Source organism: Blastomyces dermatitidis, assembly GCF_000003525.1.
Source record: "Blastomyces dermatitidis ER-3 genomic scaffold supercont1.2, whole genome shotgun sequence".
NCBI classification, from domain to species: domain Eukaryota; kingdom Fungi; phylum Ascomycota; class Eurotiomycetes; order Onygenales; family Ajellomycetaceae; genus Blastomyces; species Blastomyces dermatitidis.
This window is the reverse complement of record NW_025544775.1, coordinates 1,281,258-1,353,346: the sequence shown is the minus strand read 5'-3', so window position 1 is coordinate 1,353,346 and position 72,089 is coordinate 1,281,258. Positions and strand designations below refer to the sequence as shown.

The following is a 72,089-nucleotide window of genomic DNA, read 5'->3' as shown; positions in this document are numbered from 1 at the left end:
AAGAATCTTGTTTAAACAAGTGAAATGAAAGCTGGCAGAAACAAAAGAAGAGTATACATTATTCAAGATTTGAGACAAAATCAAAGTGAAAATCTTGTTCAATTAAATGTAAAAAGAAAATATTCTCATCTATAATTCAGCTGAAACTAGGACATGGTTATTTCAAATCTTATATACAAAGATTTGATGATAGATTTGATTCAACAGAGTGCTTATTCTGCAATGTGAATGAAAATCCTGAGTATATTGTAATACATTGTGCATTATACAATAGTCTCAGAGTCAGATTAAAGAAGAAGTATGATTTAAATCAATTAAATATGAGGTTCTTATTCTCAACTGAGACAGGAACTAAATACTTAATAGACTTTCTATCAGAAACTAGAGCAGCTACAAGGAAATGGCTGAATTCAGAAGTATCTGAATATGAAGAGGTGGAAATTGACTAGATATAGTCTGTTAAAACAGCTATATATCATCTTTTAATAATTTTGTTTTGTTATAGTCTCTCTTTACTGTACTTGTTTCCTTCTGTTCTTTTCTCTATCTATTTAATGTGTCTATCTTTAAGACTATGTTCTCTTTTCTTTTGTCATAATATTTCCAAATGGTTTTAAACTATCAAAAGGTGTTAAAATACTGCAATTTGTAAACAGTTTTTGTATTCTGAGCTGGAATTTTCTGATTTTGCATATTTGAAATTGATAAATGTATAATAGTTGACTCTATAGATATAGGAAAAACCCTGAGAACTAAAGATTCTCAGGTAGATGTCATAGTCTCTGACTGCATACATCTATAATTGAAGAATAATAATAATAATATGAAAAGAAATTGCTAGTGATTAAGTATATACTGACATTGTGAGATAGATATAGTGATAACAGATATATAACAATGATGATCATAGATTATGAAAGTCTTGTCTATCTATAATCAATAATAAAACCTTTCAAACACTTAGCACATTGAATCTCAGAGTTTTAAGCATACAATTTTCATATCAAATACTGAAAGAAATCAGACATTATAATGTCTGATACAATCAGTTGCAGATCTGATTTCATGAGTGAGAGTTCTGTGAATCAGGTATAAGAGACATTTATGTTAAACATGCTGAGTGAATGTAAGAAATCAGAATAAGTGAATGTCATAATCTCTCACTTGAAGAATGATAAGATGTTAGATGATAAGTATCTCATGAAAGTAGTAGAAGAGATGCTTCTGAACTTCAAGCTGAGAAAATTGAAAAATGATGTTATGCTTTACTGTGATCTAGAATATGCAGAAGCACTCTATCTAGAATCTTCATTTTAATGTGACTTGATAACTCACATGCACAAGGAATTCAGTCACTTAGAAAGCTCTGAACTTATAAATGTACTCAAATCAAGAGTATACTGATCAAGCATGACTGAGAACATTCAGACATACACTCATGAGTGTCTGAATTATCAGGTTATGAGAGAATCTAAGAAAGAGTTAGAACATGAGAAAGTATAATATCAGATAAAGTGTATAATACAACTGTTCAAATAATGAAGAGTGAATCTCATAGACATATTATCATGAACATCAAATGAAAATTGATGAATAATCACTGCTATTGATTATACTACTGACTGATCAGTTGTGAAAGCAGTTTCAGAGACAACAGAGAAGATGATAATAAAGTTTCTACATAATAAGATCTATATCAACTATGAAATGCTGTATGAGATTCTAACTGATAATGATATAAATCTCATAGAAGAAGCAGTGAGGCATTTTATAAGCCAGTTACAGATAAGACATTGTAGAACAATGCCATATCACCTGTGAATGAACAGAAAGATGAAACACTTGAATGAAATCTTGAGCAACATGCTGATGAAATATCTAGTAAGCAAGTCTATGAGACTATGAAATGAATATCTCAGACAGGTGCTACTGGTCACACAGATTCAACAGCATGCAGTCTCTAAGTGTTCATCATTCTACCTGTTGTATGAATTGCATCCGTGCATCCCGGAGAATGCTTTGGAAAAGGTGAGAGAGAAAGCAGTTGTGAACACAGCAGGAACAGCAGTTGTGAACACAGCAGTTGCAGACACGGAACCAAGATTGAAAGAGATCAGTCACACACATGTAAAAGCTAACAAGTTACTCCTGAACTGAGCAATTCAATCAAAAAGAATATGAGACTCACTTGTTAAGAAATTGAGTCTCAAGATAAGAACATGAGTTCTCATACATAATAAGAGTTCTGAGAAGTTTCAATCTAGATGATTTGAGTCATATAAGATACTCAAATCACATTCTCTGAGAATGTATGCATTGAAAGAATCAGAGAGATGAGTCTTATACAACTTAATCAATGATTCATAACTTATAAAAGCAAAGATATAAGACTTAATTAGATTATAATCATTCACAGCACTATTATCAGCATTGAAAAAGAAAAGACTTATAATTGAAAAGTCTCACAAAGTAAGAGAAATCATAGATGCTTACAAATCAGATGATCTCACTTATTTCAATCTTTTCACAATTATAAGAAAAGAATGAGAAGAAATGAAGAAATCAGATGAATATCATACTTTAATAAGTGATGAGACTGTAGCTGATTATATGATAACATACTGCAGACAGCAGGTGTAATACAGCAAAGAGCAGTCTCAAAGTAACAGACTTGCACATGAATCAGATTACAGAAGAAAAAGAAATTCAGAGTTGAATTTAACTGTTTACATCAGTTCAATTACAGAGATTATAGAGAATGAACTATCTGAAACATCTGCAGACATGTGAGACTAAGTTATCTAAATCTCTGAAGATGCTCAGAGATTGAGTAAGATTAGTTTCAATAAGTTATTTACTATAGTGATCTGAGCAGATGAAGAGAGACAGTATAATGCATTAGACAGAATTACAAAAGATGAAAGCTGCTGAATCTAGTCACTGAACACTATATTATATAGAGATTGTGTAAGAGTAGTGACTAGCAGATAAAGAAAAAGCATAAGAAAAGAGATAATGAATTGATCATCAACTGTAAGAGTCAGCTGCAAAAGATAAATATTATTATACACACTTTATTCATTTTCATATATTATATATTTAATCTATTTTCAACATCACATCATCTGAAAAATGTCAAAAACAAAGGAAATCTCAAAACTCAAGGTTCTCAAGAGATTCAAGAACTGCAAGCTGCTCTTGCAACAACACTGTGTATATCTCTGATTCCTCTATCACTCTGTGTATGACATTAATGTCATTTATCACAAGATTGACTGGAATGCTAATATAGAAATGTGTATGTGTATGTATAGAGAAATTGAAGAAGAGTGTGAAACCTGCAGAATCAGAAGTTAAGAATGAAGAGACAGAGATGAAAGAAATGAAAGAGAGAGATACAGAACTGAATAAATGATAGAAGTCACTCAGGGCTGAATACTTATAACTCAGTGTGCACACAGCCTTCTCTGCAGAGAAGGAAGAGAAAGTGATAGAAGAAGCTTAAGAGTGAGAGAAGATAGTCTCAGCAGTGTTATCATCTTCAATTAGAATAGCCTCTGACAGTGAAGCAACTAAGAATTATTGTTAATATATAAAAATCACAAACTCATAGATGAAAACAGTTACTGAATGAACACTCACTGGCCTTAGAGTTGTATATACAATTACAACACACACAAGGCTTCTCAGAAAGAGAGAGAGAGATATGAGAAAATGCAGAAAGCAGAACACAGCAGATGAACAGCTTATTTTCACAACAATATTTCAGACAAGACATACAAGTCTCATGTCTGTGAGTGTAAAAGAGAATAACATCTGCATTTTCATTTCTGAAAACACAGATATTCTTCACCTGTATTACAAAGTCAGATGATAAATATCAGAGAATAGACTGATACAGATTAATCATGTCAAAGATATTCATTAGAGCAGATATACCTGCAATATTGAATTTAACAGTTATGAAAAGTTTCTTAATATCTATGAATATTATGACTTCATGCACAGTAAAATCTATAATAATTTTCTCTAAGAATAGGAAAATCAGTATTAGAAAGAAAAGATAAAAAGAAAAAGACTTACAATCTTAATACTGTTGAGAAGAAGAGTGATTCTCTGATATGAATGAACAATTTCTTCATCATGAATATTTAAAATAAACATAATAATCAGTGTTCATAACCAAGCTTCAGATAGTCATGTTATACACTGTCTTTGTATAATAAATCATTCTAGAGGTTGATAAGAAGGGCAGAAGTGTACACACTGAGAAACATGATTCACTGAGTCTACATAACATCTCCTTGAAATGAAGAGAGCTAGCAATGAAGACAGAGACAGTAAAACCAGAAGTAGTGAGAGTAGAAGTTGCAGGAACAGAAGTAGTGAGAGCAGGAGAATCAGATACAGAGATAAGAGTAGAAGATTGAGAGAAAGCAGCAGAGAAAGAAGCAGCAGAAGAGGCAGAAAGAGACACAGAAGACTCAGTTATACATGATATAAGCAATTTCTTCATTATTGTATTCTTCAAGTTCTTGATCAATGATTCAACACTGAGTTCACTATCATCAGCAGACACAGATCTGTCAACACATGATAATTTTATATGAATAAAAAACAACATATCAGCATCTGCATCTATGTAAAATCATGCCAGAAAACATGATCAGAAACTCACTGAGAAGGAAACAGTCAAGAGTATATAAGAAGATGAAGAAGATATGCCATTCATAATAGTATGTTCTGATGATTGTTAGAAGATAAACAAGTCCTGATCATGTTTCACAATATGTTACATTTACTGCTAACAAACTACTTAGTATGAGCACTACAAGAATGCTTGTTATAAGAACAGAGAGTCATTGCCAGAAACATGTATAATATGATAGATGAACAGATGAAAAGAGTTGAATGAAAGAAGAAGTAGAAATCTTGAATGAGATGATAGTATTCAATGATGACAATGATGAAGATGATGATTGAAGAATGAGAAAAGTTAGTAAATAAGTAATGTAATATAGTGAAAGTTTCTTTGTGAGAGTGTACATGAAATACTAGCTGAATTAGAGATAGATTACATAATTGTGAGACACTAGTGGCAAGTTAATCCGCATGAAGCTAGAGTGTATGACATGATTATGTGAGTGTGACTGAATCTGATGAGAGAGAATGTGATTCAGAAGAATGTATAACTGTTAAATAATAATGCAGCCACTTCTGAACTACTAGCATACAAATATAAAGAGGGCTCTAGCGGCCACTAATTAATTTAGCGTACAAGATTCAATATATAAGAAGCCGGCGTACGCCTGTAATCGTACACTGGCTTAAGCAACCTTTGAATCACAGTAGAAACAGCAGTTACAGATGCAGCAGTAGCAGTTGTAAATGCAACAGTTGCAGACACAGAATCAAGATTGAAAGAGATCAGTCATGTATGTGCAAAAGCTATCAAGTTACTTCTGAACTGAGCAATTCAATTGAAAAGAATATACAAGACTCACTTGTTAAGAAATCAAGTCTCAAGATGAGAACATGAGTTCTCATACATAATAAGAGTTCTGAGAAGTTTCAACCTAGATAATTTGAGCTATATAAGATACTCAAATCACATTCTCTGAGAATATACACATTGAAAGAATCAGAGAGATGAGTCTTACACAACTTAATAAATAATTCATAACTTATAAAAGTAAAGATGCAAGATCTGAGCAGATTATAATTATTCACAGCACTATTATCAGTGTTGAAAAAGAAGAGACTTACAATTAAAAAGTCTTATGAGATAAGAGAAATCATAGATACTTATAAATCAGATGATCTTACTTATTCTGATCTTTTCATAATTATAAGAAAAGAGTGAAAAGTAATGAAGAAATTAGATAAATATAACACTTCAATAAGTAATGAGACTGTAGCTGATTATATAATAATATATCACAGATAGTAGATGCAACACAGTAAAGAGCAGTCTCAAAGCAGTAGACTTATACATGAGTCAGATTATAGAAGAAAAAGAAATTCAGAGTTGAATTCAACTGTTTACATTAGTTCAATTACAGAGATCACAGAGAATGAACTATCTGAAACATTTGCAGACATATGAGACTAAGTCATCTTAATCTCTGAGAACACTCAGAGATTGAGTGAGATTAGTTTTAATGAGCTGTTCACTGTAGTAGTCTGAGCAAGTAAAGAGAGACAGTATAATATGTAAGACAGAATTACAAAAGATGAAAGCTGCTGAATCTAGTCACTGAACACTGTATTATATAGAGATTGTATAAGAGTAGTAACTAGCAGATAAAGAAAAAGCATAAGAAAAGAAATAATGAATTGATCATCAACTGTAAGAGTCAGCTGTAAAAGATAAATGTTATTATACATATTTCATTCATTTTTATATATCATATATTTAATCTATTTTCAACATCAAATCACCTGAAAAATGCTAAAAATAAAGGAAATCTTAAAACTCAAGATCTGTAAGAGATTCAAGGGCTGCAAGCTGCTCTTATAATAATATCACATATATCTCTGATTTCTCTATCACTCTGTGTACAACATTAATGTCATTTATCACAAGATTGACTGGAATGCTAATATAGAAATGCATACATGTATATGTAGAAAAATTGAAGAAGAGTACAGAATTCACAGAATCAGAAGTCAGAGCAGAGAGAATAGAGACAGAAGAAACAGAAGAGAGAGATGCAGAATCAGATAAATAACAGAAGTCACTCAGAACTGAACACTTATAACTCAGTGTGTATATAACCTTCTCTGCAGAAGAGAGAGAGAAAGTAATAGAAGAAGCTTGAGAGTGAGAGAGAGTAGTCTCAGCAGCATTATCATCTTCAATTAAAATAGTCTCTGACACTGAAGTAACTAAGAACTATTATTAGCATATGAAATTATAAAAGCAGAGATAACAATTACTAAATAAACACCTGCTGATCTTAGAATTGTACACATAATTACAACACACACAAGGCTTCTCAGAAAGAGAGAGAAAGACACAGAGAAATGTAGAAAGCAGAATACAGTGTGTGAACAGCTCATTTCTATAATAATATCTCAGATAAAATGTACAAGTCTCACACTCACAGATGTAAAAGAGTATGATATTTATATTTCTGTTTCTGAAAACACAGATATCTTTCATCTGTATCACAAAGTTGAATAATAGATACTAGAGAATAGACTGATACAGATCTATTATTCTGAAGAAATTTATTAGAATGAATATTTTTATAATATTGAACTTTACAGTTATGAAAAGCTTCTTGATATCTGTGAATATCATAACTTTATACACAGTAAAACTCATAATAATTTTTTCTAAGAACAGAAAAATCAGTATTAGAAAGAAAAGATGAAAAAGAAAAAGACTTATAATCTTAACACTGTTAAAAGAGAGAGTGATTCTCTGATATAAATGAATAATTACTTCATTATAAATATTTAAAATAAATATAATAATCAGTGTCTGTGACTGATCTTCAGATAGTTATATTATACATAGTCTTTATATAATAAATTATTCTAAGAGTTGATAAGAAGAACAGAAGTGTATATACTGAGAGATATGATTTATTAAGTCTATAGAACATCTTCTTGAAATGAGAAGAGCTGGTAATGAAAGCAGAGACAGTAAAACCAGAAGTAGCAGAAGTAAAGGTTGCGGGAACAGGAGTAGAGAGAGTGAGAGAATCAGACACAGAGATAAGTGTAGAAGATTGAGAGAAAGTAGCAGGAGAAGAAGTAGCAGAAGAAGTAGAAAGAGACACAGAACACTCAGTTATAGATAATATAGATAATTTCTTCATTATCATGTTCTCTAAGTTCTTGATCAATGATTCAACATTGAGTTCACTATTATTAACAGATGCAGATCTGTCAACACATGAAGATTCTATATAAATAAAAATAAATATATCAGCATCTGTGTTCACACAAAATCATGCCAGAAAACATGATTAGAAACTCACTGAAGAAAACAGTCAGAGATGTATAAGAAGATGAAGAAGATGTGTCATTCATGATAATATATTCTGACAATTATTAGAAGATAAACAAGTTCTGATCACATTTCACAATGTATTACACTTACTGCTAATGAACTGTCTGATATGAGCACTATAATAATGCTTATTGTGGAAATGAGAGGTCATTGTCAGAAACATGTATAATATGATAGATGAACAGATAGAAAGAGTTGAATAGAAGAAGAAATAGAAATCTTGAATAAGATAGTAACATTCAATGATGATGATAATGAAGAAGATAATTGAAGAATGAGAAAAGTTAGTGAATGAGTGATGTAATATAGTGAAAGTTTCTTTGTGAGAGTGTATACAGAATACTAGCTGAATCAGAGATAGATCACACAATTGTGAAATGCTAGTGATGAGCTAATTTGCATAAAGCTAGAATGTATGACATAGTTACATGAGCATGACTGAATCTGGTAAGGAAGAATGTAGTTCAGAAGAATGTATGACTGTCAGATAATAACACAGCTGCTTCTGAACTAGTGTACAAGTGTAAAGAGAGTCATAGCAGCTACTAATTAATTTAGCGTATGATATTACAATATATAAGAAGCCGGCGTACGCCTGTAATTATATGCTGGCTTAAGCAACCTTTGAATGACAATATCAAAGTCAGGAATAAATATTGAAAGAGATGTGTTTCTCTATTAAACACTCTATAATCAATCTAATACTTTCTGTTATATAGCAGTATCTTGAAACAGAATATCAAGATATTTGATAATATTATCAGATGTTTGTAACACTGATTCACATGCTTTTATTCATGAATAAAACTTCTGTTTCATACAATTCTTTAATTATTCATTAATATATTAATATTCATTAATTAATAAACTGATAACATCATTATCTACAATCAGTTTCATAAGCATTTTCATTCTTTATAATGAGTAGAGAGTAAGATTGAAAGTATTGAAATATATAGAAGTATCTAAGCATTTCTTCAGTGCTTTTATATTCAATTCTATAGATGTTGAAATCATATAAGTTAATTATTAAATCTCTTTATATATTAATATTATTAAGTTGTATATATATCTGCTTTCTATTACTGTTGTAATTTTAACATTGTTCAGAGTCATTATAATATTATATCTGTACTTATATTTAAGAGTTTTATATTATTATTAGACATGATTATATCATTTTATCAGATATATAATATCTATGAAATCTGAAGAAGTGTAATTATATGAATATCTTATATATCTGAGTATCAGAACTCTTAGATCTTTTACTAATATTCTCTTTATAAGATCTTATTATAAGATCAGAGTAACTAATAAATAAGCTTCTATCTAAGAACTCAGTATTTACTTTAACTGATTATTTCTCTTTCTTATACATTATTATATATTCAGATATCTCTCAATGAATAATCATTTCTAATGAGAAGATAATGTATGAATAATCATGTCTAATAAGAAGATGATGAATGTTTTTCTAGTATAAGAGATTTATACTAAATAGATCAGTATAATATTATAGATCTTATATAATAAAGAGAAAAACATTAGAGAAGACAAGAAAGAGAAAGTGTAAGAATTAGTAATCAGAGTGAATATTTATACACATATATAATAATATACACAGTGAGGCTTCAGAATGAAAGAATCTATACATATTTATAACAGCTGAGAATCAGTGATTGAGAATGGCTGAGAATTGAAGCATACATGTTCATAGCGGCTGAGGATCAGCAATTGAGAATGACTGAGAATCGTGTACATGTTTGAGAATGAAGTAGTTGAAATCTGTGAAGTATAATGAAATAGTCTATATAATTGATCAGGCGCAGCCCGCCACATTTATTAATCTTTGAATGTGAATTCTAGTCATTTACTAGTTATTCTGTCAAGTTCTTATCTTATTCACTGTTGTAGAAGACTCACAGAATCAACTCCTTTTTAAAGCATGTAGTTGAAATCGCGCGGGAGCGGTCAAGAGCTCATGACCTGATAAAGATGAAAGATTGATTGATTGTACACTAATCTAGCCACGCAGCATTCTAATGAATAGGTGTGTCAGTCACGTGACCTCATATACAGCATCCGGCCAACACTTGATATTTATTAATTACAAATTAAAAAATTAAAATAATGAATATTTATTACAATATTAACATTTAAAGTGAATTGTAATTAATTTACAAAGATAAGTATTAGATGAGTAGACTGATTATATAATTATATTTAAGATTAGAATCTGAATTTTTAATAGTCTTATTATTAATTTAACTAATCTTATTATTTAGTTTTAATATTAAATAGTAGTCTTATACTATCTTAGTAAGACTTACTATTTACTCTTATTATATTTTTTAAATAAGATTATAATTTTTACTTCTTAATTTAAATTATTTTTATTACTTTAAATAACTTTAAATCTTATTTAAGTATTATTAAAAAGCATTATTTTTTAAAAAATTAAAAATAGTCTAAAAAAATCTTAAAATATCTAAAAATAGTAACTTTATATCAAGAATAAGACTAAATGAGATAAAATAAGATCACTTTCTTATTTTTTTTAAGTCATGATTTCATTTTGAGATCTGATATATAGTCACTTTGCATGTTTTTTTAATAACTAGTCTCAGCAGGATTCACACCAAGAAATGTATGGGACCAGACCAAATGGAATCAAAAATGAAATTCATGGTCCCGGCGGCCAGTCTATAGGTGGTTGATTACCTTAGTTAATCCCAAACCGACCACCTCGGATATTCCGGGCTTCACTTCTCGTTATTGTTCTCAGGCTCTGCTTTTCGCCGGCCAGCCTGGGTACCCGTAGCGTCTTGCCCCGGAGCCACTAAGCCAACCATAGCAACCAACCCGCCTGGCTCAAACCGGGCTCCAACATCGTCTTTCGTATTGCATTATCATCCACCAAGTTTCCCTCATACTACTCCGCTTAAGCGTCATCGCTTGCTTGACCCTTGCAGCCGCCAAAAGCTGATGCGCACCAACTAGTTAAACATTCGCCTCTTAATACCGGGTTGGGTTTGTTTCCTGGGACGTGGCCTTCTGTTGGAATCGGGATGCCCCCGCTCTCCTCAACGCAGCGAGAGCTTGAGATTCAGGCACGGGTAAATGCCCCCCATCTGTAACAATAGCTCCATTCAACCAGAGCATGCATTTACTCTTCCTAAAGGACAAGGAAATAAAGGAACCACCCAGGCTGACCACGTGGAATTAGAAAGCGGAAAGGGATGTGACAACTGCTTCTACACAAAGTTCTGCTCTAGACGCAGCTATCAGCGCAGTTGAGAGTTATCTGAATGCGCTTAAGCTGGCTAGCTCTCCTAGCGAGAAGCAAAGGCTGGATGCAAAATGCAAAGAGCTTCTTAGAAAGGCAGAGGATATAAAAAAATCGAAATATTGGAGTCAGCATCTACAGACACGTACCAACAACGGCGGTAGGAATAGCAGCGCAGGGTCCAGGCTTCGAGAGCCAGTTTCGACACGGAATCTTTCCAATAGAGAGCAGATCATTCTCCTGGAAGATTCCAAGTTGAATGGCTTTGTATTTCCACCTTGGTCGGCTGTGCCTGCTGCGAGTGAATTTGAGCTCGAAGAAGATGATGTGCCATTTACGTATGTATACGTTGACATCGTAAACCCCCCTTTTTCCGGACAAGGACGAAGGGCTGATCCTCCTCACTATAGGGACTCGTGCGATCTTCCACTCTCGGAGTTACAGCTCGAGATTTTCAATGGCTGGAAACGGCCTGCAGAGATTCTGGGTACTGGAGAGGCTAATAAAGATGATCGGGGGAGTCCTACCCCAGTTATGGGAGCTATACATCCTATAGATTTGGTGCAGGATGTTACGACAGATTGTTCCGTTGTTGCGAGCCTTTGCGCCGCTATCTCCCAGGTAGAAAGAGGATATTCCAAGGTATGACTTTATTCTTTTACACTAATGAAGCTCCGATAATCATGACGGAAACACCGCTAAGAATTGGGTATTTATAACAAAAGACCTCTGTGATTAAGTTTTACCCGTCAGAAGAAGAGACCTTCACCCCAAAGCTGTCACAATCTGGGAAATACATTTTTCGAATGCATTTTAATGGATGCTACCGGAAAGTTGTAATTGACGATCGACTCCCCTCCTCCAAAACGCCGAGGTTCCTTCATGTCATCGATAGGAAAAACCCTGCTCTCCTATGGCCAGCGCTGGTCGAAAAGGCGTACTTGAAGGTTAGAGGAGGCTATGATTTCCCTGGAAGTAATTCTGGGACGGATCTTTGGATCCTCACCGGCTGGATTCCGGAACAAATATTTTTACATGATGAGGATGTCATCCCTGATCAGCTGTGGAAAAGGTTGTTTAATGCATTTAACTACGGTGATGTATTAATCACTGTTGGTACGGGATCATTAACTGAACGGGAAGAAGAGGAACTTGGACTTGTGAGCGTGCATGACTATGCAATACTTGATATGCAGGAAGTTAACGGCCGTCGCCAATTCCTCGTTAAGAATCCCTGGGCAGCTGGCTCTATTTGGAAAGGGATTGGACAATCCCACCCTCCTGTTCCTGCTGAAGGCGACGGAGAAAATAACGCCGACCGGCAGCAATCTCATCGGACACTCTCCCCAGGAACATTCTGGACAGATTGTGACAAATTGCTTCAGAATTTCGAAAACTTATACTTAAATTGGAACCCGACGCTCTTTTCCTACCGACAGGATATCCATTTTACTTGGGATCTTTCTTCTGCCAGTTCCGTTCCCGGCTACCTAGCTAGAAATCCACAGTTTGCGGTAGGCTCCAAAGCGGGAGGCTCTGTTTGGCTCCTGCTAAGTCGACATTTCCATTCTGGCGACTACATCGGAACTGGGAATAAACTTATAGACGTTTCCTGTGAAAATAATGAACCTGGCTTTATTAGCCTCTACGTTTTCAAAAAGGATGGCCAGAGAACCTGTGTGAGCGATGGGTCCTTCCGCCGGGGCCCGTATGTCGATTCGCCGAACACATTGATGAGGTTTGAGATGCCTCCAAACACTGTTTACACCGTTGTGGCTGCAGAACAGTCCTTGCCGAGGGTGAGCCAGAATTTCTCTTTATCGGGATTCTCTACGGCTCCCCTATCTATTTCACACGCTACGGAGGAATACGGGCATGTTAGAAAGTTACCTGGTGCATGGACAACATCAACAGCTGGAGGCAACACAGACTCGGCAAGGTATCCGACAAATCCGCAGTTTAGGATCGATATCTTAGAGCCCTGCAATATTTCTGTCATACTTGAGACTGAAGACCCCGAACTAGCTGCGCACGTCAAGGTCATGTGGTCAGAAGGCAAGCGTGTTTCCAATGTCCGGTCTCGAGACGTTGTTTTTGATAGCGGAGATTACCGCCGGGGCTGCGCCTTTGCTGAACATTTCGGCCTAACCAACGGCTCATTTACCGCTGTGTGCTCTACGTTTGCGCCCAACCAGCCTGGAAAGTTTACCCTGTTGATCAAAACGACCAAGCCATGCATCGTAAAGCCACTCCCTGCCGAGGGAGCTGGGCAGTTGAGCATAGTGTCCGACATTGGCATATTCCCACCGGGCACGAATAGGATTCTTGCACCCATTACCACTTCCCGACTGGCCAGAATCACTGCCATTGTGAGGCATAAGGGCTCGTGGATGGGAACCCGAAGTGTCGCCCCGTCTCCGATTCTAATGACCCTTGAGCTAGGACAGGGCCCGTATAAGGGTATACTCTCATCATCTGGCGATGGAAGCTTTAGCAATGCTGTCAGTGGGATACGCATCGAGGACTTCGATTTGCAGCCGGATTTCGAACAGCGGGGGGGTCTGTGGCTTGTTGTGGAGCGGGTTGGGGGTCTTGGGAGCCAGGTGCATGATACGATTGAGCTGGAGATTTTGTCCGAGGAGAGGGTTGCAATTGGCCCGTGGGGAACTGGTGGTGGCTAAATATCCAACATATTCATACAGCGTGGGCAATTGAGTGATGACTTAATGACATTAGAGCCTGTATTCACTTGGAGAGAAGCACGTGAGCTAGCATAGTGTTGGTGGTTACTACTATGCTGTAAATTGAGAATTTTTCAGAATAGTGAATCTACTGTTCTGACACAGTAACATGACCAACCACCCAACACCTGCTTACACCCAACGCCCGGCATTTCGCCATCACTATGATGAAATATTTTCAATGATATCTCAACAATGCAATTAGATTTTAAGGTGATATATTATATGATGAAAATATATATAGAAAATTACACATAAAAATATACAGCTAATTCTGTAGATATTTATTTAACTTAATAACTTATTTAGAATATGAAATTTTGAATAAAGATAGATTCAGTGAGTAAGTAGTTATTAAATTAGTAAAGATTATAATATTATCAGATTTCTTTAATAGTGAATCTATAAATACTCTGATAGAACTAGACTGACTGTGTAATTATATCTAAGACTAGAACCAGAATTTTTAATAGTTTTATTACTAATTTAACTGATCTCATTACATAGTTTTAATATTAAATAGTAGTCTTATACTATCTCAGTTAGACTGGCCGCTGAGATTATGAATTTCACATTTAATCTCATTTAATCTGATCTCATACATTTCTTGATGTGAGTTTCATCAGAATCAAGTCTTAAAAACATCTGAAAATGAATCATTTCTGAGAGAAATGACATGAAAAATGATCAGATTTATTTCAAGAACAGTGAAATAAAAGTAATTTCTCAGAATAAACTATGAAAGATTATCATTCTTTTAAAATTAGAATGAGACTGTCAGTGATTACTTATATAATCAGAATTTGATAATAATTATTGATAACACTTATGAAATAATTAAATATATTCTTATATAAGTTTATTCTTCACTTTCTTATAAAAACTACACTTCTCTGATATACTGTAATCAGACATATTAAACTGTCTGATAATTTCATATTTTACAATCATGAGTTTCTTAATTATTTCTTCTTATAATTATTCTCAATAATAGTGATAAATATCTCAACTTGAGTTAAACTTTCACTTCATTCTCATCTTTATTAATGAAATTATCAGAATATCACATATCATCAGTATAACAGTTAAATATATACTCTTAACAATTTTTCATAACTCTAGAATTGATTTAATATATAAATTTATTGAATTATCTTGAAGATAGCAATTAAATTCAGTTTTATAAGTATATAGTTTTGTCTGATTTTCAGTTGTAATTAATGTATGTAAGTTCTGTTTCAAAGTTAGTATTATAGTTCTATATAATATGAAGTGTTATCAAAGATTATTACTTATTAGAGGATTATATTTCACTATCTTCACATCTTAAATATCTGTTTATTCAAATCTCTGATAGTTGATATTATAGTAGTCTTAGATTAATTTAATATATAAGTCTCATTTCTTCTCTATTCAATCTTGACAAGTATAGATATTAACTTAATGAAAGAGATCTAGTAGAGCTACTATAGTATAGTACTCTGTAAAAGATTGTTTCATTTTACTGTAGTAATATGCTAGTTTATCTCTTACAGTAATAATAGTCTGTACTATAGTATTATCTCAGACTGAATTTCTTTTTAAGTGATTCAACTGCTTCTCAAGATAAGTAAATAAACTGTTATATATTTATCAGACTGACTACAGTATTGATATATGAGTAATTAAGACTGTTTTTATTATTTTATAAAACTGAAACAGTAAATCAATCATATATTTCAACTGAGTTTACTTTATATCAGAGAGTTTTAATATTTGAATCTTTTTCTAATCAGAGTATTATATTCAATGATCAATTATCTGATATAATTAAAGAGTCTAAACAGTTATCTTATATATTGAACTTCATCATATTCTAATATTCTGTGTCATATTCAGTGATATGACTGATTTATTTATTTATTCAATATTATGAAATTATTATTATTATTTAAAAGAGATACAAATTGTATTAATAATGTTTTAAATCTATGATATTTAAATTATTAGTCAATCTATTCAAAATTAATAGTAGTGTTATTAAAAAGCATTATTAAAAAGTAATATTAAAAAGTGTTGTTAAAAAACATTATCTTTTACAAAGTGAATATAAAAGTTACTTAAGTAATCACTTTCATCTCATTCTTATCTCAAGAATTAATCATCTTATTATTCTTTATCTTGATATTAAGATTCTTTACTAGTATCTACATCATAAGTTGAATCACATGAGTAATACAGAGAATATAACCTTGTTTATCATTTCAGAAATATAAAGCTAATTTTTGCTTCAAGCTCTTTATCATAGTGTAGTTATTCACAGTATTATCAGTTATAATTATAAGAAGACTGAGACTAATATCTCAATAGTTATTTTTAATTACAGTTATTAATATCTCTGTTATATAATTCTCAGTATGACTACTGATCAATGATTCAAATTTAATTAATATCTCTTAATAAGTTCAGTTCTTATCAATATAATAACATGTAACTCTTATAAATATAAGATTGTTTGTACTAGTTCATACATTCACTATAAGAGACACTCTTCAATGATTCTTTAACTCTGATTCTAGATATTATATATTAACTTTGTAGTGTGTCTCAAGATTGAACTGAAGACAGAATTGATGTGAAATATAAAGATTTAAATTAAGTATTTAAAAAAGTGTTCAGAATTCAGAGTTTTCAATTAATTGAAGAGAAAGATTCAGAGATATATATATATAAAGTAATTATTCACAGAAGTTATCAGATGAGAGTTATGAAATCAGAGTACTGATACAAGATTGTTTTCACATAATTTTCTTCAAATTAGAAAGTTAGTATTATTAAAAATTGTTATCTAATAGAGTAACTTATCAGCTCAGTAGTAATTTTCTAATTATTTTTCTTTTATTATCTGCATTCTGATGACTTCAGATATCAGAAAATTCCTCTAGAGCTATAATCAGTTTATAATAAATATTTTTGAATAAAGTTATAGTGATTATAGCAGAGAGATAACTCTTCAGTAATCTGCAATATAATCTATTAATAATTATTTCATAGTTCATCTCAGTGTTTGTGTTGAGTTTTTCATAAATTTCATGATCTGAAATCAGATATGAAGAATGAAGTAATTATTCATTATAATTGAAAGAGAGCATTCTGTGTTAAATTGTAAATAATATAGACTTTGTATTTCACAGTGATTTCTTGAAGAGTTTGTGAATCTTTAATAGAAGTAAAAGAAGTGAAAGAAGTAAATTCAGAAGATATAATTATAATTTAAGAAAGATAATAATTTATTTTCAATAACTAATCACTGATGTGTATAAAAAGAATTAATATAAGAGAAAATAATCTTATTTCTTAGCTTAGTTATAATTTTAGTACTAACTTAAATTGAATATCATTAATATATAAAAGTAAATAAACAATCTTAATTAATCTCTGTCATATTTCTTGAAATATATTAATATTGTGAAAGAGAGTGTTACTAAATTGTATTATCAGATAATATTATTAAAAATATATTAATATTATAAATATCAATGTTGAAAAAATATTAATAGTTATACATTATAGTGATTTATGAATTATGATAGTTAAATATATATATATATATATATATTGTTCCTGACTTGATTACAACTTGTACAATAATTTTTAAAAACTCAAAATTAATTTCAATTATTAATAATTATGAACTTATAACTAACTAATATAAAAAGAAAAAAACTTTTTCTACTTATTATTATGATTCAAAGGTTGCTTAAGCCAGCGTACGATTACAGGCATACACCGGCTTCTTATATATTGAATCTCATATGCTAAATTAATTAGTGGCCGCTAGAACCCTCTTTACATTTGTATGCTAGTAGTTCAGAAGTAGCTGTGTTATTATCTGACAGTTGTATATTCTTCTAAATCACATTCTCTCTCACCAGATTCAGTCACACTTATGTGATCATGTTATATGTTCTAGCTTCATGCAGATTAGCTCATCACTAGTATCTCATGATTGTATAATCTATCTTTAATTTAACTAGTGTTCTGTATACACTCTTACAAAGAAACTTTCACTATATTATATCACTCATTCACTAACTTTTTTCATTCTTCAATTATTATCTTCATCATTGTCATCATTGAATGTTATCATCTCATTCAAGATCTCTACTTCTTCTTCTGTTCAACTCTTTTCATCTATTTATCTATTATGTTATATGTGTTCCTGGCAATGACTCTCTGTTTTCACAACAAGTGTTCTCATAGTGCTCATACTGAGCAGTTTGTTAGCAGTAAGTATAACACATTGTGAAATATATATGATCAGAACTTGTTTATCTTCTAACAATCATTAGAATGATGTATTATCATGAATAATAACACATCTTCTTCATCTTCTTATATACTCTTAACTGTTTCTTCTTCTCAGTGAGTTTCTGATTGTGTTTTCTGACATGATTTTGTATAAATGCAGATACTGATATATTTGTTTTTATTTGTATAGAATCATCACATGTTAACAGATCTGTATTCACTGATGATAGTGAACTCAGTATTGAATCATTGATCAAGAACTTAGAGAATATGATAATGAAGAAATTACTCATATTATATATAATCAGATCTTCAGTGTTCTTCTCTATCTCTTCTGCTACTTCTTTCTCTGCTACTTTCTCTCAATCTTCTACACTTATCTCTGTGTCTGATTCTTTCACTTCTGCTACCTCTGTTCCCGCGACCTCTACTTCTGCTACTTCTGGTTTTACTGTCTCTGTCTTTCTTACTAGCTCTCTCTGTTTCAAGAAGATGTTGTATAGACTCAGTGAATCATGTTTCTTAGTATATACACTCTCATTCTTCTTACTGACCTCTAGAATGATTTATTATATGAAGATAATATATGACATAACTATCTGAAGTTTAATCACAGACACTGATTATTATGTTTATTTTAAATATTCATGATAAGATAATTATCTATTTATCTCAGAGAATTATCTCTCTTCTTAACAGTATTAAGATTATAAGTCTTTTTCTTTTTCATCTTTTCTTTCTGATGCTGATTTTTCTGTTCTTAGAGAAAATCATTATAAGTTTTACTGTGTATGAAGTTGTAATATTCACAGACATTAAGAAGCTTTTCATAATTATAAAGTTCAATATTGTGAGAATATCTGCTCTGATAAATTTCTTCAGAATAATAGATCTGTATTGACCTATTCTTTAATATCTGTTATCTGACTTCATGATACAGGTGAAAGATATCTGTGTTTTCAGAAATGAGAATGCAGATGTTGTACTCTTTTACATCTGTAGATATAAGACTTGTATGTCTTATCTGAGATGTTATTATGAGAATGAGCTGTTCACACACTGTGTTCTGCTTTCTGTATTTCTCTGTGTCTCTCTCTCTCTTTCTGAGAAGCCTCATGTGTGTTGTAATTATATGTATAATTCTAAGATCAGTGAGTATTCATTTAGTAATTATTATCTTCTCTGATTTTGTGATTTTTATATACTAACAATGATTCTTAGTTACTTCAGTGTCAGAGACTATTCTGATTGAAGATGATAATATTACTGAGACTATTCTCTCTCACTCTTAAGCTTCTCTCATTACTTTCTCTTCCTTCTCTGTGAGAAAGGTTGTACACACATCAGATTATAAGTGTTCAGCTCTGAGTAACTCTCACTGTTATTTATCTAATTCTGTGTCTTCTTCTTCTTCTGTTTCTTTCATCTCTGTTCTCTCTGTTCTGACTTCTGATTCTGTGAGTTCTGCACTCTTCTTCAATTTCTCTATGCATACATGTACACATTTCTATATTGGCATTTCAGTCAATCTTGTGATAAATGACATTAATGTCATATACAGAGTGATAGAGAAATCAGAGATATATACAGTGTTATTATAAGAGTGACTTACAGCTCTCAAATTCCTTGCAGATCTTGAGTTTTGAGATTTCCTTTATTTTTGATGTTTTTCAGATGATGTGGTGTTGAAAATAAATTAAATATGTAGTGTATAAAAATGAATGAGATATATATAATAACATTTGTCTTTTACAGCTGACTCTTATAATTGATAATCAATTCATTATCTCTTTTCTTACACTTTTTCTTTATCTACTAGTCACTACTCTTATACAATCTCTATATAATACAGTGTTCAGTGACTAGATTCAGCAGCTTTTAACTTTTTGTGATTCTGTCTTATATATTATACTATCTCTCTTTACCTGCTCAGATTACTACAGTGAATGACTTATTGAAACTAATCTCATCTGATCTCTGAGTGTTCTCAGAAGTTGAGATAGCTTGATCTCATGTGTCTGTGAATGTTTCAGATAGTTTATTCTCTGTAATCTCTGCAATTGAACTGATATAAACAGTTAAATTCAACTCTGAATCTCTTTTTCTTCTGCAATCTGACTCATGTGTAAGTCTGCTGCTTTGAGACTGCTCTTTACTATGTTATGCTTACTGTCTGCAGTGTGTTATTGTACAACTGGCTACAGTCTCATTACTTATTGAAGTGTGATATTTATCTGATTTCTTCATTTCTTCTCATTCTTTTCTTATAATTGTAAAAACATTGAAATAAGTAAGATCATCTGATTCATAAGTGTCTATGATTTCTCTTACTTTGTAAGATTTTTCAATTATAAATCTCTTCTTTTTCAATGCTGATGATAGTACTGTGAATAATTATAATTCACTCAGGTCTTGCATCTTTGCTTTCACAAGTTGTGAATTATTGATTAAGTTGTATAAGACTCATTTCTCTGATTCTTTCAATGTGTATGTTCTCAGAGAATGTGATTTGAGTATTTTATATGACTCAAATTATCTAGATTGAAACTTCTCAGAACTCTCATTACATACAAGAACTTACATTCTTATCTTGAGACTTGATTTCTTAACAAGTGAGTCTTGTATTCTTTTCAATTGAATTGCTCAGTTCAGGAGTAACTCATTAACTTTTGTGTGTGCATGACTGATCTCTTTCAATCTTGATTCTGTGTTCATGACTGTTGTGTCTGCAACTGCTACTACTGCATTCATAACTGCTGTTTCTGCTGCATCTGCAACTGCTGTTTCTACTGTGTTTACAACTGCTCTCTTTCTCACCTTTTCTGAAGCATTCTTCAGAATGCGCGGATGCAATTCATACAACAGATAGAATGATGAACACTTGATAACTGCATGCTGTTGAATCTGTGTGATCAGTAGTGCCTGCTCAAGATATTCATTTCATAGTCTTGTAGACTTGCTCACTAGATATTTTATCAGCATGTTACTCAAGATTTCATTCAAGTGTTTCATCTTCCTGTTCATTTGCAGGTGATATGATGTTGTTCTATAATATCTTGTCTGTAACTGGCTTATGAAATGCCTCACTGCTTCTTCTACAAGGTTCACACTGTTATCAGTTAGAATCTCACACAGCATTTCATAGTTAACATAGATTTCATTATGTAGAAACTTCATCATCATCTTCTCTATCACCTCTGAAACTGCTTTCATGACTGACCAGTCAGTAGTGTAATCAATAGCAGTGATTATTCATTGATTTTCATTTGACATCTGTGATAATATATCTATGAGATTTATCTCTCATTATTTAAACAGTTGTATTATATACTTCATCTGATGTTGCACTTTCTTGTGTTTCAATTCTTTCTTAGATTCTTTTGCAACCTGATAATTCAGGCACTTGTGAGTGTATGTCTGAATATTCTCAGTCATGCTTGATCAGTATGCTCTTGATTTAAGTATGCTCATGAGTTCAGGGCTTTCTAAGTGACTGAATTCCTTATGTATATGAGTCATCAAGTTGTGTCTAAATGAAGATTCTAGATAGGGAGCTTCTGTGTATTCTAGATCACAGTAAAGCACAATGTTGTTTTTCAATTTTCTCAGCTTGAAGTTTGAAAGCATCTCTTCTACTACTTTCATGAGATGCTTGTCATCTGACACCTTGTCATTCTTCAAGTAAGAGATTATAATGTTCACTCATTCTGATTCCTTGCATTCTCTCAGCATATTTAACACAAATGTCTCTTATGTCTGATTTGCAGAACTCTCACTCATGAAATTGAGTCTGTGACTGATTGTATTCAGCATCACTGTGTCTGATTCTTTTCAGTATTTGATATGAAGATTATATGCTTGAAACTCTGAGATTCAACATACTAAGTGTTTGAAAGATTTTGTTATTAATTGTAGATAGATGAGGCTTTTATAATCTGTGATCACTGTTGTTGTATGTCTGTTGTTAATATATCTATTTTATAACATCAGCATGTGCTTAATCACTAGCAATTCCTTTTCATACACTGAGTAATTGAGCTCAGCGCCTGATAGTTTCCTATCATTGTATGTCACTGAGTGCAGCTTGCTGTTCTTACTCATCTGTAGAAGAGCATCTCTGATAGCTCATTCAGATGTGTCTGTCTTAATATATAAAGGTTTATTACAATCTGATTGAATAAGCACTGAGAATGTTATTACACATTTTCTCAGTGTGAGAAAAGCCTCTTCACACACAGTATTCTAGATAATTGAATGAAACTTCTTCTTTCACAGATTTGCATCTGTTTCTCTTAAGAGATCTGAGAGTGATACAGATATTCATGTGAAATTCTTGATAAATCTGCAGTAGTATGAGATTAACTCAAGAAACTGTTGTATATAATGTATATTTCTCAGCTGCAGTCAATTCACTATGACATTTAATTTCTCTGAGATGAGGCTTATACAGTCATCACTCACTACATATTCTACAAACTTCAACTCTTCTGTTTCAAACACACACTTGATTGATTTAATATAGAGCTTATACTCTGTCAGAGTTATAAGCACTTTATCAAGATGCTTCAGATGTTTGTTATATGAGTTTGAAAAGACTAGAATGTCATTGAGATATACAAGGTATGAGATTTCATTCTGTTTATGAAGAATTGTATTCATCATTATTTGAAAGATGATAAGTGCATTTATCAGACTGAATGATATTATCAGAAATTCAAACTTCTCTTATTATATATTAAACACAGTTCACAGAACTGACAGTTCATCTATACAGATCTGCCAGTATTCTGAGAGAAGATTGATCTTTGATAGATATCAGGTATTTCTGACTGTATTCAACTGTTGTTGAATCTGTGACAGTGAATATTCATTCTTGATTATAAGCTTATTGAGTGCTTAATAATTGATACACATTCACTACTTCTCACTCATCTTTTTCACAAATAGAACTGAAAAGCTCTATGTACTTAATGAGAGTTGTATGAGATCATGTTCTAGAAGGTCTGTGATCTGATACTTCTGTTCTTCAAGATGTGTTTGTGACAGAAGGTATGCATTCTGATTGACTGGTTTTGCATTCTTCATATCAATCTCATGTACAAATCCTCATTCTGACAGCAATTTCAGTGAAAGATCTGTTTAAAAGATCTTTTCATACTTCTTCAGAAGCTTCTTTATATGCTTATTCTCTCACATATTTTTTATCTTGGTTTTCTTCACTTTCAGGTTCTGTATGATATACAGAATGCTTTCAGATGAGGTCTTGCAAATCATTCTCTTTGCTTATTAATGTGTAAGCAGATTTAACTCTTCTATATCAGAGATGTGAAATGTTCTTCTCATATCAGTTGATAGAATTGTATGAACCATTTTCTTTCTATCAGTCAACTGCATATAATATGTACATCATTGAATCTGCAGGTTGAATCTTTGAAATTAATTAAGTCTGAGAATAAGATTGTATTTCATGTTCTGCAGCTCTCATACTCAAATATAGCAAGATCATTCTTTGAAGTGCAAGGAAACTCTTACTTTTACAGGTGATATTAAATATCAGTTATTAGATAATCTTATATATCAGAGATTCTTCACTTGATGAATCTCTTTCAATCTTCAGATTATATAATCATTAATATATTATATAGAAGCTTCTGTATCTGCTAACACTTTTACAGTCATCTCTTAATTCTTATTCAAGTGTTCTCTATACATTAACATTTCAGGTCTCAAGATATTGAGATGAGTGTTCACTTCATTCTCATCTGCACTTCAGTCAGAAGCCTGCTTTCTCTTGATATTTACAGAATTCAGAGAATTATCTAACACAGATATCTCTTTCACTTTGAAGACTTTTCATAGAATATCAGTAAGTGTCTCTGAGCTCACTGATTCTACTAGTTTTTTGACTCTCTTGCTTCTCTTGACTGTGTATGCTGAGTGTAATCTTTTGCACTATAATTTTGATATCTGCAGTTGAAGCAAGCTCAATACTTATAATATCAAGATTTTCACTCAGAGAATTTCTTTTTCAGAGAATTCAGTGCTTTAGTGATGATATTCAGATCTAGATTCATCACATCTGAGTGTGTGACTTGTATTATAGAAGTCTGATTATCTGTTCTCTACTGAGATATACTTAATTACAGTATTTTCTGTTGCAATTGACTCACTTGTTTCTATATAATGAGAATGTTGTATGCTTCTTTCACTGTGTCTGATTATAAGATTAAGTATTTTCATTTCACTCTCAACTCAGGTATAAGACTATAAATGAAGATCTGTAAATAGAAAGATGTTAAAAGCTCTTTAGTCAATGTGAGATAGTATAAGCTGAAGTGTGTGAAGTATGATATAAGATCACTCACTTGTCTACACTCAGTGAAGTATTCATAATACTTATCTTATATATTCACTTTCTCAAAGTTGTGCAAGATTCATTTGAAAAACTCATTTCATATTTATAAGAATGAATATCACTTCAGATCTGCAAGATTTATCTTTTCATTGATCATTTATAATGACTTTACTTTTTCACATAGAAATGCAGCAGATCTTAAGACTTGTTGAAATTTCATTGACTGTCTGTCTGTGAGTTTATATTTAATTGAATAATATAATCATATCTGACTTAGCCAGCTGATTACAGCATCATTTTTTCAGTTATCATTAAAGCTTAATAACTCTGACAGATCTTCTGACTTGATATATTTCATGCTCAGATTCTCATTCTGTGCAGTAGTCTCTGATGATATGTACACTTCTGAAGAGATTGTGAACAATTGTGATGAGCTCTTCAGATTCAGTATAGTTATCTATCTGTGTAAACATTCAATCTTCTGCTGCAGGCCTAAGATCTGGTTTTCTCTATTCTTATTGATGATAGTAATTGCATTGATGAAGCTCTTCATAGTGAATACTTGATCTGCAGTGAATGTCAATTGTTGTTTGACTTTTATCTCAGTCTGTCACTGTGTACACAAGGCCTCAATCTTGTTTAGAATTCTCATACATATATGAAGCTTCAATTTCAGTTCAGTGATCTCAGCTGCTTTTCTTACTGCTTTAAGTAAACTCTCTGAGAGGTTCTGTATATCTTTCAGTTCAGATAGCAGAGAAGAGTATTATTCATATTGATTAGAGAAGATATTTATTTCAGTGATTGATTTCTGGTTAATTGTACAATATCTATCATTATATAATTTCTGTTATTATTATACAACTCTGATGATGATCATTCTCTTCTTTTATCTCTTTGAGTGAAGAGCAGTCTTCTTTGAATCTGATTCACTGCTCTCATCTCTTTTTCTCACATCTCATTCATTTGCATACATAGTATTGACCTGGGGGTGGAGTTTTTCCTCAACAAGTGAAGCAGCATTAATCAGATGCTCTTTCACTTATCACTCTTCATATACTATCTTTTAAGATATTCTAGAATCACACTGACATGATAACTACAAATTACTTTATAGATGAAATTATCACACTCTGAAGAAGCCTGCACTTCTCACTGATTTTTAGACATGCTATCAGATATGATTCAAAGGTTGCTTAAGCCAGCATACAATTACAGGTGTACACCGGCTTCTTATATATTGAATCTTGTATGCTAAATTAATTAGTGGCTGCTAGGGCCCCCTTTACATTCGTATGCTAGTAGTTCGGAAGCGGCCGCGTTATTATCCGACGGTTGTACGTTCTTCCGAACCACATTATCTTTCTTCTCTTTCTCATTTTTCTTATTATTCTTTATAATTCATTTCTTATTCTTCTTCTTCTTCTTCATCTTCTTCTTATCTGATATGATAATAATCTCAAAATCTCTCTTCACTATCTTCTCAGAGAAGAGTTTCTGCTGCTTCTTCTCAGCCAGATTAATCTGTGTCTCAAAATCTCACATTTCCTGATCTGCTGTCTCAGGTTTCATCTCAGTAGTAAGCAGATTGACATGCTCAGAGAGCAGAGCTACCTTCTCAATATTCTGAATTATGAAGCATATTTAAGACCTGAATAAGATTCTAATTCTCTTCTTCTCTATCAGCTTCTGCTAATCAATTAGAGAACAGAAGTATTATTAAAAATCATTATCTCTTAATAAATAAAAAACTTATCAGTTTTAACTTCTTTATCTCTCACTTTAACACTCTCTTAATCTTCTTCTACTATTACTTATTTATAGTAACACTCTTCTTCTCTCTCTCTCTCTTTATCTTGATCTTAAATCATTCTCAGAACTTCTTCTAATCTCACTACTACTGTATAAGACTCTTCACTGTCTTCTTCTTCAATCTCTCACAGACAGTGTTATTTGTATTATTTCTATACTTAGTTCAGTCTAAATTTATCAGAAGCATTACTTAAAATTATTATTATTCTACTTTCTTACAGAGTCTCTTCAAGGCATTATAATATATCTTATAATCTGTCTTCTCTTACTTAAATGTCTTCTTCTTCTCTTTCTTCAATCTGTGACAGTGCTCACATGTCTTGATAATTCACAGAACTGCAGAATATTTGAAGAGAGATAATATAATTGATTTCAGTGAGTGTTGAAGAGAGATGAAGATAGAAGAGATGATCAGAAATGATATAATAATAATGATAATAGTGATAATAATAATGATAATAATAATAGTGATAGTAATAATAATAATAATAATAATAAAGATAATAATAATGATGAAAGAAGAAGTGCATTGAAATATATTACTGACTTATTAAATATAAAGAGACTTAAAGAAAATATTAATAGCTTTCAGTAATGTACAGAAACAACTACAGTGTTGTATAGTAATATTATCTTCATTCAATGCATGCACTGTTGATATTCTTTGTATACAGTTATTATATAATCTGTATCAGAGATATATGTAGAAAACAGATCTTTATTACTAGAATAAATGATTGCAGTAATTCTCTGTTTTTATATTATAAAGCTAAGTTATTCTCATTTCTTTCTTCTCTCTTTTCTCTTCTTCAACTAATCACTAATTGCAAGCTGGTATGAAAACTATTAAAACACTCTCAGAAATCCTCAAATTGAAGAGTATAGATTAATTAAATTTCAAATACAGAAGAAATCAAATTATCTTCTACAGATTCAATTATTCATCTTCTCTTTAAATAAAACAGCAGTCACATTCTCTCTTTCTCTTAATCAAATGAAACATGACCTGTGAAAAGTGAGTATCACACCAGGTTATAATGATCAACACAGTCTCAGCATGCAGAGCTGTATATACACAGCATGTACTGAACTGAGAGACTGTGTGAGTTGCAAACTGACAGCAGCATCTCAGAGAGAGCTGTGCAGCATGAAAAAGCTACAACTCTTGACTATGTATGCAGAGAGTGAATCACTGCAGTAAGTATATATGCATTAAAGTAACACTTTTTAATAACACTCAGTCTCTAATATGATGAAAATAGAGTCTCTCTGTGAGATTCATTTCTATCAGAAGTCAGAGAATTTTATATTTCTTAAGAGTATCTTTGCATGTCTTGTCTGTAAAATTAATGAGAGAAATTATCAATTTCAGTATTCTGTTCTTGATGTTATTTAAGTGACTCTTATAAATATATTCATTCTTTTTAATAGTTTTAACAGTTATTATTTTCTTATATATAATTTATATCTTTACTGATGAAAATAACTGTATTAATAATAAATTTAAAAAATTTAATAGCTTTATTACTTTATTATACTTATAATATCTTCTCTCTTAATTAAGAGCTTACTGTAACTGTCTGTTCTCTATTAAAAAAATCATTTTACTAAGAGTAAGACTTTCTCTTATATAAATTATTTAATTAAAATCACTAGATATTTAATACTATTATAACTTAATTTACTTCATTAATTTCTGTATATTAATAATAGAAATAAAAGTACTATTAATATTATGTATTTGAAAGAGTGTTATAACATACTGTGTCTGATCAATTATATAGACTATTTCATTACACTTCACAGATTTCAACTACTTCATTCTTGAATACATATAGTTCAATTCTCAGTCATTCTCAATCACTGATTCTCAGCCGCTATGAATATGTATAGATTCTTTCACTTTAAAGCTTCATTACATACATTATCACATACATGTATAGCCCCGGTGGCCGAATGATTAATGCGGCCACCCGGTAGCGCCTTGATGTAAGAAATCAAGGTGTGTGAGTTCGAAACCCGCAGGGGATATATTAAATCCGGAACTCAAGCATCTCAGGTTTCTAATAAATACAGAGGTGTACAAATCGCTTCAATAAAATCACTCTATGTTCCTGAGCTGGGAAGTTATTATCACATGTATCTAATTGTCACTTCTTTGTATTTTCTATGTTCTTGTTATCTTGACATGATCTTAACACCTGTATTTCCTTCTGTATAATCAACACTTGACCTGTATTTAACATCACGCAAGGACTCATCATAAGCTTCACTTGCATATGAGTATAATGAAAGAATAATAATAATAATAATAATATACATGTATAAATATTTACTTCAATCACTGATTCTCACACTTTCTCTTTCATTTTCTTCTTTAATGTTTTTCTTTTTATTATATAAGATTTATTAATATCATATCAATCTATTCAGTATAGATCTCTTATACTAGAAAAATGTATATTGTCTTCTTATTAGAAATGATTATTCACATATCATCTTCTCATTAGAAATGATTATTCATTGAGAAATATCTGAACATATAATAATGTATAAGAAAGAGAAACAGTTAGACAGATACTGAGTTCTCAGATATAAGCTTACTCATCAGTCACTCAGACTCTGTAATAAGATTTTACAAGAGAATATCAGTGAAAGACTCAAGAGTTCTGACACTCAGATATATAAGATATTCATATAATTACACTTTCTCAGATTTCATAGATATCATATATCTGACAAACAATATAATCATGTCTAATGATAATATGAGAGAACTCTTGAGTGTAAGTATAGACATAATATCACAGTGACTCTAAGCAATGTTAAAAGTATAATAATAATAGATAGCTGACATGTATATCACTTAACAGCTTCAGTATAAGAAAATTCAATAATTAACTCATGCAACTTCAGCATCTATAAAAGCACTGAAAGAATACTTAGATACTTTCACAAATTTCAATACTTTCAATCTTACTCTCTACTTATCATGAAGAATGGAAATACTCATGAAACTGAGTGTAGATAAAGAGGTCATCAGTTCATTAACTAATCAAGATTAATATATCAATGAATGATTGAAGAATCACATAAAGTAGAAGTTTTATTCTTGAATAAAAGCATGTAAATCAGTATTGTAAATATCTGATAATATTATTAAATATCTTGATATTCTGTTCTGAGACACTATTATATAATAGAAGATATTAAATTAATTACTGTAAGAGGCCTACGCTGAATAGATCAGTATAATATTATAGGTCTTATATAACAAAGAGAAAAATATTAGAGAAGGAAAAGAAACAGAAAGTGTGAGAATCAGTGATTAAAGTAAATATTTATACATGTATGTAGTAGCATACACGGTGAAGCTTCGGAGTAGAAGAATTTATACACATTTATAGCAGCTGAGAATCAGCAATTAAGAATGGCTGAGAATGAGAGCATACACATTCAAGAATATAGCAGTTAAATCAGCAATTGAGAATGACTGAGAATTGAAGTGTATGTGTTTGAGAATGAAGTGATTGAAATCTGTGAAGTGTAATAGAATAGTCTATATAATTGATCAGGCACAGTCTGTCACATTAGTTCTCTCTTTTCAGAAGCAGTTTCTATTGATCAAGAGCTGCTGTTTCAAATAATGCAGAACTCAGAGTTCAGATTGAGTGATTATACTTAACTCATTTTATAAGATATTATCAGCTACAGCTGTGAGATCTCTTATCAAGAATATTCTCAATCTCTCACTCAAGCTTAGACTGACCGTGTGACTGTGTCTGAGACCAGAACCAGATTTTTTAATAGTCTCATTATCAATTCAACTAATTCTATTACACAGTTTTAACATTAGATAGTAGTCTCATACTGTCTCAGTGAGACTTACTGTCTACTCTTATTACATTTTTCAAATGAGATCATGATTTTCACTTCTCAATTTAAATTATTTTTATTGCTTTAAATGACTTTAAATCTTATTTGAGTGTTATCAAAAAGCATTACTTTTTTAAAAATTGAAAATAGTCTAAAAAAAACCTTAAAATGTCTAAAAATAGTAACTTTATGCTAAGAATGAGACTAAATGAGACCAAATGAGACCACTTTCTCATTTTTTTCAAGTCATGATTTCATTTTAAGATCTGATATATAGTCACTTTACATGTTTTTTTGATAGTTAGTCTCAGCAGGATTCACGCCAAGAAATGTATAAAATCAGACTAAATGAGATCAAATGTGAAATTCATGATCTCAGTGACTAGTCTACTCAAGCTCATTATCTTCTTCTATAATGTCTGGCAGTTGTCAGTCAGAAGTCAGTTGAGAAGAAAACAGGACAATAACAGTGTGATGAAGTAAGCTTTTATAAAAGATATCATGAATTTCTGATAGTGTGTTAAGACAGTAGTTATGACTATTTAGAACTTCTATCACTTTATACTTGATATAATGATAATTCAGTGTATAAGATGAATATGTGATCTGTATATTCTTAAGATTCAACTATATTAGATCTTTTATCTTATATTATTTAGTGAGATCTCAGTGAACATTGATTTGATCTTCTTAATTCTGTTTAATATTTATTATGAAGATCTCTGCTCAATCACAGATATCTCAGAGTTTTATTACTATATTATCAGTTATCTGAATCAGACTGTAGAAATTCAGTGTGAAATGTGTGATCTCTAGAAGATTCAGTACTTTTATATAATATCTGTGTGTAAGAAAGAACAGGCTTATATCTGTTAAAATAACATCTCAATCATTGATTGTGATCTCTGTATGTAGAAGAACATTATATCAATTATCTTATAAGTAATTACAGAACTTATAAAGATAATTCTTTATTATCTGAATTATCTGTTCTGATATATCATTGATCTCAGAGTGATAGACAGTTAACAGACAGTATATTATCTTAAGAACTTGACAGATTCTTATTCAGAGAGTGCTCATAAATTAATGACTCTGATCTGATACTATAGATCTTAGTAATTCATGTATCTGATAGAACAGACTCTGTAGAAAAGCTTCAGTGACTTGTTCAGTATTCATTTTATTATAAGATTTCAATATTATATCTTTACTTAATTAATTCATGATAATTAGAATGTTTTTATAATTCTTGCTCTCAGAGACATTAACAGTGAAGTTAATTATTACATCTTATCAGATTCTATCAGAGATATCAAGCAGTTTCAGTAGATCTTTTCTACAGTTCTTTTATAAGATGATGAAAGAATAACAGTTGCAGTTTCAGATAAAGTGTCTGATACTGATTAATATATCAGGTCAGTAGAACTCTCAGAAGATTATTCTATACACTTGTTTATAGTCTGAATAATCAGTTATATATAAATCATGCATCTCTTGCATTATCTGAGTGTGTAAGAGTTTGAAGTGAGAGACTCAGTATAATTCACAGAATTATAGAGTATTATTATCATTGATTGAACATTCTGAGATGTTGATTCTTATACATAGTTCTGAGAAGAATCAGAGTGCTTCTTAACATACTATTATTATTATTATTATTCTTCAATTATAGATGTATGCAGTCAGAGACTATGACATCTACCTGAGAACTTTAGTTCTCAGGGTTTTTTCTATGTCTGTAAAGTTAACTATTGTACATTCATCAATTTCAGATATGCAAAATCAGAAAATTCCAGCTCAGAATACAAAAACTGTTTACAAATTGCAGTGTTTTAACATCTTTTGATAATTTGAAATCATTTGACAATATCATGATAAAAGAAAAGAGAGAAAGAACACAGTCTCAAAGATAGACACATTAAATAGATAGATAGAAAGAAATTGAAAGAAAAAGATACAGAAAAAGATAAAGTAAAGAGAGACTATAACAAAACAAATTATTAAAAGAGAGTGTATAGCTGTTTTAACAGACTATATCTGATTAATTTTCTCCTCTTCATATTCAGATAGTTCTGAATTTAGTCATTTTCTTGTAGCTGCTTGAGTTTCTGATAGAAAGTCTATTAAGTATTTAATTCCTGTCTCAGTTGAGAATAAGAATCTCATATTTAATTGATTTAGATCATACTTCTCTTTCAATCTGACTCTGAGACTATTGTATAATACACAGTGTATTATAATATGCTCAGAATTCTCATTTGTATTGCAGAATGAGCATTCTATTGAGTCAAATCTATCATCAAATCTTTGTATATAAGATTTGAAATAGCCATGTCCTAGTTTCAGCTGTATTATAGATGAGAATATTTTCTTTTTACATTTAATTGAACAAGATTTCCACTTAGGTTTTGTTTCAAATCTTGAATAATGTATACTCTTCTTTTGTTTCTGTCAGCTTTCATTTCACTTGTCTAAACAAGATTCTTTTATTTTTCTCTTTATAAAAGACCAGAACACAATTTTTTGAATAGATCTGCTTAATTCTGCACCCTTTTTTGCAGCTGAATCAGCCAATTCATTGCCATGAATATTCATATAAGCAGGAACTCAGTGCAGATGAATTCTCAGCTTTAATATTCTTCTCTTTTAAATTTTTAAAACAGAGTTTAAGATCAGTTCAAGATTCATTTGATTATTATGAATCTAACTATTTCTAAGTCTTTTTAAAGCAGCTTGACTATCAGAGAATATTCATGTCTCTTTCAAACAATTTCCTCTTTTATGAGATTTTATTTCAATGAGTTTGAAAGCTTTCACTATTGCAAATAGTTCAGCATCAAAGACTTCACATTCAGAGCCTAGATTTCAGAAATCTGAGATAAAATTAATATTATCTTCAGTAAAAGCAATACCTGTGCCTAATCTATTCAAGTTCTCATTTTTTAAGTCATCTGAATAAATCAGAATAGAGTCTTTTACATTGATTGTAGAAATTCTCTTCAAATGCTGTTCATATTCTTTCTCTTTTGATAGTTCACTTATTTGTAAGTCTATAAGAGATTCAAGCTTTTTTCTTCAGAGAGATAACTTCTCATGATCAACTTTTTCAATATTTAAAGAAGAAAATTGATTTTTGATCAGAGAGCATAGTCTGTACAGTTGAGAAGACATTTTCTTTGAAGAATTATTTTCATTTCAATCAAGAAATCTATTTCAATCCAGTTCATTTTCAGAGTTAATTGATGAAAATGAAGAAGAGACTCTTTCTCTGATTATATAATTTGAGCTCATCTTTACAACTCTCAGAGCATAGTTCATACAGGTCTTTTCAAATCTAATAGGAGGAGAAGGAATTGAAGCTTCAATTTTCATTACTTTAATAGGAGATGATTTGAATGCTCTCAGAATTCTTCTCAAGACTCTGTTTTGCAGACTTTGAAAGAGTTCAGTGAAATTCCCTTAATTATTTCATCAAACTTGAACTTTATAATCAGCTACTGATGTAATACAGGCTATATATAACTGTCTCATAGCCTGGAAGGATAGACCCCTCTCTGTATTTAATAGTCTGATTATGTTATTCAATAGTCTTTCTGCCTTGACAGTTCTTTGTTGAATGTGATATTTAAAATTTAACTTAGAGTTTAACCATACTTCTAACCATTTGACATTTACACTGGGTTTAATCTCTCTATTTAAAAGAGTTAGAGATAGTTCTTTCTCATTGAATCTAGAAAAGAAATGAATTAACTCAGTTTTATTCATATCAAATTGAATTTGATTGATATCTGCTCTAACAAAGATATCCTTTGCAGCTTCTTCAATTACTTTCAAATTCTCTTTAATAGTTTTTAAGCTGTAGACTAGATCAATATCATTCACATAACTCAGAGATTGCACTATTCTCATATTTGTATTTTTGAATAGATATGCAGTGTATATTGCAAATAAAATGAGTGAGATTGAAGATCTCTGTGATACTTCTATTTTTATCTCAGTCTTGTCTTATTTCATTCCATCAAAGAAGAGTTGTATAATTCTTTTAGATATAAAACAGTTAACTCATTTTATTAGAGAAAGTGGCAGTTTTAATATCTTCAATGTCTGAATTAACTTTGACTTTGAAACATGATCAAATGCTTCTTTTATATCAATAAAAACTGCAGTTGAGACCAGACTCTCATACTTTGCTATTTGAATATCATGAACAAATGAGAGAACAGTGTCAATTGCAGAACACTGTTTTCTATCTCTCATTTATTCACTGAATAAAAGAGAATCATCTATAGAGCTTATAAAAGATAGTTGAGTAGCTATTATCTTTTCTAAAACCTTTCCTAGGCAGTTCAATAGAGATATTACTCTATATGACTTAGAAATTGAAGTTTTTCTATTAGATTTTGCAAGAATCACTTCAGTGGCTTCTCTTCAGCATTCAGAATGATATTCATTTTTCAAGAGATTAAAAAAGAGCTTAAAATATTCATTCTTTAAGTAGGAATATGTATTTTGAATAATCAAGTGATTAATTGAATCAGGATCTGTAGCAGTTTTAACAGAACTTGAGAAGATAGCTGACTTTAATTCATCTTGTGTAAGATCAGGTCATTCCCAGTCATTTTCATCAATGTAGTTGAGAAGTGATATATTCTCTTCCTCTGAATCTGAATCTGAATCTGGTGAGTTCTGAAAGAGAATTCTCATAAAAGCTTGACATTTTTTCTCAAAAGAGTTTGCTGTATATGATTCATTCTGAAACTCATATTCTAGAGCTGAAAGTTTTGCTACACTTCTTATTTTAGTATAGTTAAAAGCTTTAAAAACTTTCTTTTCTTATGCTTCTTCAAGAAATTTATTCCAGCAGTCTGTTTTAGCTCTTTTAATATCTGAAAAATATTCATTTCTGACAGCTTTGAACTCTTCATCAGATATTACATCATTCTTTCAATCTCTTCTAGCAGTAGCTAATTCTTTCTTTTTAGATGAGATATTCTCATTTCATCAAGATTTTGAATACTCAGAAGATTTTCTTTTTGAAATATTATCTCTAACACTTGTTAGAATAATAGATGTAATAAGCTTCACTCTATTCTTAAGCATTTCATTTGAGATATCTTGACCAGAATTTCAATATAGCTCATTCTGTCTTTCAGATTTTAACAGTTTTATACTCTCTTCAACTGCTTTTCAATCAGCTTTTTCAAAGTTATACTGATTAGAGAGAAGAGGATTTTCACTCATTTGTTTTTCACTCAGTTCAATATCAAATTGAATAATCTCATGACCTGATTCTGATGTCTCATTTGAATCAATAAACCAGTTTACAAGTCTTCTTTTCATTAGATTTTGTGACATGAATGTTAGATCTATAATAGACTTCTATTTCATGTCTTTTCTAAAGAATGTTTGTTGATCAGACTTATTAATCAAATCTATTGAATGCTCAAAGGTTCATTTAATCAGATTATCAGCTCTCACTGCTCTCTTGCATTCTGAATTTCATCAGAGATGATGTGCATTGAAATCTTCTACAATTATAGAGTTTCTTGATGAAGTTATGTTCAGAAATCCTCTATCAATTGTTCAGATATTATTGTTTTCCTTTAATAACTTTTCATTATAGATATTTATAAGCTGTATAGTATCAAACTCATTTTCTTTATCTATAATATCACCCACCAGAATATCAGGGTCAGATATGATATCAAATCTTAGATTAAATTAATATCTTGATCTCTTTCTTTCATAGATTACTACTCTTGACTTTATCTCAGACTTTTGAGGTAAAAAGCAGTAGTAGCTTGAATGAGAAATGATATATTTTTGCTCAGCATCAAAATTCAGCTTCTGAAGCAGTATAAAATCAACTTTTTATTCAAATGCAATTTGAAGACAAGAATAAATACAATTTGAGTTTCTATTCACATTATTTTGAATAAATGTGATTTTTGAAGAGTTTTTAAACTTTTTTTATTGTTTTTGTTGTATATTCATACTAAAAGAGAGTAGAGTAGAATCTAATCACTATCATCAGATAGTAGATTATAACTGTTCTGAAAAGTAGAAATCTCAACTGCTTGTATTATATCTAGTTTATCATCAGAGTTATTTCTCAATTCTCTAATCTTAACAGAAGTTTGAGAATTCAAATTCTATTTACATTTCACTGGAGAATTGAAGTTTGAAGACTTAGATAATTGAGAGTTTCTTCTTTTTGAGCTTGCAGTTATGAGTTTACTGGCTTGACTCTTCTCTTCAGTTCTAGATTAACTTTGAGCTTCATCTTTTCTTCAGTTCTTTTGAGTTCTAGAAGCAAACATACATTCTTTTGAGCTAGATGCATGTTTTTCTTTGCAATTAGAGCACTTAAGCAGAGTATGTTAACAAATTTCATCTCTTTTTGAGCATGTTTCACATTTATGCTCACTAGTTTTATGATCTCTGACACAGAATGCATATTTTGAGTCTCTAAAATATGAGATTGCAAAGTGTTCATATCTTTGACAGTTTGAACACTGTGTTTGAGCTTTGAGATTCATTCTCAGGTCTTTGTATTCATGAACTCTCATTTTCAAATCTGCTACTCTTACTTCAGAGATTTTTGACTGTTCAAGTGTTTTTATATATACTAGAACAGAGACATTTCTCCTGCTTTGTCTGAACTCAATTGAATTTAGTCATACAGACTTCTTTCTCAGTTGAATGAAGTTGTATTCTTTCAATTCATTTTTGAGAAGTAGCATTCCTTCTTCACAGTCAAAAATTTCAACTGAAATATCATGAAGAATGAATTTATCTCACTTTTCATCTCTTTCAGATAGAATTGTTGTGTTTAGTAAAGATTCTACTGCTGACTTTCAGAGATTCTCATTCTGAATAAGGAATTCAGCACTGAATTCAGGCATTGTAGTCAGAATGATGAAGTTTTCAAAGAATGATGACTCAATTGAAGCTATAACTGATTTTTGAACTTCAATATCAGTCATCAACTGAGACAAGAACTGCTAATTAATTTCATTTCTGATTCTGAAAATGAGATTTGAGTTTAGCTTGTTTCTTTGTAGAATGTCCTGATTTGAGACTTTGAGAATAAGTCTTCTATTTCTGAAGATTTGGAAGGTTTTCTCTTTTTGCATTTTCTTTTTCACTTTTCTATGAATATAGGCATGAGCAGTATTCTTCTCAGTTTTCTCAGGATTTTGAGCAGGTTTTGAGATAGCAGATTTAGAGACAGCAGATTCAGCTGCTTAAGCATATATTTTCTTCTGATTCAAAGAAGAAAAAGAAGTAGAAAGAAAGAAAGAAGAAGAGTAAGATGAAGAGTCAGTTATTGTACTGAGAATTTTCAAGATTTTTTAAACTGTGTTTGAGATTTCAAGTTTGAACTTGATCATCTCCTGTAGTTGTCTAGTCTGAGCATGAAGAATTAACAGGACTTCTTCATTCATCTCACTCAGACACTGCTTTTCAAGAATCTTGCTTACTTTTTCAAGTTTCTGTATTTCAAGAACTTGTTATTTCTCTATTTCTTCTTTCTTTCTTCTCTTCAGAACTTCAATCTCAGGAATAGCATTTGAGAAAGCATCTTTTTTCACATCAACTGAGTGTATTTTTGAACTCATTGTTTTCACTCAATCAAAAGTTGGTCAGACTGTTTCAATTGAGATATTTCTAAGTCTGTTTTCAATTGAAAAGTTGATCAGACTGTTTCAAAAGAAGAATAAAAGACTTTTGTGTATAAAACACCTGATTTTTTTCACACTAGTTCAGTAACTAGGTTAGATTTTTGAAGAGAATCTAATAAACTAAAATTGATTTTTAAGATAAATCAATAAAATCTTTACAATCTCTTTCTTGAGATACAGTGAGGAAAAGTATGATATTAATTGATAATAAATCAGATAATATGACAGTTTTTGAGAGAAAAACTGATAAAAAATAAATCAATTTTTTGCAGAGAAATTGATTAAAACTATTCAATTTTATTCTAAATCATTCAATTCTTCTCACACAACAAGTATGCAACTCAAATCAGTTAATAAAGAGTGTAAAAAAGAATTAAGTATTAATGAAAGCTCTTCAGCCACTGAAAAAGTAATTCTTATTTAAAAGAATATGAAATTATGACAGAAAATAACTCTGTTTTTAATTCTTTGTAAGAATATTGTGTAAAACCTAGAGAAAAACATCTTACTTTTTCAAGAGAAGTAAAAAACTATTTCTAAGATTTTTTTTTTTTTTGCATTAACTGCTGTAGAAGAATGAGATAGAAACTGCTAAGATATACACTACTGTATACTCTCTATCAAGACTTTCCCTCTTCAGAGTCTTGATATTATAGAGAATATAAGTCTGTTTCTATATAATAATATAAATATTGCCAGCGGGATGTAGAGGAACTGGTTATTTATATCTCAAAATAGAAGACTTTGTCAATGATTATATCAATATAGAGTTAATTCTCAAATTCAATAGAAATCTAGTGTTGCTGTTCTCAATCTCTTACAGAATCTATTGAATATTGAGGTATTAAAACTAGATTTAATATATCTCACTGTGCAGGGATCAAAGGCTCAGTCAGATCTTGAGATATACTGATTTTATAGTTGTTGATGTGCTGTTGACTCATTGTCTGTTGATTATGTGCTTGATATTATCGCCGAGGTATCTTTTTGTATTTTTCTGCTGGGGATGGGCCAGATTGGGAAGGGCGGTACGAGGGTGGGACTTGGTGTTGATGTTTTGGAACATCAAAGATGAACAGGGTTTTCGCGAAGGTCGCTCCTCAGATATCTTCACAACTACAGATTGGGAATCTTCCAAAATCGAGAAGATTGGTGCATACGGCTAGGTCTCTTCATCTTACAATTTGTATGGCGATTTGGCCCGGGGTTGTGGTGTGGTAGGGGAGAATGAGGGGATAATCCCACGCAGGAGTTCTGAACGATGTCTGGTTCATGTTTGGCTGGATAACTCCACCACCACACGGGGTATGCGGTTGGCGATGGGGTCAAAATGCTCGTATGATCGAGGGCTTTTCGATGAATCTATCGGCGGGTTCTTGTTTGAAAAATCGAGCGAGTTCGTGGTGGAGCGGTGACTGACTGGCTTCTTAACATACTGCTTTAGTGAGTATTTGAAGAAGTTCATTAGTTTGAGCTGTTACATGTCATAATTCATCTAGTGTTGATTCAGAAGAAGTTAAGATATCAGTGTCAGTGTCAGTGTCAGTGACAGTTCAGAGAGAGAGTGTTCTAATTAAAGAAGTATATATAGTGTTATGAGTTATTCTATCTTGATCAACTAATATCTTCAGATCTAGAAGCTGATGTTCTCAGTTCATTTAACAGGTGTCTGTTATATCAGAAGACATATCTTACTCTTATTATAAGAGAGTATCTATTATCAAGTTCTGACTGCTGAGATAGTAGTGTATTGTAAAATGTAAGTAGCTTAGAAACTCAGATCATTGTATATATCATTCAGTGAGTTTATAGATTATTATAAAGTATTTAAGATTCTTATAATCTATGATTATCTCAAATTCAGAAACACTTCAGAGTTCAGAGTCTTATTCTTCTAGACAGTATATAATTATAAGAAGTTTCTTATTATAGATCTCATAATTGCATTCAGCAGGACTCAGTTTTCTAGATATAAAAGTATATAATTGTAGAATATCTTTATTATTATATTATAATATTACTTCTTTTGTTATATAGTCAGAGAAATCAGCTTCAACAACTGTCTTATAATCAGAGTTAAATATCATTAGTATAGAGATATTAATGAATATCTTCTTCATCTGTATAAATACAGCTTCAGTGTCTGCTAATTACTGTGTGATTCAAAGGTTGCTTAAGCCAGCGTACAATTACAGGCGTACGCCGGCTTCTTATATATTGAATCTCGTACGCTAAATTAATTAGTGGCCGCTAGAGCCTTCTTTACATTCATACACTAGTAGTTTAGAAGCGGCTGCATTATTATCTGACAGTTGTACATTCTTCTGAACTACATTCTTCCTCACCAGATTCAGTCATGCTCATGTGACCATGTTGTACACTCTAGCTTCATGTGAATTAGCTTATCACTAGTGTCTTATGATTGTGTGATCTATCTCTAATTTGACTAGTATTCTGTGTACACTCTTACAAAGAAACTTTCACTATATTATATCACTCATTCACTAACTTTTTTCATTCTTCAATCATCATCTTCATCATTGTCATCATTAAACATCATTATCTTATTCAAGATTCTTACTTCTTCTTCTGTTTAACTCTTTTCATCTGTTTATCTATCATATTATATATGTTTCTGACAATGGCCTCTTATTCTCATAACAAGCATTCTCATAGTGCTCATATCAGGCAGTTTGTTAGCAGTAAGTGTAACACATTATGAAATGTATATGATCAGAACTTGTTTATTTTCTAATGATCATCAGAACAATGTATTATCATGAATAATAATATATCTTCTTCATCTTCTTATACACTCTTGACTGTTTCTTCTTCTCAGTGAGTTTCTGATTATGTTTTCTAGCATAATTTTATATGAACACAGATACTGATATGTTTGTTTTTATTTATATAGAATTGTCACATGTTAACAGATTCATGTCTGCTGATGATAGTGAACTCAGTGTTAAATCATTAATTAAGAACTTGAAGAATATGATAATGAAGAAATTATCTATATTATATGTAGCTAAGTCTTCAGTGTCTCTCTCTGCTTCTTCTATCACTTCTTTCTCTACTGCTTCTTCTTAATCTTCTACACTTGTCTCTGTATCTGATTCTCCTGCTCTCACTATCTCTGTTTCTGTGATCTCTACTCTCACTACTTCTGGTTTTACTATCTCTGTCTTTCTTACTAGCTCTTCTCATTTCAAGAAGATGTTGTGTAGACTCAGTGAACCATGTTTCTTAGTATATACACTTCTGCTCTTTTTACTAATCTCTAGAATAATTTATTGTATGAAGACTGTATATAATATAACTATCTAAAGCTTGATTGTAAACACTGATTATTATGTTCATTTTAAATATTTATAATAAGATAATTATTCATTTATATCAGAGAATCACTCTCTCTCTTAACAGTGTTAAGATTATAAGTCTTTTTCTTTTTCATCTTTTCTTTCTAATACTGATTTTTCTATTCTTAGAGAAAATCATTATGAGTTTTACTATGCATGAAGTCATAATGTTCACAGATATCAAGAAACTTTTTATAATTGTAAAGTTCAATATTATAAGAATATTCACTCTGATGAATTTCTTCAGAATAATAGATCTGTATCAGTCTATTTTCTGATATCTGTTGTCTGACTTCATGATGCAGGCAAAAGATATCTGTGTTTTCAGAAACAGAAATACAGATATCATACTCTTTTACACCTGCAGATGTGAGGCTTATATGCCTTGTCTGAGATGTTATTATAGAAATGAGCTGTTTACACACTGTGTTCTGCTTTCTGCATTTCTCTGTATCTCTCTCTCTCTTTCTGAGAAGCCTTGTGTGTATTGCAATTGCATGTACAACTCTAAGACTAGTAAGTGTTTATTCAGTAACTGTTCTCATCTCTGATTTTGCAATTTTTATACACTAATAATGATTCTTAGTTACTTCAGTGTCAGAGATCATTCTGATTGAAGATGATAATATCACTGAGACTACTCTCTCTCACTCTCAAACTTCTTCTGTCACTTTCTCTCTCTTCTCTGCAGAGAAGGTTGTGCATATACTGAGTTATAAGTGTTCAGCTCTGAATAGCTTCTGCTGTTATTCATCTGATTCTGTATCTTCTTCTTCTTCTATTTCTTTCATCTCTGTTCTCTCTGTCCTGACTTCTAGTTCTGCAGATTCTGTGCTCTTCTTCAATTTCTCTACATGTATGCATACACATTTCTATATTGATATTCCAGTCAATCTTGTGATAAATGATATTAATATTGTACACAGAGTGATAGAGAAATCAGAGATGTGTATAGTGTTATTATAAGAGTGACTTGCAGGTCTTGAATCTCTTACAGATCTTGAGTTTTGAGATTTCCTTTGTTTTTAGTGTTTTTCAGGTGATATGATGTTGAAAATAGATTAAATGTATAACATATGAAAATGAATGAAGTATGTATAATAACATTTGTCTTTTGCAGCTGACTCTTATAGTTGATAATCAATTCATCATTTCTTTTCTTACACTTTTTCTTTATCTGCTAGTCACTACTCTTACATGACCTCTATATAGTACAGCATTCAGTGACTAGATTCAGCAGCTTTCAACTTTTTATAATTCTGTCTCATGCATTATACTGTCTCTCTTCACTCACTCAGATCACTACAGTGAACAGCTCATTGAAACTAATCTCATTCAATCTCTGAGTATTCTCAGGGATTGAGATGACTTAATTTCACATGTCTGTGAATGTTTCAGATAGTTTATCCTCTGTGATCTCTGTGATTGAACTGATATAAACAGTTAAATTCAACTCTGAATTTCTTTTTCTTCTGTGATCTGACTCATGTACAAGTCTGCTGCTTTGAGACTGCTCTTTACTGTGTTGCATCTACTGTCTGCAGTGTGTTATCATATGATCAGCTACAGTCTTATCACTTATTAAAGTATGATGTTCATCTGATTTCTTCATTTCTTCTCATTCTTTTCTTATAATCATGGAAAGATTGAAATAAGTGAGATCATCTGATTTGTAAGTATCTATGATTTCTCTTACTTCATGAGACTTTTCAATTGTAAGTCTCTTCTTTTTCAACACTGACAATAGTGTTGCAGATAATCATAATCTGCTCAGATCTTGTATCTTTACTTTCATAAGTCATTGAATTATTAATTAAGTTGTATAAGACTTATCTCTCTGATTCTTTCAATGTGTACATTCTCAGAGAATGTGATTTGAGTATCTTATATAACTCAAATCATCTAGATTGAAACTTCTCAGAACTCTCATTGTATATGAGAACTCACATTCTTATCTTGAGACTCAATTCCTTAATAAGTGAGTCTCATATTCTTTTCAATTGAATTGCTCAGTTCAGAAGTAACTTGTTAGCTTTTACACATGCATGACTGATCTCTTTCAATCTTGATTTCACATCTGTAACTGTTGTTTTCTCTCTCATCTTTTCTGAAGCATTCTCTGGAATGCGCGGATGCAATTCATACAACAGGTAGAATGATGAATGCTTGAAGACTGCATGCTGTTGAATCTGTGTGATCAATAGCGCCTGCCTGAGATATTCATCTCATAGTCTCATAGGCTTACTCACTAGATATTTTGTCAGCATGTTACTCAAGATTTCATTCAAGTATTTTACTTTCTCATTTATCTGCAGATGATATAGCATTGTTCTACAATGTCTTGTCTGTAACTGGCTCATGAAATGCCTCACTGCTTCTCTCATGAGGTTCACACTATTATCAGTTAGAATCTCATGTAGTATTCCATAGTTGATATAGATCTCATTATATAGAAACTTCACTATCACCTTCTCTGTTGCCTCTGGAACTGCTTTCATAACTGGCCAGCCAGTAGTGTAATCAATAGCAGTGATTATTCATTGATTTTCATTTGATGTTTGCAGCAATATGTCTATCAGGTTCATCTCTCATTGTTTGAATGATTATATTATACACTTCATCTGATATTGCACTTTTTTACATTCTAACCCTTTCTTAGATTCTTTTGTGACATGGTAATTCAGGCACTCATGAGTATATGCCTGAATGTTCTCAGCCATGCTTGGCCAGTATACTCTTGATTTAAGTATGCTCATGAGTTCAGGGCTTTCTAAGTGACTGAATTCCTTATGCATGCAAGTCATCAAGTTGTGTCTAAATGAAGATTCTAGATAGAGAGCTTCTGTGTATTCTAGATTGCAGTAAAGCACAACATCATTTTCATTTCTCAATTTCTTCAGCTTGAAGTTTAGAAGTATCTCTTCTACTACTTTCACAAGACACTTGTCATCTGATATCTTGTCATTCTTTAAGCAAGAGATCATGATGTTCACTCATTCTGATTTCTTGCATCTTCTCAGTGTGTTTAATGTGAACATTCCTTGTGCCTGGTTCACAGAACTCTCATCCATGAAATCAGGTCTGTGACTGATTATGTTCAGCATCACTGTGTCTGATTCTTTTCAGTATTTGATATGAAGATTGTACATTTGAAACTCTGAGATTCAACATGCTAAGCATTTGAAAGATTTTATCATTAATTATAGATAGATGAGGCTTTTGTGATCTGTGATCACTATTATCATATATCTGTTATCAATATATCTATCTCATAATATCAGTGTGTGCTTAATCACTAGTAATTTCTTTTTATATACTGAGTAATTGAGCTCAGCATCTGATAGTTTTCTATCATTGTATATTATCAGATGCAGCTTGTTATTCTTACTCATCTGTAGAAGAGTGTCTTCAATAGCTCATTTGAATATGTCTGTCTTGATGTAGAAAGGTTTATTACAATCTGATTGAATAAGCACTGAGAATGTTGTTATATGTTCTCTCAGTGTGAGAAAAGTCTCTTTGCATGCAGCATTTCAGATGATTGAACAAAACTTGTTCTTTTGCAGATTTGCATCTATTTCTCTTAAGAGATCTGAGAGTGATGCAGATATTTGTGTGAAATTCTTGATGAATCTGCAGTAGTATGAGACTAACTCAAGAAACTGTCATACATAATGTATATTTCTCAGCCGTGATCAATTTACTATAATATTCAATTTCTTCAGAATGAGGCTTATACAGTCATCACTCACTACATGTTCTATAAACTTCAACTCTTTCATTTCAAATACATACTTGATTGATTTGATATAGAGCTTATACTCTGTCAGAGTTATAAGCACTTTATCAAGATACTTCAGATATTTGTTATATGAGTTTAAAAAGACTAGAATGTCATCAAGATATATAAGATATAAGATTTCATTCTATTTATGAAGAATTGTATTCATCATTATTTGAAAGATGATAGATGCATTTATCAGATTGAATGACATTGTCAGAAATTCAAACTTCTCTCATTATATATTAAATGCAGTTTGCAGGACTGACAGTTCATCTATGTGAATCTGTCAGTATTCTGAGAGAAGATTGATCTTTGATAGATATCAGGTGTTTCTGACTGTATTCAACTGTTATTAAATTCATGACAGTGAATATTCATTCTTGATTATAAGCTTATTAAGTGCTTGATAATTAATACATATCTGTCACTTCTCATTCATCTTTTTCATGAATAGAACTGGAAAGTCTCATGCACTTGATGAGAATTATATAAGACTATATTTTAGAAGGTCTGTGATCTGACACTTCTGTTCTTTAAGATGTGTTTATGACAGAGAATATGCATTCTGATTGACTGATTTTGCATTCCTCATATCAATCTTATGTATGAATTCTTGTTCTAGCAGCAATTCTGATGAAAGATCTGTTCAGAAGATCTTTTCATACTTCTTCAGAAGCTTCTTCATACACTTATTCTTCTGTATATCTTTTATCTTGGTTTTCTCTACTTTCAGGTCCTGTATGACATACAGAATACTTTCAGATGAGATCTTATAAATCATTCTCTTTGCTTATTAATGTATAAGCAGATTTAACTCTTTTATATCAGAGATGTGAAATGTTCTTCTCATATCAGTTAATAGAATTGTATGAATCATTTTCTTTCTATCAGTCAACTGTATATGACATGTACATCATTGAATCTGCAGATTGAATCTTTGAAATCAATTAAGTCTGAGAATAAGATTGTATTTCACATTCTACAGCTCTCATACTCAAATATAGCAAGATTATTCTTCAAAGTGCAAGGGAACTCTTACTTTTACAGATAATATCAAATATCAGTTATCAGATAATCTTATATGTTGAGAATTCTTCACTCAGTGAATCTCTTTCAATCTTTGAATTATATAATTATCAATATATTGTGTAGAAGCTTCTGTATCTGCTAATACTTTTACAGTCATCTCTCAATTCTTATTCAAGTATTCTCTATACATTAACATTTCAGGTCTCAAGGTATTGAGATGAGTGTTCACTTCATTCTCATCTGTATCTCAGTCAGAAGCCTGCTTTCTCTTGATATTCACAGAATTCAGAGAGTCATCTAACACAGACATCTCTTTCACTTTGAAGACTTTTCATAGAATATCAGTGAGTGTCTTCAAGCTCACTGATTCTGCTAGTTTTTTGACTTTCTTGCTTCTCTTGACTATGTATGCTGAGTGCAATCTTTTACATCATGATTTTGACATCTATAGTTGAAGCAAGCTTGATGCTTGCAATATCAAGGTTTTCACTCAGAGAATCTCTTTTTCAGAGAATTCAGTGCTTTAGTAATAACATTCAGATTTAGATTCATCACATTCAGATATATAACTTGTGTTATAGAAGTCTGATTATCTATTCTTCACTGAGATATACTTAATTGCAGTATTTTCTATTATAATTAACTCACTTGTTTCTATATAATGAGAATGTTGTATACTTCTTTCATTATACCTGATTATAAGATTAAGCATTTTCATTCTACTCTTAACTCAGATATAAGATCATGAATAAAGATCTGTAAACAGAAAGATGTTGAAAGCTCTTCATTTAATATGAGATACTATAAGCTGAAGTGTGTGAAGTATAATATAAGATTACTCACTTATCTACACTCAGTGAAGTGTTTGTAACACTTATCTTATATATTCACTTTCTCAAAGTTATGTAAGATTCATTTGAAAAACTCATTTTATATTTATAAGAATGAATATCACTTCAGATCTGTAAGATTTATCTTTTTATCAGTCATTTATAATGACTTTACTTTTCTGTGTAGAAATATAATAGATCTTAAGACTTATTAAAATTTCATTAACTGTCTGTCTGTGAGTTCATATTCAATCTGATAATATAATTACATCTGACTTAGTCAGCTGATTACAGCATTATTTTTTCAGTTACTATTAAAGCTTAATAACTTCAGCAGATCTCTCAGCTTGATATATTTTATGCTCAGATTCTCATTCTGTGCAGTGATCTCTGATAATATATATACTTCTGAAAAGATTGTGAATAATCATGATAAGATCTTCAGGTTCAGTATAGTTATCTATCTATATAATCATTCAATCTCTCACTGCAGATCTAAGATCTGATTTTCTCTATTCTTATTGATGATAATAATTATGTCAGTGAAGCTCTTCATAGTGAATACTTGATCTGCAGTGAATACTAATTATTGTTTAACTTCTATCTCAGTCTATCACTGTGTATACAAGATCTCAATCTTGTTTAGAATTCTTGTATATGTACAGAGCTTTGATTCTGATTCAGTGATCTCAGCTGCTTTTCTTACTACTTTGAGTAAACTCTCTGAGAGATTCTGCATATCTTTCAGTTCAGATAGCAGAGAAGAGTGTTATTTGTATTAACTAGAAAAGATATTCATTTCAGTGATTGATTTCTGGTTGATTATATAATGTCTATCATTATATGATTTCTGTTATTATTGTATGACTTCAGTGATGATCACTTCTCTCTTTTATTTCTTTAAGTGAAGAGCAGTCTTCTTTGAATCTGATTCACTGCTCTTATCTCTTTTTCTCACATCTCATCTATTCATATATATGATATTCATCTGAGTGTGAAGTTTTTCCTCAATAAGCAAAGCAGTATCAATCAGATGCTCTTTCACTCACTGTTCTTTATACACTATCTTTTGAGATGTTCTAGGATCACACTGACATGATAACTATGAATTGCTTTGTAGACAGAATTATCATACTCTGAAGAAGCCTGTGCTTCTCATCAGTTTTTAGACATGCTATCAGATGTGATTCAAAAGTTGCTTAAGCCAGCATATGATTACAGGTGTACACCGGCTTCTTATATATTGAATCTTGTACACTAAATTAATTAGTGGCCGCTAGGGCCCCCTTTACATTCGTACGCTAGTAGTTCGGAAGCGGCCGCGTTATTATCCGACGGTCGTACGTTCTTCCGAACCACAACTGAAATACTGAGTTCTTCTTAATAAGTTCTGTAAGTGATCATGCAATATCTGAGAAGTTTCATATAAATGACTGATACAAGTTAGTAAATCTGATAAAGCTTTGTACATCTTTCACAGTACACAGAGCTTTTCATTCAAGAATAACAGAGACTTTCTCAGAATTCATTTAAATTCTCTTATCAGCTTCTATAATAAAACTCAGATATTCAATACTCTTGACTTCAAAGTCATACTTGTTAATATCTATCAGTAGTTCTGCTTCTTATAGTCATTGTAATATCTTCTGTATATATTCTTGATATTCTTTCCTGAACTTATCAGTGAAGATGAGAATGTCATTGAGATATACAGATATAAATTCATTAAGAAAATCTCAGAGTGCTCAGTTAATATACTTCTGAAATGTACTGAGAATGTTAGTCAGTCTGAAGAGAGTAACTGTAAGAGGCCTACGCCGAATAGATCGGTATAATATTAATAGGTCTTATATAACAAAGATAAAAACGCTAGAGAAGGAAAGAAAGAGAAAGTGCAAGAATCAGCGATTGAGGTGGATATTTATATGTGTATGTGGTGGTGTACGCGGTGGAGCTTCGGGGCGGAAGAATATATGCGCGTTTGTAGCAGCCGAGGATCAGTGATTGAGAATGGCTGAGAATCGGAGTGGCGATTGAGAATGGCCGAGGATCGGAGCATACATAGAATCTGTGGAGTGTAACGGAATAGTCTATATGATTGATCGGGGTGGCGGCCGAGGATCGGCGATCGAGAATGGCCGAGGATCAGAGCGTACATGGAATCTGTGGAGTGTAATGGAATAGTCTATATGATTGATCGGGCGCAGCCCGCCACATTAGCCCCCCCTTTCCAGAAGCAGTTCCCATCAGTCAAGGACTGCTGTTTCGGATAACGCGGAACTCGGAGTCCAGGTCGGTTGAGAAGGGAACGGATCGGTGGCGGCGCGGCGGTAGTTGTGGCAGATCTCCTATCTTATATTGTTCAGCGGGGTCTCAGTGAGAAGTATTTGATAAGGGGATACACTGGAGATTATGATGTCTTACAACTGGAGATTTTATCATTGCATAGTGGCTTCTCTTCAAATCATTGTTGTCCAACCTCTTCAAGCTCCTGTTTGCAAATTTGAACAGAAGCTAATCTTTTCCCTGTTTCATCAGGGCATTCTTGTAGTTATCTTCTGAATCTTCCTCTAATGTAACATGGTTGGCGCGGACAGGCGCTGATCTCTCTCTCAAGTGTGAAGACACATAGGTTGATCGGCAGTTGGAAGCAATGTGTTCCAATCAGTTACAATTGATGCATACTCCACATTGACATCAATCAGCGACTTCTTCGGGAGTGATCCCAGGGACTCGAAAGCCTGTTCAAACAGCGGAAACTCTTGCTTGTGCATAGGCATTTGAATCTATCCAGTCCATGACATCTGCATCATTGTTCTTCGGTGCGGGTGTATAAGTGGCTGGGTTATTTGTCAGTGCAGGTGTATAATATCTTCTGCCACTGTTCTGTATACTCTTGAGCTTGGTAAGACAGTTGTCCAATGTCCGGAGCTGTGTGCAGAAACCTTCATAAGTTGGGTCTTCATTTATGCTTATGAGGGCCTGTAAGAGTTTGAAAGTTAATACCTTCTTGAGCATGCTAATCTTCATTCAATCCTCCCAAGATTGATCACCTGCTTCTAGGATCTTGATGTCAAAGTCAGGAATGAATGTTGTAAGAGAAATGTTCCTCTGTCAGATGCTCTGTAACCAATCTAATGCTTTCTGTTGCATGGCAGTGTCTTGGAATAGGATATCAAGATGTCTCATGATGTTGTCAGATGTTCGCAACACTGATTCACATGCTTTCATCCATGAATGAAACTTCTGTTTCGCGCGATCCTTCAATCATCCATTGATATACCAACCTTGATTGGTTAATGAACTGATGGAATCTTCATCTACACTCAGTTTCGCGAGCATTTCCATCCTCCATGATGAGTAGAGAGTGAGGTCAGAAGCATTGAAATATGCAGGAGCACCTAAGTGTTCTTTCAGCGCTTTTGTATTCGATTCTGTAGATGTTGGAATTGCGTGGGTTAATTGTTGGATCTCTTCATATTGGAGTTGTTGAGTCGCGTGCATGTCTGCTATCTGTTGTTGTTGTAGTTCCAACATTGCTCGGAGCCACTGTGGCACTGCGTCTATGCTCATGTTTGAGGGTTCCATATTATCGTTAGACATGGTTATATCGATCGTCGGATGTATGATATCTGTGGAAGTGTAATTGTATTCTCATACATCTGGGTGTCAGGACTCTCGGGTCTTTCGCTGATGTTCTCTTGTAAGATCTTATTCTCTTCGTAAGATCTTGTTGCGGGGCCAGGGCGACTGGCGAGCAAGCTTCTATCTGGGGACTATCTGGGGACTCAGTGTCCACTTATCTGTGTTTTCTCTTTCTTACGCGTCGTTACGCGTTTGAATATCTCTCAATGAATAATCGTTCCTGATGAGGAGACAATGCATGGATAATTGTTTCCTAATAAGGAGACAATGAACATTTTTATAGTGTAAGGGGCCTACGCTGAATAGATCAGTATAATATTAATAGGTCTTATATAACAAAGATAAAAACGCTAGAGAAGGAAAGAAAGAGAAAGTGCAAGAATCAGCGATCGAGGTGGATATTTATATGTGTATGTGGTGGTGTACGCGGTGGAGCTTCAGGGCGGAAGAATATATGCGCGTTCGTAGCAGCTGAGGATCAGTGATTGAGAATGGCCGAGAATCGGAGTGGCAATTGAGAATGGCTGAGGATTGGAGCGTATGTAGAATCTGTGGAGTGTAACAGAATAGTCTATATGATTGATCGGGGTGGCGGCCGAGGATCGGCGATCGAGAATGGCCGAGGATCGGAGCGTACGTGGAATCTGTGGAGTGTAACGGAATAGTCTATATGATTGATCGGGCGCAGCCCGCCACAGTATCTATTCATTCAAAGAGATCATATTATATTCAGAATACTGTAAGTTACTCATCTCCTTCAGTGATGCAGATCTTATGAAACACAGTGATGATATCTAGCTTTGTAAATCATTGACCTTGTTCAATGCAAGCTAGAGTTTCATTGATAAGAGTTAATGAGTAGCAGTTCTTCTTTATTATTCTGTTCAGTTCTCAATAGTTCACACAGAATTGAAGTTCTTTATCTGGTTTTTTTGCAAAGAGAATAGAGATTATAGCAGAAGAATTGCTAATATGTATGAATTCTTTATTCAATAGATTATTGAGTATTATTATTATTATTATTATTATTCTTCAATTATAGATGTATGCAGTCAGAGACTATGACATCTACCTGAGAACTTTAGTTCTCAGAGTTTTTTCTATGTCTGTAAAGTTAACTATTGTACATTCATCAATTTCAGATATGCAAAATCAGAAAATTCCAGCTCAGAATACAAAAACTGTTTATAAATTGCAGTGTTTTAACATCTTTTGATACTTTGAAATCATTTGACAATATCATGATAAAAGAAAAGAGAGAAAGAACACAGTCTCAAAGATAAACATATTAAATAGATAGATAGAAAGAAATTGAAAGAAAAAGATACAGAAAAAGATAAAGTAAAGAGAGACTATAACAAAACAAATTATTAAAAGAGAGTGTATAGCTGTTTTAACAGACTATATCTGATTAATTTTCTCCTCTTCATATTCAGATAATTCTGAATTTAGTCATTTTCTTGTAGCTGCTTGAGTTTCTGATAGAAAGTTTATTAAGTATTTAATTCCTGTCTCAGTTGAGAATAAGAATCTCATATTTAATTGATTTAAATCATACTTCTCTTTCAATCTGGCTCTGAGACTATTGTATAATGCACAGTGTATTATAATATACTCAGAATTCTCATTTATATTGCAGAATGAGCATTCTATTGAGTTAAATCTATCATCAAATCTTTGTATATAAGATTTGAAATAGCTATGTTCTAGTTTCAGCTGTATTATAGATGAGAATATTTTCTTTTTACATTTAATTAAACAAGATTTTCACTTGAGTTTTATTTCAAATCTTGAATAATATATACTCTTCTTTTATTTCTGTCAGCTTTCATTTCACTTATCTAAACAAGATTCTTTTATTTTTCTCTTTATAAAAGATCAGAATATAATTTTTTGAATAGATCTGCTTAATTCTGCATTCTTTTTTACAGCTGAATCAGCCAATTCATTGTCATGAATATTCATATAAGCAGGAACTCAGTGCAGATGAATTCTCAGCTTTGATATTCTTCTCTTTTGAATTTTTAAAACAGAGTTTAAGATCAGTTCAAGATTCATTTGATCATTATAAATCTGACTATTTCTAAGTCTTTTTAAAGCAGCTTGACTATCAGAGAATATTTATATCTCTTTTAAACAATTTCCTCTTTTATAAGATTTTATTTCAATGAGTTTGAAAGCTTTCACTATTACAAATAGTTCAGTATCAAAGACTTCACATTCAGAGTCTAGGTTTCAGAAATCTGAGATAAAATTAATATTATCTTCAGTAAAAGCAATGTCTGCGCCTAATCTATTCAAGTTCTCATTTTTTAAGTCATCTGAATAAATCAGAATAGAGTCTTTTACATTGATTGTAGAAATTCTCTTTAAATGCTGTTCATATTCTTTCTCTTTTGATAGTTCACTTATTTATAAGTCTATAAGAGATTCAAGCTTTTTTCTTCAGAGAGATAACTTCTCATGATCAACTTTTTCAATATTTAAAGAAGAAAATTGATTTTTGATCAGAGAGTATAGTCTGTACAGTTGAGAAGGCATTTTCTTTGAAGAATTATTTTCATTTCAATCAAGAAATCTATTCCAATCCAGTTCATTTCCAGAGTTAATTGGTAGATTATTGAGTATCTTTCAAAGAAGAAGAAGTTCATCTCAGAACATGTTATAAAGAGAGTCTTATAATAATTCAGAATTCTTATCATTCTTCTTCTCTAACTTAATACTGTGATTCACTTCAGAATCTTGTAAGAGAGATATATTCATAATATTATCTTATTAAAAGATATCTAGATATTCATGATATTATTAAAAGAGTTTCATATAAGAATCTGTTATTATAATATAGAATAACTTTTCTAGAGTCTTTTTAATATCAGTCAGACTAATAGAATAGATTGTCATATAATTCTGCTATCAGTAACTTCTTTTTCAGAGTATTTCATATGTGTTGACAGAGATCTGTATCAGATTCATGATCTTGTGAATGTCATCTTCATGAATTCTATCATTGTTAGAGAATATCAAGGTTCTGTTTCAAGTGTTCAATAAGATGCCTTGTTCAGATAGTCAGACAAGTTCTAATATAAGATTATAATCAAGATTATTAACTTTATATACATAGATATCTTCATGTTGATGTTCTTCTACATCTATAGTCAACTTCATCATGTAACAGATACAAATGTCTTTTGAGTCATTAAATTCTGTGAGAAGTTGAGATTTTGATAAGAGAATACACTGAAGGTTGTAACATCTTATAACTGAAGATTTAATCATTGTATAATAACATAGACTGCTGTCTATCATAGCTTTGATATTATACATATTATCAATCACAGTAGATACAAGAATCATATTCATTATCATTTTCTCTTCAAATTATTATCATCTGATCTCTTTAAGCTTCTGTTTGTGAATTTAAACATAAGTTAATCTTTTTCCTGTTTCATCAGAGCATTCTCATAGTTATCTTCTGAATCCTTCTCTAATGTAACATAATTGACATGAACAGGCACTGATTCATTCTTTGAGCAAGAAGATACATAGACTGATTGACAGTTGAAAGTAATGTACTCTGATCAGTTACAGTTGATACATACTTCTTATTAATATTGATCAGTAACTTCTTCAGAAGTGATCTCAGAAACTCAGAAGCCTGTTCAGATGACAGAGACTCTTACTTATGTATAGATATTTAAGTCTACTTAATTCATGACATCTGCATTATTGTTATTCTTCAGTGTAAGTGTATAAGTGACTGAGATGTAACATCTTCTGTTACTATTCCGTATACTCATGAACTTGATAAGATAGTTATTCAATGTTCAGAGCTGTGTGCAGAAGTCTTTATAAGTCTGGTCTTTATCTACACTTATAAGACTCTGTAAGAGTTTAAAAGTTAATATCTTCTTAAGTATACTAATCTTCATTTAATTCTTCTAAGATTGATCACCTGCTTCTAAGATCTTAATGTTGAAGTCAGAAATGAATGTTGTAAGAGAAGTCTTTCTCTGTCAGATGCTCTGTAACTAATTTAATACTTTCTGTTATATGACAGTGTCTTGAAACATCAAGATATTTCATGATATTATCAGATGTTTGCAACACTGATTCACATGCTTTCATTCATGAATAAAACTTCTGTTTCACATGATTCTTTAATCATTCATTGATATATCAACCTTGATTGATTAATGAACTGATGACATCTTCATTCACACTCAGTTTCATGAGCATTTCCATTCTTCATAATGAGTAGAGAGTGAGATCAGAAGTATTGAAATATATAAAAGCATCTAAGTATTTCTTCAGTGCTTTTATATTTAATTCTGTAAATGTTGAAATCATATAAGTTCTTTATTGAGTTAATTGTTGAATCTCTTCATATTGAAGTTGTTGAGTTGCATGTATGTCTGCTATCTATTACTGTTGTAATTTCAACATTGCTTGAAGTCACTGTGATATCACTTCTATACTCATATTCAAGAGTTCTTTTATATTATTATTAGACATGACTATATCATTTGTTAAATATGTGATATCTGTGAAATCTGAAGAAGTATAATCATATGAATATCTCATACATCTAAGTATCAGCACTCTCAGATCTTTCACTGATATTTACTTATAAAATCTTACTCTCTTTGTAAGATCTTGTTACAGAGTCAGAGTGACTGATGAGTAGACTGACTGCTGAGATCATGAATTTCATGTTTGATCTCATTTAATCTGGTTTCATACATTTCTTGGCGTGAATCCCGCTGGGACTGGCTATCAAAAAAACAGGTAAAGTGACTATATATCAGATCTTAAAATGAAACTATGACTTGAAAAAAATGAGAAAGTGGTCTCATTTGGTTCTATTTAGTCCCATTCTTGATATAAAGTTACTATTTTTAGACATTTTAAGGTTTTTTTTAGACTATTTTTAATTTTTTAAAAAGTTTCGCTTTTTGATAATGCTCAAATGAGATTTAAAGTCATTTAAAGCAATAAAAATAATTTAAATTGAGAAGTGAAAATCATGATCTCATTTGGAAAATGTGATAAGAGTAGACAGTAAGTCTCACTGAGACAGTATGAGACTACTATCTAATATTAAAACCGTGTAATGGGATCAGTCGAATTGGTAATGAGACTATCAAAAAATCTGGTCCTGGTCTCAGACACGGTCACACGGTCAGTCTACTGATGAGCAAGCTTCTATCTGAGAACTCAGTGTCTACTTAACTGTTTGACTGTTTCTCTATTTCTTATGCATTATTACACATTCAGATATCTCTCAATGAATAATCATTTCTAATGAGAAGACAATGAATGTTTTGCTAGTATAAGAGGCCTATGCTGAATAGATTGATATAATATTATAGATCTTATATAACAAAGAGAAAAATGTTAGAGAAGAAAAAGAAAGAGAAAGTATGAGAATCAGCAATTGAAGTGAATATTTATACACATATGTGATAGTGTACACAGTGAAGCTTCAGAGTGGAAGAATTTATACATGTTTGTAACAGCTGAGAATTGATGATTGAGAATGACTGAGAATCAGAGTGTATATATTTGAGAATGAAGTGATTGAATCAGTGATTGAGAATGACTGAGAATCGGAATGTATGCATTTGAGAATGAAGCAGTTGAAATCTGTGAAGTGTAACAGAATAGTCTATATAATTAATCGGGCGCAGCCCGTCACAATTACAGAGTATCTGACAGAGAAATACTTCTCTTACAACATTCATTTCTGACTTTGACATCAAGATTCTAGAAGCAGATAATCAATCTTGAGAGAATTAAATGAAGATTAGCATGCTTAAGAAGACATTAACTTTTGAACTCTTACAGACTCTTATAAGTGTAGACAAAGATCAGACTTATAAAGACTTCTGTACACAGCTCTGAACATTGAACAACTCATGAGAACTCATTTGTAAAGAAAGATTTAAAAGATGATAATAAATCTTCTAAGCAGATTAATTACACTTGTCAATGAGCTGATTCATAAGTTTAACAACTGTAGAGAGTAGTGAGTGACTTGAACTGATTCTTGAAATCACTTATTAAACAATCTGATAATAGAATTCTATGTCTGTTTCAGCCTTGATAATATACTTAGATAGATAATAAAGAACAGCACAGCTGTCAGTACAGAGAACAATGTCAGTATTTACTAGTCAGCTAACTGTAATCAATCTGTTATAGTTATTGAGAATTGAGTTGTTATAATGAGAGTGAAGCTGATAATATCTACTACTCAAAGATTTGAGAATAGCACAGTCAGTTCAGTATTCATACAGAGCCCCGGTGATCAAATGGTTAATGCGGCCATTCAGTAGCATCTTGGCGTGGGAAATCAAGACACGTGGGTTCGAAACCCGCAGAGAATACATTAAATCCGGAACTCAAGCACCTCAGGTTTCTAATAAATACAGAAGTGTATAAATCACTTCAATGAATCACTCTATATTTCTGAGCTGAGAAGTTATTATTGCATATATCTAATTGTCACTTCTTTGTATTTTTCTATGTTTTTGTTATCTTGATATAATCTTAACACCTGTATTTCCTCCTGTATAATTAATACTTGACCTGTATTTAATATTATACAAGGACTCATCATAAGCTCCGCTTGTATATAAGTATAATGAAAGAATAATAATAATAATAATAATTATTCATACAGAAAGTGAAATCAGCAATGTAGATTGTAAGTAATATAGTAGTTATAAATACAGTACTTCTCACTACAGTGATAATATTAAACATGATTAAGAACTGTAGATAAATGTTCAATAATATTTATCTAATCAGAATAACTGAGAGAAAGAGATGATTATATATCTTCAGACTGAGTATAATTAGACTTATAATTCTCAGCTGTAATAATATGATCTCAGTAGTTAGCAAAGACTTGACAGAAGTCTTTATTTATGTCAAGTTCAGAATTCAGTGCATTCTTACATTAAAATACACTATGTAAGTGCACTGATCTATAATCTTATCACTTGTAATAAGTTCAGTGATCTAGAATTTTGAATTTCAAATCTACAATCTTTTTCTTGAAGATTACAAGTTGTAGATGAAAGTAATATATAACTATAGTGAGATAGTCATGAATACTATCTCTTATAAACTTTAACCTCTCAAGATTAGTACTGCACTTTTAAATAATATAGTCAGAGAAGTAATGTATCAGATTATTTCAGTGATGATTTGCAGCTGAGAGAGTAAGAAATAGATGCAGAGATCTGACATTTCAAATATAGACTTATAACTGATAACATTTTATATCTTAAAAAGAACAGATTTTATGAAGACTCTCTGCAAACTGTGTAAGTGAATTCAAAATCACATTAGATTGTGAAGTGTCAGCAGTAAAAGCAGTCTACAGCTTCTCTAAAGTGAGATTCTTAATAAGAGAGTCAGTTTAATTGTAGAAAAAGTAGTTCTGATTATTAATCTATCTGTGAAATAGAGAATTGAAAAGAATATATTAAGAATAGCTATAACAGATAAAGCAGCTATTATGATATTTAAGAAGAAACTGCATGTAATCTGCAAGACTAATTATTCTTTATCTAGACAGAATGAATTTAACTTCATCTTATAAGAAAAGTGTTGAAAAGACTTGAGAAAAGAGTGAGTGAGTGTTATTAAACTCACTAAGTAATGTATTACAGACTGAAGACAGAGTAAGATAATCAATCTGTTCTTACTGTGATATTTCAAGTTCATGATAAAGTTACTTAACTTCAGATTATGAGATTAAAAGATCTGAAACATCAGAGTATTCAGATGAGATATTCAAGTTTTCAAGATTTAAATAATTCTCATTTTTAATAACTGTTAATTCTTACTTATCAAGCTTATGAAAAGAAATCTGATCAGAGATATCTTCATTTTCAGATAACTGATTCTAAGTCTCTTTATCAATCACAATATTCTGATAACTGAGATGATTTTTACAGAGATAGATTAGTCATTGAGCAACAGCTTCTTTATAAATTATGAAATCTCAATAAAACTGATATTATATGTGAAGATCTATATTTGAATTTAAAGACTTTAATATAATAATATTAAGATTCTTAGAAAGAAGTGAGAGAGTGTTATAAACACAGTCAGTGTCTCTAAGAAAGCTAACAATATAATCTTTATACTTATACTGATATTCTCTGACTTAACAGATCTCAATGAAGACATGTATATATGAAATTAACATCTCTTCAATCTGACTGAGAATAGAGAGATCTGAATCAAGATCACTGAGATCAAGATTATTCTCTGAAGAGAATAAAAACAGTTTATCAGACAGCTATTTTAAATCAACAGCATGATAATGAGTATAAATATTATCTTAAAGATTTATTCTCAATCAGTTAATCTGATAATAGCTGCAGATCTTCATCTGTAAATCTTTAAGTGAATGATGAAATTTCTGTATACACTGTCAATTATCAGAATTAACGGCTGAATCTGTAAGATAAGTAGAACTCTGAGAGTTTATTGAAGAATCTGAGACAATTGCAGCCTGTAACTGATTATGTTTCTGAAGAATTGTGAGAACTTCTATATTTAATGTGTTAATTGAGCTTTCAGATTATGTAGAGTGCTGAGATGTCAAGAGACTGCTAACTCTTCTATTAAGTCAATTAATAAACAGATCTGCAGAGCTCTGAGAAGCAGAGTTTTGAGAAGTTGAGAATAAGAAAAATAATATAAAAGCTGTCAGCAGTGAAAGCATGCCTGTAAAAGTGAAATGAGATTGACTTGAGAATAGATTAAATGATAACACAGATGATTGTAAGAATAAGTACTCGCAGGCAATTATTCAGATGTTTGCAGCTTAGCGTGATATGTACTGTTAACTACTAGAGGTATTCATAGTAGAAAGATAAAATGTAGAAGTCAAATATATAATAGTATTCAAGCTGAGTTGTAAATAGTATTCATGAACTTCAGTCTATATAGTTGTGTGTAGTCAAGAGCTGCTAACTCTATTAATTACACAAGAGATAGAAATAGAGATAAAGAATTCATAAGAAGTAGAATTTATTATATATATCTCTCTCTCTAAGACTTCATCTGTGAAGTCTTTCACTGAGTGACTTCATAGGATCAGCTCAGCACTGCAGTAATACTCACTAAAAACTCTTTATATCTATAAAAAAATCTCAGTGAGGAAAAATCTCTTATTACTGTGAAGAGAAAAGAGTCTATCACTCAGTTTCTTATTTTATAAGATTCTTTATAATTTACACATTCTTCTCTGACTATTATGCAGATTCATCTCACATCTTTTATATAAAAGAGTTTCAGTTAACTCTTAATTATTTTCATGAGATTCTTTTATAATCATTATATAAATTCATCTTATAGATAAATCACTCTCTGTGAGATTCTTCTCATTAATGAGAAGTATTTATAAGTTAATCTTTTACTCATTCTTATAAATCATCATTCTTTAACACTGTAGAATTATGAGAAATTTTTCATTCTTTCATCAACTTTATAGAATTATAAAATCAAGATATTTACAGTCTACAATCACTCTTTATAGTTATATAGAAAGATTCAAATCTGTAATTCATTATCACTCTTTATTTACTAGAGTGATCTGACTATTTCATAGAATCATTTATAGTGTAAATAAATCTCTCTAGAGTAGTATAAATATCTCAGATCTGTCTGTAAAATCTTATCTTCTTTTCTCTTTTTCTGTAACAGCTTTTATTCTCATAAACTGTAAGTATTCTCATTCATCTGTGAAGTGTTTTTACTCAGATAATAGAGAGAGTATGTTTCTAATAATATCTATATATTAGTTCAAGAACTTCTCAAGAATACAAAAAATTTAATTTCAATATCTTTGTGAATAATATCTGACTGCTGCTGAGCTTCTTACAGATATTCTTATAACTTCTTTGATTACTTTTTATCAGCTGATGAGACAGAAGTGCTCTCACTTATAACAGTGTCTTCATTTCTTTCAGCTCTGTCACTGTACTTAATCTTCAGATCAGTGATTAATTCTGTGTCTCTTTCAGATCAGCTTCTGACTCTAAGTAGTGTAGTCTTACTCTTTACTATAAGTCTCTCTATAAGTGATTTCTTACAGACTCTAGCTAATAGTTTCTGCAAACCTTTCAGTTTTGTCAGTACTCTTCACAGCTTCACAGATCTATGATTATCTCTCTTCTGCCTGTATAATCTTTAATCAGATATATAAAAATATGTTTAGATTCTCTATCAATGATTCTTATACTGCAGCGCATTTCTGTAATCTCATTATCAATGAGAGATAAGTCTCTGAGTATCTGTAAAATTCAGGTAATCAAGGCAATGCAAATGTTATGAATTTATAACAGAAGTTAGTCTGAATAGATGAGCTCTCTCTTCATGTCTCAATTGTTTTCAGACTGAATACTTCAGTATAACTAGACTGGCCGCCGGGACCATGAATTTCATGTTTGGTCCCATTTGGTCTGGTCCCATACATTTCTTGGCGTGAATCCCGCTGGGACTGGCTATCAAAAAACCATGCAAAGTGACTATATATCAGATCTTAAAATGGGACCATGACTTGAAAAAAATGAGAAAGTGGTCCCATTTGGTCCCATTTAGTCTCATTCTTGGCATAAAGTTACTATTTTTAGACATTTTAAGGTTTTTTTTAGACTATTTTTAATTTTTTAAAAAGTAACGCTTTTTGGTAACGCTCAAATGAGATTTAAAGTCATTTAAAGCAATAAAAATAATTTAAATTGAGAAGTGGAAATCATGGTCCCATTTGGAAAACGTGACAAGAGTAGACAGTAAGTCCCACTGGGACAGTATGGGACTACTATCTAATGATAAAACCGTGTAATGGGATCAGTCGAATTGGTAATGGGACTATCAAAAAATCTGGTCCTGGTCCCAGACACGGTCACACGGTCAGTCTAAGTATAACTGAGAAAGTGAACACAGCTTTATAAGAAATATTTAATTACATACACAGATAATCAGCTCTTAAGATTCTGCTGTAACTGTATATACTCTGATATTTAGCTTCTTTAAAGTCTATGCATTTCTGACAGTTTTCATATTAAATGCAATAATTATCTGTATCACAGATATAACACTCTCTGCTTTATTATTATTATTATTATTATTCTTTCATTATACTCATATACAAGTGAAGCTTATGATGAGTCCTTGCGTGATGTTAAATACAGGCTAAGTGTTGATTATACAGGAGGAAATACAGGTGTTGAGATCATATCAAGATAACAAGAACATAGGAAATACAAAGAAGTGACAGTTAGATACATGTGATAATAACTTCCCAGCTCAGAAACACTGATTTATTGAAGTGATTTATACACCTCTGTATTTATTAGAAATCTGAGGTGCTTGAGTTCCGGATTTAATGTATTCTCTGCGGGTTTCGAACCCACATGCCTTGGTTTCCCATGCCAAGGCGCTACCGGGTGGCCGCATTAATCATTCAGTCACTGAGGCATACTCTGTGCTTCTTTGAAGAGAGAAATTAATAGTTACAGAGAAATTAAGTATTATAAATACTAAGAATATAAGTATGAGTTTTCTTTATTTTTTCTTTATTAATCTCTAAATTATGTTCATAGCTTTGTTTATTTACTTTATTTTTTCAGCTTTTTAATGAGAATATAATTTCTTCTTTTCTTTTCATATACTGCAGACTGTTCATCTCAGTAAAAACTTATTATCTTATAGACTAGAGTTTATAAATAACAGTGTTAATATCTTTATTATAATTAGATTCTTAGTGAAGACTGCATTATTCTGACTTATCAGAATTCATAGTATGAAAGTCATGTCTCAGCTTTCACAGATATCTTATCTACTCAGATAATTCTTAAGTAAACTTATTTATTTTATTAGAATACTCTTATCACTGAATCTTGAATCAGAGCTTATAATCTCACTTTTCTGAGTTAATAATTTCTTTAATCTGATATTCTCTTTTACTCTCTAGTACTTTATAAACAGAGTGATGAGTCACAGAATTCTCTTCTGAGAATTTCTTATATTTATAAAGTAAAGAGACATGAAAAACATTATATATTTATAACTCAGATAACAGTTTTAATCTATAGAATTATAAACTAATGTTCTTTATAATCTTATAAGACTCTATCTATAAGAGATTCAGCTTCTTACTAGATCTTTATATAATAATATTTTCTAGACTTAGTCAGTCTCTATTATCTTTCTTAAAACTCTTTATAATATGCTTGAAGTCATAGTATCTCTTCTAATACTCTTAGATCTTTCTTAAGAATTCACAGACTTTCTCTCAGATATTCTGAATTCTCTCAGCTCATTTATAGATATTATTACACTCTATAGTATACTCTTATAAATTTATCAAGATTATCTGCAGATAAGTCTCAGTGAGTATCTCAAAGAGAGTTTTATCTATACTGATATATTTTAAGTTATTATATATAAACTCTGTGAGTAATAATCAATGCATTTAGTCATTCTGATTGTAATTGATAAAGTATCACAGATATTATATTAATATACTTATCAGATACTCTATCTGATCATCTGTCTATAAATGAAAAGCTATACTTAGATCTTGAGAGATCTTCAGTATAATTATCAGATCAGATCAGAACTTCTCTATAAAGATTAATTCTCTATTTAAGATAATATTTACAGATAATTCATACAACTGAATTATATCATGAACAAAGATATGAGTCAAATTCTTTGACTGTAACTTCTTGTGAGTGAGTATAAAGTGTGTTATCTTGATAAAGTAATCTACTAGCATGAGCACATTGTTAGAACAGGTATTATATATATTCTTATTTTCAGAGAGACTTATAAGAGTATTTATTTCTAGCTGTTCTCAAGATTTTTATGAGATGAGTAGAGAAGTAAGTTCTTTATATCATCTGAATTATACTACTTATAAACTCTGATAAATAGTATAAGAATTCACTATTTTCTTCACAAGTTCTTATATCTTTGATCAGAAGTATTTTCTTATAAGTAACTTATAAGTTCTAGTATCTGTAAAATGATCTGCTAGAGAAGAGTTATAATATCTTTTAATAAGTTCTATACATAGAAACTTATTCATAGATATATAAATCTGATTCTCTCTTTATAAGAGATTATTTAAGTCTCTTTAATTCTTTATTTCTGTAGAATTAATCTCTGTTATAAGCAGTTTCTGACTATACTAAGCATATTTATTCTTCAGTTACAGTTCAAATAATCTGAATAGAAGATTTTATAAAGACTTATAGTCTGTTTCTTCTTATATCAGATCTTCTGCAGTGTTTCTCAAAGCTTATAAACTCTTCAGATTATAGATACTCTCTTCAAGAATTCTCACAGAAATTCTCAAAGTGTTAACTCTCAGTGTTATAGAGAGTAGTTGTATAGACTTCTTTTCTCTCTTCTTTTTCTTCTCTTACAGAGAATTAAGAGACTTTTCAGTTAATCTCTTCATAATACTCAGTCTGAGCATTCTGTGAAGTCTTTATATCTTCTCTATTCTCTCTGAATCTGTTATTCTAGTCTTCTTAACATAGTTAGATCTGTGAGAGAGTTTCTCTTCTGAGTTCTTAGTTCACTTAATATATTCTATCTGGAATCAGAACTCACTCAGTCTCTGAGCTCAGTAAATCTACTACTATAAGAGTTTCTTAATTAAAGTAAACTGTTATAAGCTGTTATAGTCAGTTTTAATAGTAATCACTATTATAAAACTCTTAAAGTAGTGATATCAGTGATAGAAGAATTTCACTATTATAAGAAGCTTCTGATTATAAATGTTATAGTTAATCTCTATAAGTTACATCTTCTGTGAGAAAAAGGTCACTGAAACTCAGTTCTTATTTAACTATAGTTATAAGACTATTTCTGAAATTATAAAGAAGAAGATATCTTTCTTTAATCTGATTAAGAGTAAGAGATTAAAGTGAAACAGTATCACTATATCTGTAAATATCTGTTTTAATCTTATAAAGACTGTGTAAGCTTCTAAGATAAGAAAGTTCTTACAGCTATCTCTTCTTAATAATCTTTTCATTCTTTATTCATAGAATGATTTCTTCTTATTTTCATTCTTCAGCATGTCTGTAAGAGTCAAGAAGATTCTCATGAATATAAAGATAAATTATTTATAGAAATTAACAATGCTCAGAAAGATCTGAATCTTATAAATACTAGTTAACTCTGATTATAATAGAATAGTCTTAACTTATAAAGATTTTATCTGAATATCATCTATAGTAATTATATATTCTAGAAAATTAATTCAATGAGTACTGAAGTTATACTTTATAAGCTTAATATACAGTTCTGTCTCATATAAAATCTTTAATATACTTTATATATACTCAGTGTGTTCTTTCTTCTTCACAGAGTATATTCTCACATTATTCAGATATATTATTATAAAGATATTCAGATATACATGAAGTATTTTATTAATAAAAGACTGAAATATTATAAAAATATTAGTTAAATTAAAAGATATCACTAGATATTCAAATAATCTCAGTATAGTTTTAAAGACTGTCTTTTATTCATTCTCAGATTATATTCATAGTCATGTATATATATTAATTACATTCAGTTGTATGAATATGACAGCTTCTGTGAAACAGTTGATTACATTCTTAATCAGAGACAGGAAATAGTAACTCTTTATTATCTTAGAGTTCAGATTATAATAGTCTATATATAATCTGAGATCTTTATTCTTCTTCTTTATAAATATTACAGAGACTTCTGTGAAGATCTGTGAAGATTGAATAAAGTTATTCTTCAGATTCTTCTCTATATAGGTCTATAAGATCTCTGTTTCATGATGACAGAGCTTATAAATTGATTCTTAGAAGAGTTTCTATTCTTTTATCAAATCTATTATCAGATTCTTCTTATAATAAGAAGAAAGTTCAGCTGTCTTTACTAAGCTGATTATCTCTGTAAGATCTCAGTATTTCTCTAATATCTGAAGCTCAGTTTTCATAACTGTGAAGTTCTTAGATATTTATATAGTTATTATATAGATAAGCTTGTCTTCTCTAATTAACTTTATAGTATTAACTGATTCTATCTCTGTAAGTAAGTCTATTAACACTGATTTGAAGTATAAACCTGAGTCACAGACAGCTATGTGTGAATTGTGTCTTTGAAGTTATATAAGTCTTAAGTACATATTATGTATAATATCTGAAATAATTACAGTTTTTACAAATTTTCTCCAGATTTCAGAGAGATCTTGTAATTTAAAGATAATTCTTATAAGTCTTTTAACTCTCAGGTCTGAGTTCTTGCATTCTGCTTGTTATAAGAGCAGATTCTCAGTTTTCATTACTTAGCTTATTTACTCTGTGAGCTTTAGAAATACTACAGTGATCTGAGATGCTGAGTTTATCAATACTTTTCATACTTACAGAGTAGTAGTATTATAGTGCAGTCTTTTCTTAGAAGTATACATTTTCATTGAGAGAGTAACAGATTCAGATATCAGTTTTAAGACTTTTAAGAAGACTATTACTAACTCTGTCTATAACTTCTTAAATTTCTATTATGATTTATCTGAATAGTTTATACAGAGATATTCTGATTTAGAATAGATAAAGCAGAGACTCTTTTTCTTAATCTCTCTATTATATACTTTATTCACAGAAGCTTGTAAAGCTCTCTCTCTCTACTTAGTAGTCAGATATGAATCTCTCTATATTATTATTATTATTATTCTTCAATTATAGATGTATACAGTCAGAGACTATGACATCTATCTGAGAATCTTTAGTTCTCAGAGTTTTTCCTGTATCTATAGAGTTAACTATTATACACTTATCAATTTCAGATATTTAAAATCAGAAAATTTCAGCTCAGAATATAAAAACTGTTTATAAATTACAGTATTTCAACATCTATTAATACTTTGAAATCATTTGAAAATATTATGACAAAGAAAAAGAGAACATAGTCTTAAAGATAGACATATTAAATAGATAGATAGAAAAGAATAGAAAGAAATAAGTATAGTAAAGAAAGCTACAGAACAAGATCTCTGCAGTTTATATCTTAAGCTATATACATATTTTAACACTCTATATAACTGACTGCTGTCTCTGTTCTCTCAGACCTGCTTCAGAAATTATCATTCTCTCTAAAGAGTCATCACTTAGCTAGCTTCTGTAACTAGCTTACTTATAAGTGAGATTCTCACTAAGAATAATATCAGAGCTACTTAATTCTAGTTAAATCTCTAATCTTCTAGCTGTCAATCTCAGTATTTCAGTCTATCAATTGACTGTCACAGTCTTGCTTGCACTAATCATCTATTAAGAATGTCTAGGTCTCATCTCATCTAGATTCTTGCTAGACTCAGAGTGTTCTAATCAGATAGTTTTTAAATCTCATTTCTCTGAAGTAAGTGTCTAGAGTGAGAAAGATGAGATCTGATTAGTTAAGCTTAATAATGATTTACTATTCTGTGAGCACTCTAGATCTCAATCACTCTAGTACTAATCTAACTTGAAGCATCTGAAAGACTGTTAATGCTAAGATCAGTGAGAATTAGTATCTGAGAACCTCTGAAATGAACATCTTAAGCTTGACAATGATTTGCTATAGTGCACCCGGGGGTCCTCAGTACTGTTTTATAACTTGACAGTGAAAGCTGTGATTAAGATGACTCTCACAGGGTTCAAACCTGCCCTCTCTTGACATTCATTCCCCGGGGGGAAGGCCGCTAATTGAGGCTTCATGATAGCGTAGTTAATCACTACGTCACCAGGCCTGAATCTCTCTATATTTTATTATCTTTTTCTAATAAATCTGTTCTCTGTTATTCTGACTCTTGCAGAGCTGATTAGTAATTTACTCTCTGTAAGTCTGTGACTCTCACAGTGATCTATAAATAATGAATAAGAGTCATCAGTTTCTTCAGAATTAAGAACTTAGTATCTTACTTAATAAGCTTATTCTATATATTTTTATTCAGTCTCTTTATAAATATTATTATTCAGGTCTTATTTCAGAGCTCTGTTTTCACAGATTTCAATTCATATTATAATTTTATAAAATACTGTGAGTAGTCTTTATCAGATTTCTTATCTCTTTTTCTAATATTAGTAATTACAGTTCAGATGTTCTCTATTCAACTTATAAAGTCTCTTAACTTATTCTCTAAATAGCTTTTAAGAACAGATCAGTGAGATCTCTTATAATTATTCTCTAGATAATTTAGTCAGTTCTTGACTTCAGTGTAGTAGAGATCTGTTATTACATAGATAATAGCTTCTTCATCTTTTATATTACACAGTCAGACTTGTAAGTCAATTGCAAATACAAACTTATAAAAGCTTTTATAGATTGTGATTCAATAGTTAGTCTTAAGTGATTACAGCTTAAGAAAGTTTCTTTTCAGTTCACAGATATCTCTAGACTGACTGTCAGAATCATGAATTTCATGTTTAATTTCATTTGATCTGATTTCATACATTTCTTGATGTGAATCCCGCTGGAACTAATCATTAAATAAACATGCAAAGTGACTATATATCAGATCTCAAAATGAAATCATGACTTGAAAAAAATGAGAAAGTGATCTCATTTAGTTTCATTTAGTCTCATTCTTAGTATAAAGTTACTATTTTTAGATTTTTTAAGATTTTTTTTAGACTATTTTTAATTTTTAAAAAAGTAACACTTTTTGATAACACTTAAATGATATTTAAAGTCATTTAAAGCAATAAAAATAATTTAAATTGAGAAGTGAAAATCATGATCTCATTTGAAAAATTTAATAAGAGTAGACAGTAAGTCTCACTGAGACAGTATGAAAGTACTATTTAATGTTAGAACTGTGTAATAAGATCTGTCAAATTGATAATGAGACTATTAAAAATTCTGATTCTGGTCTCAGACACAGTTAGACTGGCCGTCCGGATCATGAATTTCACATTTGATTTCATTTAATCTGATTTCATACGTTTCTTGGCATGAATCCCGCTGGGACTGGCTATCAAAAAAACATGTAAAGTGACTATATATTAGATCTTAAAATGAAATCATGACTTGAAAAAAATGAGAAAGTGATCTCATTTGATCTCATTTAGTCTCATTCTTGGCATAAAGTTACTATTTTTAGACATTTTAAGGTTTCTTTTAGACTATTTTTAATTTTTTAAAAAGTAATGCTTTTTGATAACACTCAAATGAGATTTAAAGTCATTTAAAGTAATAAAAATAATTTAAATTGAGAAGTGGAAATCATGATCTCATTTGAAAAATGTGACAAGAGTAGACAGTAAGTTTCACTGAGATAGTATGAGACTACTATCTAATGTTAAAACTGTGTAATGGAATCAGTTGAATTGATAATGAAACTATCAAAAAATCTGGTTCTGGTCTCAGACACCATCACACGGTCAGTCTAAACACAGTTATACAGTTAGTCTAGATGTCTCTGAACATTATGTCTAGAAACTCAGTTCAAGAATGTTTACAGATAGTAAGTATTTCTTATAGAAAAATTGCTTAATTCTGTAAGAGATGCTCAAGAATGTTCTTCACTGAGATTGATTTATTCATGAATTTGAAGAGTTTCTCTGTTACAGATACAGAGAATGATATCTTATAAGTAATTAATAAGTTCTCTGAAACTTCTTTATAAGAGTTATTTATAATTTAAGTAACTGCTTCTGAATATCTGTAGTAGAGTTCACAGGAATTAAAGTATATAAGTTTCTAGTTCTTTCAATTATAATAAGTGATTACTGACTGACTGAGCTTGAAATGTAAGAATAAGTGCTTACAGATAATTATTCAGATATTTACAGCTTGACATAATATATACTATTAACTACTAGAAGTATTCACAGTACAAAGATAAAATATAGAGATTAAATATATAATAGTATTCAAGCTGAGTTATAAATATTATTCACAAACTTCAGTCTATATAGTTATATATAGTTAAGGGCCACTAACTCTATTGATTACGTGAGAGATAGAAATAGAGGTAAAGAATCCGCGAGCAGCGGGATTTCTTACAATGATTGATGAAAGACTGAAGAGAGATCTGCAGAACTGAGAGATGAATTAATTATTAAAGATAATAACTGCAGCTGTTTTCTTAATTAAGTTAAAAATAAAGTTAATGAGAGATATTCTCTATAATATCTGATAACATAGTAAGATCTTTGAATAACAGTTTTCTTTTTACAGACTGCTGTCAATGAAGATATATCAGAACTATGAATCTCACAGTGATAAAACTGAATCTCAGATAACATATCTGTTTCAATAGACTATTTATAGATCTGAGAGACTGCTGTTAATTATATAAGGTATTAATATATCTGAGATAGTAAGAGAAGTTCAGACTCATTTATCATATAATCTGTGACTATAGAAGAATCTGATTTCACTGTATATATCTGTTTACAATTCTACAGTGTAAAGAGATAATCAGTAATAGAAAAGATGTAATGAGAGAAGATTATAATATCTGAGTTCACTGAGTGCAGTATTAAAGACAAATAGCGGTAGAAGTAGTAAAACACTGTAAAGAAATAAATTAATCAAGAGACTGATTTCACAAGCAGTAAATGCAGACTTTTAATATGTTATTATTATTATTATTATTCTTCCATTATACTCATATGCAAGCGGAGCTTATGATGAGTCCTTACGTGATGTTAAATACAGGCCAAGTGTTGGTTATACAGGAGGAAATACAGGTGTTGAGACCACGCCAAGATAACAAGAACATAGGAAATACAAAGAAGTGACAATTAAATACATGTGATAATAACTTCCCAGCCCAGGAACATAGAGCAATTTTATTGAAGTGATTTGTACACCTCTGTATTTATTAGAAACCTGAGGTGCTTGAGTTCCGGATTTAATGTATCCCCTGCGGGTTTTGAACCCACATGCCCTGGTTTCCCACGCCAAGGCGCTACCGGGTGGCCGCATTAATCATTCGGCCACCGGGGCACTTTTAATATGTTATTCATTCTTGAGAATCTATAAGAGATGATTAATCAGATGTGTTATCTATTCAAGAATCTGTATAGAGTAGATTATTAATTAGATATATTATCTATTCAAGAATCTATACAGAGCAGATAGTTAATAAAATATATAATTTATTATTCAAGAATCTGTATAAAGTAGATAATTAATAAGATAAAAGATGAATATATTATAACATACAGAGATACAGAATCTTGTTATAGTATAATATTATAGAATTATACTTCACTTAATTCTACATTAATCAGTGAGCTGTATTCATGTCAAGAATCTTAAAAAGAAAATTCTTCACTTTTAATAACTAGAGTTTTCATCATATATTTACTTTACTTTACTCTGTAAATAAATATTTACTTTAATCACTGATTTCTACACTTTCTCTTTCTTTTTCTTTTCTAACATTTTTCACTTTGTTATATAAGATCTATAAATATTATACTGATCTATTCAGTGTAGGCCTCTTACAATTCAGAATTGATTATAGAATTGATTTTGAATTGATTGTAGAATTAATAATAAATAATTAAGTAGTTTCAAATTACAAGAAAAGATGTATTGAGCGAGGTCAGGTAGTGACACGGGTCACATTTACGAGGTCAGCTTACATAATGAGGTCAAGTGGCGTACTTAGTGAGGTCAAGTTTTCTACTTTCTGTAAAAACGTTAAGATTTATACTGTTAAAGCTACTACACAAGCTCTAACTCACATGACTCACACACATTCTTACCGGAAAAACGTAGGCTTACTATATGACTGGGTTATGGTTGTTCCGCCGTGCCAGTCGCTGACACCGTCGCCGAACTGTAAAATATAATATAATAGTGAATTAGCTGTGAAATCACTGTAAATGAGTTATGAACAGAATAAAATCATCATTATATTAACAATATCACTGATTTCTATCTATGTAATCACTAATTCTAAAAAATGTCTCATTCACTGAAATTGTTCTCTATTGAAAATCTGCTATGTTTCTCTGTAATTTCTCTCAGGTTCTTCAAATTATCTCTATATCATTGTCATTATTTTCTGTCATATTCACATCAACATTTATTTCAGAGAACTTGTGAATTGATGTTGAAGTTTGTGAAGAGTCAGTATCAATAACTATTCACTATTTGAGAGAGAGAGTTTTAGAGAAATCAGAAGCTGTGTATTTACTCATCTATATATATTATTGTTAACTTCTGCATAAATCTGGGAATTATTTCATTAATTCTAACTTACTTTTTCACTGAGAATGTTGAGAGTTTCAGTGCTGCTCATAGCCAGAGAATCAACTGAAGTCAGAAGATTGAAGAAGAAAGAAAGAAGAGAA

General features: G+C 31.1%; 3 protein-coding genes across 4 annotated transcripts; 1 reads left to right on the top strand and 2 right to left on the bottom strand.

Annotated features, from left to right (window-relative positions):
- The first annotated feature begins 10,608 nt into the window (after window positions 1-10,608).
- Window positions 10,609-14,453, top strand: BDCG_01493 (calpain-like protease palB). The gene is made up of 4 exons (XM_045417001.1): window positions 10,609-11,142; window positions 11,253-11,650; window positions 11,723-11,954; window positions 12,038-14,453. Exons 1-4 carry the CDS (start codon window positions 11,095-11,097, stop codon window positions 13,991-13,993), a joined length of 2,634 nt encoding a protein of 877 aa, XP_045273937.1. The 5' UTR covers window positions 10,609-11,094; the 3' UTR covers window positions 13,994-14,453.
- Window positions 14,454-49,785: 35,332 nt separating this feature from the next.
- Window positions 49,786-50,094, bottom strand: BDCG_16370 (uncharacterized protein; the record flags this gene model as incomplete). The annotated part of the gene is made up of 1 exon (XM_045425613.1): window positions 49,786-50,094. The coding sequence occupies one exon, from the start codon at window positions 50,092-50,094 to the stop codon at window positions 49,822-49,824; it is 273 nt and encodes a 90-aa protein (XP_045279612.1). The 3' UTR covers window positions 49,786-49,821.
- A 96-nt stretch (window positions 50,095-50,190) lies between these two features.
- Window positions 50,191-50,909, bottom strand: BDCG_16369 (the record flags this gene model as incomplete). Of its 2 annotated transcripts, XM_045425612.1 has the most annotated exons (3): window positions 50,737-50,909; window positions 50,364-50,639; window positions 50,191-50,288 (listed from the first exon to the last, which is right to left on the bottom strand). In XM_045425612.1, exons 2-3 carry the CDS (start codon window positions 50,611-50,613, stop codon window positions 50,191-50,193), a joined length of 348 nt encoding a protein of 115 aa, XP_045279611.1. In that variant the 5' UTR covers window positions 50,614-50,639; window positions 50,737-50,909. The 2 variants fall into 2 exon arrangements, with proteins under 2 accessions (XP_045279611.1, XP_045279610.1); XM_045425611.1 differs by having other exon boundaries at window positions 50,364-50,785.
- Window positions 50,910-72,089: the final 21,180 nt, after the last annotated feature.

Bases quoted from the DNA above. Each gene is read 5' to 3' on its own strand.
- BDCG_01493 (XM_045417001.1), top strand. From the start codon at position 11,095: ATGCCCCCGCTCTCCTCAACGCAGCGAGAGCTTGAGATTCAGGCACGG. The intron at 11,651-11,722 runs GTATGTATACGT...TCCTCACTATAG, and splicing joins GAAGATGATGTGCCATTTAC to GGACTCGTGCGATCTTCCAC. The intron at 11,955-12,037 runs GTATGACTTTAT...TTATAACAAAAG, and splicing joins TAGAAAGAGGATATTCCAAG to ACCTCTGTGATTAAGTTTTA.